The 72,089-nt window shown below is 43.1% G+C and overlaps 1 protein-coding gene across 1 annotated transcript; it reads right to left on the bottom strand.

Annotated features, from left to right (window-relative positions):
• Positions 1 to 9,841: 9,841 nt before the first annotated feature.
• Positions 9,842 to 55,174, bottom strand: LOC127919390 (cadherin-2-like; the record flags this gene model as incomplete). Its single annotated transcript, XM_052502880.1, has 14 exons — positions 9,842 to 11,423; positions 23,445 to 23,606; positions 31,663 to 31,802; positions 45,042 to 45,275; positions 45,620 to 45,853; positions 46,988 to 47,130; positions 47,372 to 47,625; positions 49,038 to 49,223; positions 49,498 to 49,635; positions 49,757 to 49,929; positions 50,010 to 50,154; positions 51,204 to 51,359; positions 51,993 to 52,166; positions 54,926 to 55,174. Coding segments are annotated over 14 exons (2,595 nt in total), but the record flags the coding sequence as incomplete, so codon positions are not given.
• Positions 55,175 to 72,089: the final 16,915 nt, after the last annotated feature.

A 72,089-nucleotide genomic window follows, 5' to 3' on the forward strand; every position in this document is an offset into this window, starting at 1 on the left:
TAAAGTGACCATGCGTTGAAACTTTGTCTTTGTTGGCTTTTTTTTAAGCCTTCTGTTTTGGGCTGGATGTGTCAATGTGTAGTTCATACGTGCATAATCTATGAGCATAATTACTGTTTTACCACAATCAGCCACAAAATCCTTAGTTTGAAAACAACTGTTATCTGGAAACTGTAGAAGTGCAATTTTCCTTACATTTTCCCCCAGCAATTTGAGTTTCAGTCGATGAGATTCAGCCCCTCGCCGTTTGAGTTTCAGTCGATGAGATTCAGCCCCTCGCCGTTTGAGTTTCAGTCGATGACAGCCCCTCGCGTTTGATGACAAATAGCATGATGCACAAATAGTAGAGCAAGAGAGAGAGCAATGATGTGTTGCACATATCTGCACATATGTGACATGGTCCCAACAAATTGCAGACTACATTTGTCTCGTGAGTGTTACTTTCAGAACTACTGGCTAAAAAGTCAACAAAAGCACAGGAGAATCCCTTTAACAAGGGCCCCAGGAGCAGTGGAAGCAAAATAGCCCTATAACATCAACGATCCACCACCATAACTTTATGCATTTTTTTTTCTACACAAAACCCAAATGTAGTGTGTGTGGCCAAAGAGCAGTATTTTCATGTCATCTGACCATACTGTAGCACTAGTTCCAATCCAAGTGCCAATGCCGTAAAAGTTGGATGACATGAAAATAGAACTCTTTGGCCATGCATGCCAGTGGTGGGTTTTGTGTTGAAAGAAAGACGTATAGACAGAAAAATTAAATATTCTGGTGGAGCTTTGATGTTATGGGGATATTTTGCTTCCACTTGTCCTGGGGCCATTGTTAAGGTCAACAGCATCATGAACTTTACCCAGTACCAGGAAATGTTTTACCAAAAACCTGGTTGCCGCTGCCAGGATGCTGAAAGTTGGCCAAAAGTACATCTTCCAGCAAGACAATAACCCTAAGCACACATCAAAATCAACAAAGAAATGGTTAATTGACCACAAAATCAACATTTTGCAATGGTCATCTCAGTCTCCAGATTCTGTATGGAGGAATGGTCTATGATCCCCCTCAATGTGTTCACCCAACTCACAAAACGTTTTTGAAAAAGGCTCAGTGCCATTATTCTCACAAATTGAGGTATTGAAAACAGGGGTGCCAATCATTTTGATCCCTATCTTTTGAAAGAAAAAAATATTACAGGTGAAACAAAATCTCTTCTCTGAGCAATTGTATTGGTATAAAATAATAAAATGTCCCAATTATTTTCGAGCATACAATAAGGCTCAGTATTTATATTATTTATTTTCTACAGTCTTTTTGACAATTTTTATCAAGCGTGCCAATAATTTTGGACCTGACTGTACATGCTTGTGTGTGTGTGTGGGAAAGGGGGATACCAGATGTACAAATCAGTTAAGAACAAATTCTTATTTACAATGATAGCCTACCAAAAATGGCCTCCTGCAGGGGCAGGGGATTCAAAATAAAAACAAATTAAATAAAAATATAGGACAAAACACACATCACGACAAGAGAGACAACACAACACTACATAAAGAGAGACCTAAGACAACACCATAGCATGGCAGCAACACATGACAACACAAGCATGGTAGCAACACAACACAACATGACAACAACATGGTAGCAACACAACATGGTAGCAGCACAAAACAGGGTACAAATATTATTGGGCACAGACAACAATACATCACGCAAAGCAACCACAACTGTCAAAGATTGAGTCTTTGAATGAAGAGATTGAGATAAAACTGTCTAGTTTGAGTGTTTGTTGCAGCTCGTTCCAGTCGCTAGCTGTAGCGAACTGAAAAGACGAGCAACCCAAGGATGTGTGTGCTTTGGGGACCTTTAACAGAATGTGACTGGCAGAACTGGTGTTGTATGTGAAAGCTGATGGCTGCAGTAGATATCTCAGATAGGGGGAGTGAGGCCTACGAGGGTTGAATCAGAGAGGTGTGGTGTGCTTAGTGGTTAGAGCGTTGGACTAGTAACCGGAAGGTTGCAAGTTCACATCCCTGAGCTGACAATGTACAATCTGTCGTTCTGCCCCTGAACAGGCAGTTAACCCACTGTTCCGAGGCTGTCATTGAAAATAAGAATTTGTTTTTAACTGACTTACCTAGTTAAATAAAGGTCAAATAAAAATCCACATCTATGTGTTCTGCGACCGGGGAACAGTGGTTTAACTGCCTTGCTCAGGGTGCAGAACGACAGATTTTTACCTTGTCAGCTCAAGGATTGGATCCAGCAACCTTTCCGTTACTCGCCCAACGCTCCTACCTAACAGCATACCTGCTGCTTGTGTTTGTGTGTGTGCCTTCCAGTAATGTACACATACGATGTGAGGGAGCAAGGGATGTGGCATGGGTCAAATATTAATCCTAGGGACATGCACGCTTACACACAAACACACTCACACATACAGTAGGCCTTCCGTCCCAGAGGGCTGCTTGAGTACACTTTATGCATATACATGTACTAAGTGTCATATTCACACCCTTTGGCTTTTTCCACATTTATTTATTTATTATTTACAGTCTGAATTTAAAATGTTTTGGTCACTGACCTACACACACTATTCCCCATAATGTAAAAGTGGAATTGTGTTTTTCAACATTTGTACAAATTGCAGTTTTTCTCAATTGTTAAAACACTAAACCCCATTGGCTGAACAAAGTTCTCAGTTGACTGGACTCATTTAGCTAATTATGCAGTCTGTTGTCAAAACACAATTTGCAGATCTCACTTAGACATTTCAGCAAAACTCTGAACACATTCTCATTCTCAAAACACATTCTGCACTCTAATGCACATGTCAAGTCTGAGAATGGATACTGTAGTACAGTGCATTGTATGCTGTATACTGTACAATGGACAAATTGTATGGCCCTGAACATTGTGCTTTCCATTTATTAACAGTACTGACTGCTCAATAGATTTTGACTGGTTACAGGTTCATATCAACAAAGAACAAGATCTACAGTATCACAGAGACAAAGGACAAGTTTGTGAGATGCAGGGTACAGTACTGTAAAAATAGGGGTACGAGGAGGAGGAAGAACAAAAAAACTAAATTGCAAAGAGCAAAGCAGAGTAGTAATTTCTGATAAATTTTGAGCTACTATGATAGAACATGTTTTCGTTCATCAAAATAAGTATGGAATATATGGATATTTTTTTAGATAAAAAAATGTACTTCTCCCTGAGAATGGTATGTTTTGAACAGTGTCTTCTATTTTTCGGTGTATTGTTTACTGACTGCTTGATAGTGTATATAATTTTGATCACTTTGTTTATGATTTGAGAGCAGTGTTCGATTTTCTACACAGGTAAAACTGTTTTGAGGCGACTGTTTCATTTTGCCAGAGGAGTCAGAGGTTATGTAAATAGTGCTTGAAGATGAGGTTTTGTGTTTAATGTTTTCAGGAAATGGAGCAAGGCTTCAGAAATTGTGTTTTAGCGATTGAGAAAAACTGTAATAAAAAATGAAAGGCTGAAAGGTCTTGAGTCAATAAGTATTCAACCCTCTGCATGGACTTACTTAGTGTGCAAAAATAGTGTTTAACACGATTTTGAATTACTACGTCATCTCTGTAGCCCGCACTTACAATTATCCTCAGTTGAACAGTGAATTTCATACACAGATTCAACCACAAAGACCAGGGAGGTTTTCCAATGCCTTCGCAAAGAAGGGCACCTGTTGGTAGATGGGTAAAAACAGAAATGCAGACAGTGGCTGTGTTTCAAACACATAAAAGACACACCCTCCTCAATTCCCTCACCTTATGCCCTTGGGGGAATCCCCGCAGCCATCTTTGTCGTCGGTCCAAACGATAAGCCAAGGGAAGTTGGCAAAGTAAGTCCCTCAGCCCTCGGTTTTGATCGTGTTTGCGAGTGTACAATTATGTTCATGACGGTGCCTGAAATGCCCCATAATTCAATTCGCGATGATTGTACACACACTAACAAAAGTCAGCCAAAACTTAAAACCAACATTAATATGGAGAAGTCAACATACAAGTGTAAGTAAAAACAAATGTAATTAAGTTCGAAATTGACTACTAATGGGCTCAAACATGTATCATCAAAGTAATTATGTTTTTGTTTGGTTAGCCTTTGAAAACGTTAGCTCTGCGAATACAACTTTCCCTGGCATCACACTTATACATTGTCATTTTTTATTTTTCCTGATATAATCGGATGGCTAACATTCGATATGTCTGCGGATGCGTTGTCTTCTAGCCAGATATGAAATGCAATCATAATTGACTGTAGCGCATATAATGCACACACAACAGCTACCATGATGAGCGGTCCATTTAAAATGAATGAATTCTTCCCTTGCCCCTTGCATTTCACGTGTCAACTCATCAGATATCATCGTACGTCATCAGAAGTGTCCATTTAATTTGAGGGCTGAGGGGAGAGGGTGTGTCTTTTAAGTGTTCCCTTCATTTGAGGGCTGAGGGGATAGGGTGTGTCTTTTAAGTGTTCCCTTCATTTGAGGGCTGAGGGGAGAGGGTGTGTCTTTTAAGTGTTCCCTTCATTTGAGGGCTGAGGGGATAGGGTGTGTCTTTTAAGTGTTCCCTTCATTTGAGGGCTGAGGGGAGAGGGTGTGTCTTTTAAGTGTTCCCTTCATTTGAGGGCTGAGGGGATAGGGTGTGTATTTTAAGTGTTCCCTTCATTTGAGGGCTGAGGGGATAGGGTGTGTCTTTTAAGTGTTCCCTTCATTTGAGGGCTGAGGGGATAGGGTGTGTCTTTTAAGTGTTCACTTCATTTGAGGGCTGAGGGGAGAGGGTGTGTCTTTTAAGTGTTTGGAATGCAGCCAGTGAATATCCCTTTGAGCATGGTGGTTATTAATTACACTTTGGATGGTGTATCAATCCACCCAGTCATAACAAAGATACAAACGTCCTTCCTAACTCAGTTGCCGGAAAGGAAGGGAATTTCACCATGAGGCCAATGGTGACAGTTACAAAGTTTAATGGCTGTGATAGGTGAAAACTGAGGATGGATCCACAATACTAACCTAATTAACAGAGGGAAAAGAAGGAAGCCTGTACATGAACATATTCCAAAACATGCATCTTGTTCGCAGCAAGGCACTAAAGAAATGCTGCAAAAAAATATGGCAAAGCAATGAACTTTTTCTTTCAAATACAAAATGTTATGTTTGGGGATGACTCGGATCCCTCCGGAACTTTCATTATGCACACCTGTTCCTTATTCCCACTGATTGGTACTAGTATAAGTCTGCCGTTTGGTTTCCATTGGGCTGTCAATTATTTTTATAATGTTCCTTGGTACGTGTGAGTACTTCTTGTCCCGTGTGTTAATCATTGTGCATGTGTGTTATTTAAACAAGGTATTCCTCGCTCTTAGTTTTGGGTTTCTACCCTGTGTTTTGTTACGTGTTTGTTTGGTCTTCGTCTCTGTGCCTTTACACGCCGTAATTTGGCTAAAATAAAAAAACATATTACGCATTCCTGCACATGTCTCCAGACTCATTCATACCAGCGTGAAAGAATAATCGACCATTAAGGGAGACAGCGGGAATTGCCTGTCCGACATCGCTGTGACTGGTCCGTCCGGTGCAGCCACAACTTCGGCAGCTGCAACTGAGTCGTCCGATGTCTCCACAACTGGTCTGTCCGACGACACATCTTCAGCAGCTACAACTGGCCCGTCCGACACCACCGCAACTTTGGCAGCGGAAACTGGCCTGCCCGATGACGACGCAACTTTGACAGCTGCATCGGGTCCTGATCAACCCGCACTGCATTCCTGTGATCGTCCTCGAGGCCGGTGTCGTTGCCCTGCTGGTGCAGCGCTTCAGGGGGGAACTGTCACAGATCCCTCCAGGAACTTTCATTACGCACACCTGTCCCCTATTCCCACTGATTAGTACTTGTATAAGTGTGCCCTTTGGTTTCCATTGGGCTGTCGATTATTGTTACAATATCCGTTGGTGCGTGTACCTGTGCTCTGTGTTTGGTCTTTCGTGTCATTGTGGATTGCGCAAATGATCACGGGTCTTGTCCCGTGTGTTAATCATTGTGTGCTTGTACCTGTGCTCTGTGTTTGGGCTTTCGTGTCATTGTGGATTGGGCAAATGATCACGGGTCTTGTCCCGTGTGTTAATCATTGTGTGCTTGTACCTGTGCTCTGTGTTTGGGCTTTCGTGTCATTGTGGATTGGGCAAATGATCACGGGTCTTGTCCCGTGTGTTAATCATTGTGTGCTTTGTACCTGTGCTCTGTGTTTGGGCTTTCGTGTCATTGTGGATTGGGCAAATGATCACGGGTCTTGTCCCGTGTGTTAATCATTGTGTGCTTGTACCTGTGCTCTGTATTTTGTTACGTGTTTGTTTGGTCTTCATCCCCATTCCTTTACACGGTACACCGTAATTTGGGCTTAATAAAAAAAAACTATGATGCATTCCTACCCCTATTTCCCGAATCATTCATACCAGCGTGACAGGGGAAAATACAACACATTACTGAGTACCCCTCTCCATATTTTCAAGCATAGTGGTGGCTGCATCATGTTATGGGTATGCTTGTAATTGTCAAGGGCATGGGGAGTTTTTCAGGATAAAAAAAAATGGAATGGTGGGTTAGGGTTAGGGTTAGTCCCTAACCCTAACCCAAAGTCAAAATCATAGAGGAAAACCTGGTTTAGTCTACTTTCCACCAGACACTGGAAGAAGAATTCACCTTTCAGCAGGACAATAACCTTAAACACAAGGCCAAATCTACACTGGAGTGGTTTATCAAGAAGACAGTGAAATATCACAGCACAGTTGAAAAATATGTGACAAATAGAAATTAATGATGTTCAGAGATAGATGGGAGGGGTTGAGTGGAGTTGAAGGATGGGAATAAAAACAAACAAAATATGGTTATTGTAAAATATACTATGTCTGTAAAATATATACAGTATAGTTTGTATAAGCTGGAGGTAAAGGCCTAAGAGTTGTTTTCCATTAGTTTACTCCAATTACGGAAGGGATGGTAGGGTTAGGGAAAACAATACATTTACAGTATATATTTGATGTATATATATTTATTAAAAAATATATGGGGATGGGAAATTATTCAGACAATTACATTGATGGAAGCCACAATATATCTGTAATATTAAAGTTGATGTACCCCTAAATAAAAATAAATGAAGAAGACAGTGAATGTTCCTGAGTGGCCGAGTTACAGTTTTGACTTAAATCTACTTGAAAATGTATGGTTGAAGAATTATAAAAAGAATAATTGGCAAATATTGCAAAATCCAGGACTGGAAAGCTCTTAGAGACTTATCCAGAAAGACTCAACACTGGAATCACTGCCAAAGGTGCTTCTACAAAGTATTGACTTGGGTTGTGAATACTTGTGTAAATTACATATTTTTGTACAATTTTTTTTTACAAATGTACAAACATATATATAAAAAAATCCACTTTGTCTTTATGGAGTATTGTGTGTAGATGTCTTTGTCTTTATGGAGTATTGTGTGTAGATGTCTTTGTCTTTATGGAGTATTGTGTGTAGATGTCTTTGTCTTTATGGAGTATTGTGTGTAGATGTCTTTGTCTTTATGGAGTATTGTGTGTAGATGTCTTTGTCTTTATGGAGTATTGTGTGTAGATGTCTTTGTCTTTATGGAGTATTGTGTGTAGATGTCTTTGTCTTTATGGAGTATTGTGTGTAGATGTCTTTGTCTTTATGGAGTATTGTGTGTAGATGTCTTTGTCTTTATGGAGTATTGTGTGTAGATGTCTTTGTCTTTATGGAGTATTGTGTGTAGATGTCTTTGTCTTTATGGAGTATTGTGTGTAGATGTCTTTGTCCTTATGGAGTATTGTGTGTAGATGTCTTTGTCTTTATGGAGTATTGTGTGTAGATGTCTTTGTCTTTATGGAGTATTGTGTGTAGATGTCTTTGTCTTTATGGAGTATTGTGTGTAGATGTCTTTGTCTTTATGGAGTATTGTGTGTAGATGTCTTTGTCTTTATGGAGTATTGTGTGTAGATGTCTTTGTCTTTATGGAGTATTGTGTGTAGATGTCTTTGTCTTTATGGAGTATTGTGTGTAGATGGGTGAGAGAAAAATATATATTTCATGTCATTTGAATTCAGGCTGTAACACAACAAACTGTGGAATAAGTCAAGGGATATGCATACTTTCCGAATGCACTGTATATGGACTTACTGTTAACAAACTGTCACCTAAGAACATACTAATGAAGGGGAAAGAAAGCAAGGTGCACCTTGTCTGTGACACTTGGACATAGTAGAACCCATTATCACATTTGAGGGACAGAGGGAGGGGTATTACTTGTCATTTCTGTTACACTTTGTAACTGCCAATAGTCTGCTACGAACCAAGGGGGAAGGATGATTAGCTCCTCCTACCAAATAAGCCATAAAACGCTCTGTCTTTGTCATTTCCTTCTGTATTCGGGTAGAGTGCATCGAGGTAATAAAGTGGTGTTGGTTGAACATATTGCCCTCCTCGTTCTTTCAGTTGGAAATAATTCTTTCAACTCTGTTTTATTCAAACAGCATCCTTTCATTTTTTTCTCTGTCTCCCCTCTTTCTTCTCCCCTCTTTCTTCTCTGTCTCCGGCAGGCTGTAGAGTAAAGATATACAGTAGCTGACATGCCCTTGAGGGAGTTAATGGATGCCACACTGGAGAGTGAAACCAGTGTGAAACCACAATGTGTTTCATGTTGGATTTAAAACAAAGGAAGAAGAGAAAGAAAGGAGAAGATTTAAACCTTCCACAGTACGCTACAGTTCAGGCATCCCCACTGGGAGAATTAGAGGACAAACACAGAATAACAAACTGGGAATTACAGTGTGTGTGTGAGAGAGAAAGAGTGTGTCTGTGTGTGTGTACAGTAGGTCAGCATGTGGTGTTTATATAAGACAATTATATACACACCCCCACCATTCAGTTAATTGGGAAATCAATGTTTAGATAATAAACTAGGTGCAATTAAAAAATAAAACATATTCCTCCCGAGTGGCGCAGCAGTCTAAGACACTGCATCGCAGTGCTAGAGGCGTCCCTTCAGACCCAGTTTTGATCCCAGGCTGTGTCACAAATGGTCGTGACCGGGAGTCCCATAGGGCGGCGCACAATTGGCCCAGCGTCATTTGGGTAGGGTTTGGCCGGTGGGGGCTTTACTTGGCTCATTGCGCTCTAGCGACTCCTTGTGGCTGGCCGGGTGCCTGCAGGCTGACCCAGCTGTCACCAGTTACTGGTGTTGATTGATTAAGGCCTTGTGTGTGTTTGTAGATAAAGGCCCTTGGAAGAGTGAAATAATGTAAAGATAGATGTCTGTGTGTGTGGTGGTGGGGGTGTTAATATTGGAATGAGAAAAGCAGAATAGGAAAAGAGAATAGGGATGGGAAAGAGGGATGAGAGAGATAGATTGTGTAGTTTAAAAATAGGACTTGCCAGTAGCTGGTTGAATATGACATTGATTGATCAACAGATACCGGACTGCAGAACTGCCCACAGAGGACTGCGTACATACACACGCACGCAGTGAGGTGGAGGAGTAGGATGGAGGTAGCGTGGTGGTTTGTATGCTGCCTAAGGCATTAGCAACCTAAACTCCAAACCACAGATACATATTAACAGCCCACACCCCTTCCACTATCCTCACCACACTAATGTCTATAATAGAGATGGAAGAACGGAGAGGAGAGAGAGAGAAAATATAGCCCTGAAAAGGAGCTGGAATCCCTGAGTTGGGAATAAAGGGAGTGTGTGTGTGTGCATAAAAATTTGGAAAATACCTTTTTGTATAATGAAAAGATAAAAACATGCAAAACATTTTTAATCTGTAATCCAAATTATACATATACAATGTTCTGGATAGTAGCATTACTTTCAGAGACCACGCTCAAAATAGAACAACAACCAAAAATAAAATACAATCTGTACATATTTGTGTTTACAGTGAGTAGCCAATCAGAGAAGAGTACCAGATGAACACTAAGGCAGATGAACATCTTCATCATCATTGTCATCTTGGTTTAGTCAGAGTTGGAGTAAATTCCTTTTGAATTTAATCAATTCAGGAAGTAAACTGAAATTACAATTACAGTTAAAAATGTGGAATTGGAATTGCAGTTTACTTCCTGAATTGACTGAATTGAAGTGGAATTGACCCCACTCTGGTTTTGGTCGTCTCCACCGACCAAACCTCAGAGTAACTAAACAATATGTCTACTACAAAATGTAGGACTGGTGACTTTACATAGCAAAAACTTACAATGTGAAAAAAGCTTAAAACAAAACAAAGAAAACCAGGGAAACTATCTAGTCTTTTAGCATCTACTGTACATGTCATCTCTCAATGCTCTCGATCCAGCAATGGGGACTGTTCATCCTGTGTGTCTCCATGGCAACGAAGATGACTTACACACTCTGGCAGTGAGGTGTAACCTGAACAACACTTTATTTCACACATCAAACACACGTGGTGAAGCATGCGTTCCTCATTTTAAACATCCGCTCTCTTACAGACGAAAATCCCTGCTAGAGTCAGGACCTTGAAAGTCATGAAGAACAAAAAACAAAAACAGAATCAAAATAATGTACAACAAGGCACGTTTTCACCCCAGTGCTTCTGTACTGTGAGATTCAAGTGTAACTAAGCGTCCTTAACATCGTTAACTGCTGAGCGACCACCCAGACTCTCTCATTCGCCGTTAACTACCCGTCAAAGTACCAACGGTCGGTTTACTTCCAATGTTCTCCACCGAGCGTGTGGCTAACACTCCGCTAGCCTCAGTTAACCTGTATGCTAACTGGCTAGGCTAGCAGTTGCCACAGAAATGTACTCGAGCTGTTAGCGACCCTTAGCATGTAGGCTAAGACTCCATTCTAACCTCAGTTAGCCTTAATGCTAGCAGGCTAGGCAAGCAGTCACCATATTCTCCTCTGAGTTTTAGCTATCCTAAGCATACGGGGAACAATCCACTAGGCTCAGTTATCCTGTATGCTAGCAGGTTACGCTAGCAGTTGCCACACCAACATACTCCACTTTGTTTCTGTCCTCTGTTCAAGTCAGCCAAAATAGTCTCTTTACAACCAGCACTCCTTCCCTGTCCCATGATAGAAAAGTGCCACTCATGTTCCCTCCCCCATCCCACCCACCCCTTGCCAATTCCCCCCAGCACGGGGCTAGTCCTAGTTGTCCCCTCCACCATAGAGGTCTGCCAGCTTGCGGAAGCGCGGGCCCCAGTCGCTGAGGTAGTCGTAGTCCTGGTCTCCGCCGGAAGAGGAGGAGTGAAGGGAGCTGAGGGAGCCAGCAGTGGAGCCACTGCCCTCATAGTCAAACACCAGAAGACTGTCGTAGGGAGGCGCTGTCGGGTCATTATCAGCTGCCTTCAGACCCTGTGGAGGGAGATAAAAAAATAATGAGAGATAAAAGGTAAAAGGAGGGAGTAAAGGAGAGAAAGAAGAGGAGATAAAAAGGGAAGAAGCGAAAGAGGTAGGGGAAAGAGAGAGAAAAAGGGGAAAAAATTGTCAGGAGAGAGAAAAAGAGGGGGAATGAGATATATAGAATGAGAGAGATAGAGGGAGCAAGAGAGTAAGGGTAGAGGAGAAAAAGGAGGGATTATGGAGGGTGGAGGAGAGAAGAGGAGGATTTAGGTCAGGCTAGACAGATGCTGGGTCTGTCTCTCTGAGGAGATTCAGCAGATTACTGAGCACAGCACTATATTTAAAACCAACCCATACTTCACACACACACGTGCACACACACACTAACACACCACAGCTGACAGACTTTGTTATAATATAATAATAACTTTGTCATTGACGGACATCTTGTCAGAGTGCTAAAATCAATCAAATAAATCTGATAAGATGAGGCTCTAGACATGTTTTTGAAACATGTCAGTCTCAGTCACAGCAAATTTGTGATCAGAATTTTAACAACCACAGTGTTAAATGTAACACTTCCTTAGAAAATATATTGGACCATCTCAAATAGTGTTAACCTTAGTTTATCAACACTTCGAAAAGTTAACACCCCAAGAGTGTTGAGTCCTTAAATACCATGGGTGTTGCAAAACCCCCCATAAATTAACACTTGCTGATGCTGTTACACTTTCTCAGTGTTAGGGAAATAACACATGTGTTGTTACAGTAACTCATTTTGGGGTGTTGTTCTAAAACTGTAAGGCAGGTATGCCCAACCTTCTTTGACTTGAGATCTACTTTTTCATTTGCCAGCCTGATGAGATCTACAGTCTCTAAATCGAAACCAACCCACAAAATGTATACAATGCAACACACCACTGAGTATGGACCTGAAGCTATGATACCTATTTGATAGCCAAATATAATGTGGACAAATAACATGTTTTCCACAAATAAGTGCAACTTACCATTGTGTGACTTTTGGCATTGGGTGGATGTCACGACCTCCGCCGAAGTCGGCTCCTTTCCTTGTTCGGCGTCACTGGCTTTCTAGCCATCGCCGCTCCATTTTTCATGTATCCATTTGTTTCGGAATTCCGGAAACCGGAATAAATTGCGCCTGTTCACTACCCTCTGCTCTCCTGCACCTGACTTCGCCTCCGATACACACTCCTAACAGAATTCTACACCAACCATTGAGTCAGCAGGAGCAGGTACACCGGTCAGAGGGGTCGAGGAACGCGTCCAGGAACACACGGCTATGCTACATCATCTCGGTGCAATGACGGATCGCGTTGTCCAGACCATGGACCGCTGGGAGAGACAGGAAGTCTCTCCAGCGCCTCGACCAGCTCAACCGGGGTTATCTCTACCCGTCCCGTCCGGATCCAGCTCCAGTGGCATACGTCTCTCCCTTCCCAGGGAGTATGATGAGACAGCCGCACAGTGCCAGGGGTGCCTTTTGCAACTGGACCTTTACCTGGCCACTATTCACCCAGCTCCCTCAGGAAGGGAGAGAGTATCCACCCTTGTCTCCTGCCTCTCAGGGAGAGGTGTGGGGTAGGAAGACGCAGTGTTGGACCACTTCGAGGAGTTTACCCTCCGTTTCCGGGCTGTCTTTGACCATCCGCCTGAAGGTAGAGCGGCGGTTGAACTACTTTTCCATTTGAGGCAGGGGATGAGGAGCGAGGAGTTCGGACCTTGGCCACCGGATCAGGATGGAACGACAGGGCCCTCAACGCCCACTATCGATTCAGCTTACGTGAGGACGTCCGACGGGAGGTTGCTTGCAGGGATGCCACCACCACCTTTGACCAACTGGTGGATATGTCCATCTGGTTGGATAACCTGCTGGTCATCTGTGGACGTCCTGAGTGGGCTCTGTCAGTTCCATCGCCCATCGCTCCCACACCCATGGAGTTGGGAGGGAAGCGCGTAGGGAGGCTGGAGGAGGAGCCTTCACGTGCACCATCTGTGGCAGCAGAGGGCACACTGCCGGTCGGTGCCGGGTTGGTCCCTCTGGGAGTCGAGGAAGCAGGCAGGGCACTCTGGCGTCACCTACATTTACATTTACATTTAAATGTAACATGTACATTTACATTTACATCACCTCAGGTGAGTATGCACCACCCTCATCCAGAGTCCTCTGCTGTTCATCTGTTTGTACCTGTTTGTTTTCCTGAGTTCTCCCCGCATTTTATTGACAGAGCTTTAGCACTTAGTTTAGGTATCCCCATTATTCCTGTGGATAGACCTTTTCCGGTTCACGCTCTGGATAGTCGACCATTGGGGTCCTGGCTAATCAGGGAGGCCACCATCTCCCTGGCCATGGAGACGCAGGGGGTTCCTGATTAGAAAATCAGTCTCTTTCTCATTGACTCTCCTGTGTTTCCCGTGGTACTAGGTCTTCTCTGGTTAGCTCTGCATAACCCCACCATTTCCTGGCAACAGAGGGCTCTCATAGGGTGGTCGCGAGAGTGCGACCACCCTATGGTCGCGAAGGTGACTCAATTACCACCCCATCGGCGGGGGGATTGTGCGATAAATCTCCTGGTAGACGCTGCACTTCCCAGGAGTCACGTGTATCCCCTGTCACAAGTGGAGACGGTGGCTATGGAGACATTTGTCTCTGAATCCCTGCGTCAGGGGTAAATTCGGCCCTCCACTTCACCCACCTCCTCGAGTTTATTTTTTGTGAAGAAGAAGGATGGAGGTCTGCGCCCGTGCATTGATTAGAGGTCTCAATCAAATCGAAAATGATCTGCCAAAATTGTTGCAACCCCTACTAGCCTGTTCAACCTCTCTTTCGTATCATCTGAGATTCCCAAAGATTGAAAGCTGCAGCGGTCATCCCCCTCTTCAAAGGGGTGACACTCTAGACCCAAACTGCTACAGACCTACATCTATTCTACCCTGTCTTTCTAATGTCTTCGAAAGCCAAGTTAACAAACAGATTACCGACCATTTCGAATCCCACCGTGCCTTCTCCGCTATGCAATCTGGTTTCAGAGCTGGTCATCGGTGCCCCTCAGCCACGCTCAAGTTCATAAACAACATCATAACCGCCATCGATAAGAGACATTACTGTGCAGCAGTATTCATCAACCTGGCCAAGGCTTTCGACTCTGTCAATCATAACATTCCTATTGGCAGACTCGACCGCCTTGGTTTCTCAAATGATTGCCTTGCCAACTACTTCTCTGAGTTCAGTGTGTCAAATCGGAGGGCCTGTTGTCCGGACCTCAGGCAGTCTCTATGGGGGTGCCACAAGGTTCAATCCTCGGGCCGACTCTCTTCTCTGTATACATCAATGATGTTGCTCTTGCTGCTGGTAACTCTCTGGTACACCTCTACACAGACGACACTATTCTGTATACTTCTGGCCCATCTTTGGACACTGTTTTAACAAACCTCCAGACGAGCTTCAATGTCCTACAACTCTCCTTCCAGAATCACATTAAGCATCTCAAGTAGAATTGGCTTCCTATATTGCACCAAAGCATCCTCCACTCATGCTGCCAGACATGCCGTCCAGAGTAGTGCTGCTGGATGGGCGAGCAGGTGCGGGCAGTGATCGGTTGAATAGCATGCATTTAGTTTTACTTGCATCTATAAAATAGCCTCCAACACTCTATTCAACAAACTGGATGCAGTCTATCACAGTGCCACCCGTTTTGTCAGCAAAGCCCCATACACTACCCACCAATGCGACCTGTACGCTCTCGTTGGTTGGCCCTCGCTTCATACTCGTCGCCAAACCCATTGGCTACAGGTTATCTACAAGTCTCTGCTAGGTAAAGACCAGCCTTATCTCAGCTCACTAGTCACCATAGCAGCACCCACTCGTAGCATGCGCTCCAGCAGGTATATCTCACTGGTCACCCCCAAAGCCAATTCCTCCTTAGCTCGTATTTCCTTCCAGTTGTCTGCTACCAATGACTGGAACGAACTGCAAAAATATCTGAAGCTGGAGACTCATATCTCCCTCACTAGCTTTAAGCACCAGTTGTCTTAGCAGCTCACAGATCACTGCACCTGTACATAGCTCATCTGTAAACAGCCCATCTATCTACCTACCTCAACCCCATACAGTATGTATTTACTTATCTTGCTCCTTGGCACCCCAATGTCTCTACTTGCACATTCATCTTCTGCACATCTACCATTCCAGTGTTTAATTGCTATATTGTAATTACTTCGCCACCATGGCCTATTTATTGCCTTAAGAGGAATACCTATGTGAGAATGCTGTTCATCGACTACAGCTCGGCATTCAACACCATAGTACCCTCCAAGCTCGTCATCAAGCTCGAGACCCTGGGTCTCGACCCCCGCCCTGTGCAACTGGGTACTGGACTTCCTGACGGGCCGCCCCCAGGTGGTGAGGGTAGGCAACAACATCTCCTCCCCGCTGATCCTCAACACGGGGGCCCCACAAGGGTGCGTTCTGAGCCCTCTCCTGTACTCCCTGTTCACCCACGACTGCGTGGCCACGCACGCCTCCAACTCAATCATCAAGTTTGCGGACGACACAAAAGTGGTAGGCTTGATTACCAACAACGACGAGACGGCCTACAGGGAGGAGGTGAGGGCCCTCGGAGAGTGGTGTCAGGAAAATAACCTCACACTCAACGTCAACAAAACTAAGGAGATGATTGTGGACTTCAGGAAACAGCAGAGGGATCACCCCCCTATCCACATCGATGGAACAGTAGTGGAGAGGGTAGCAAGTTTTAAGTTCCTCGGCATACACATCACAGACAAACTGAATTGGGAAATGATGTAAATATATCACTAGCCACTTTAAACAATGCTACCTTATATAATGTTACTTACCCTACATTATTCATCTCATATGCATACGTATATACTGTACTCTACATCATCGACTGCATCCTTATGTAATACATGTATCACTAGCCACTTTAACTATGCCACTTTGTTTACTTTGTCTACATACTCATCTCATATGTATATACTGTACTCGATACCATCCACTGTATCTTGCCTATGCTGCTCTGTACCATCACTCATTCATATATCCTTATGTACATATTCCTTATCCCCTTACACTGTGTATAAGACAGTAGTTTTGGAATTGTTAGTTAGATTACTTGTTGGTTATCACTGCATTGTCGGAACTAGAAGCACAAGCATTTCGCTACACTCGCATTAACATCTGCTAACCATGTGTATGTGACAAATAAAATTTGATTTGATTGATTTGAACTCCCTTATCTTACCTCATTTGCACTCACTGTATATAGACTTCCATTTTTTTGTTCTACTGTATTATTGACTATGTTTTGTTTATTCCATGTGTAACGCTGTGTTGTTGTATGTCTCGAAATGCTATGCTTTATCTTGGCCAGGTCGCAGTTATAATGAGAACTTGTTCTCAACTAGCCTACCTGGTTAAATAAAGGTGAAATAATATATATATATATTTTTTAAATGTAAAAAATCACAGTGAGGTACAGTTACCCGCTACCTCTTATCGCCACGGCAATGTAGGCAATGCACGGGGCGCGCTTCTTCACTAAACTGGATCTCAGGAGTGAGTACAATCTGGTGCGTATCCGAGGGGGAGACGAGTGGAAGACGGCGTTTAGTACCACCTCAGGGCATTATGAGTACCTCGTCATGCTGTACGGGTTGATGAATGCTCCCTCAGTCTTCCAATCCTTTGTAGACAAGATTTTCAGGGACCTGCACGGGCAGGGTGTAGTGGTGTATATCGATGACATTCTGATATACTCCGCTACACGCGCCGAGCATGTGTCCTTGGTGCGCAAGGTACTTGAACGACTGTTGGAGCATGATCTGTACGTCAAGGCTGAGAAATGCCTGTTCTTTCAACAGTCCGTCTCCTTCCTAGGGTATCGCATTTCCACATCAGGGGTGGAGATGGAGAGTGACCGCATAGCAGCCATGCGTAATTGGCCAACTCCCACCATGGTAAAGGAGGTGCAGTGATTTTTAGGGTTTGCCAACTACTACCGGAGATTTATCCGGGGTTTTGGCCAGGTGGCTGCTCCCATTACCTCACTGCTGAAGGGGATCCGGTACGTCTGCAGTGGTCTGTTGAGACGGACAGGGTTTTTGGGCAGTTGAGGGCTCTGTTTACCTCGGCTCACGTGCTGGCCCATCGGGATCCCTCTTTGGCATTCATAGTGGAGGTGGATGCGTCATAGGCTGGGACTTCCGCCGAAGTCGGCTCCTCTCTTTGTTCTGCGGCGTTCGGCGGTCAACGTCACCGGCTTTCTAGCCATTGACGCTCCATTTTTCATGTATCCATTTGTTTTGTCTTGTTCCCTGCACACCTGGTTTTCATTCTCCAATCAATCCATATGTATTTATTCCTCTGTTCCCATCATGTCTTTGTGTGAGATTGTTTCATGTTACGTGTATTTGGATATTGTGGATTTTGTTATATGCATTTATTTTTGTCTATGTTCTGTGTTTTAGGCACATTTGTTGTTTATTTTGTGCTGTTTTCTAAACCAGAATAAATTGCGCCTGTTCACTACCCTCTGCTCTCCTGCACCTGACTTCGCCACTGCTACACACTTATTACAATGGAGGCAAGTAGGTTTTCATATTCAGGGCTGTAGCAGCTCGTTGCAAGTCTAGTGCAGGCCAAAGACGTGCTTTTCCAGAGTGATTTACAGTCAGTGCATTCACGTAAGGTTGATAAAAAAACATCATAGTCTTAACAAGTAAGATTTCTGGAACCATTACTGGGAATGCTGTTGTAGTTAAGGATACATAGGTCTTCAAAATATCCTATATTTGTAATAAGATTTCTTTAGGATGAATCTTTGCCAGTCTCTGGCAAGTTCAGAGTAAATTGCTGTCATATTCACAGTAATTTGCCACCAGTGTCCAGTAAATTACTGCAACATACAGAGCAATGACATGGTCCAATACTGTAAGAATGTAAATGCTACTGTAATCATGTTGGTATTTTAGTATTTTACTCTAATTACTTTGGATTAGGGCAAACTGGTTGTCTGCTAGGTACTTGTATATTACAGTATATTTAAGATTATTTGGTGTTTCACGTTTATGCTAGTGATGGGTCGTTCGCAAACGAGTCGGCTCTAAGAGAGAACTTTTTAATCCGCCTCGCATATCAGAATAGCCAAATCTATTTATAAAAATAAATAAAAAATTAAGATATGAATAATCAAAAGATCTAAATAAATAGAATGAACCAATTCAAAGAACAAAAAAAATATTAAACAATATAGGCCTAAATGCTCAAGCGCGCACACATTTGTTCTGACTGTCTGCTCAGGCTAGCAGCCTCACCTGTAGATCCTGTCAATCAGACATACAGTGTCAGCCAATGAACCAAAGATCCGTGAGGGCCGAGCCAACTCACTCACAGTCACACACTTAGCAGCCGAGGAGAGAGAGGAAGGACAGCTGTGAAAACAACAGCTGGAAAATGAGTTGGAAGCACAGTAGCATTTGGATACATTTTAATAATGTAGACACTGTTAGAGCACAGTGTAGAATTTGCCAAAACAAAATCTCATATAAAGCCGGGTTCTATGCACAACCTACACCATCATATGGGGCGGCAGCGTAGCCTAGTGGTTAGAGCGTTGGACTAGTAACCGGAAGGTTGCGAGTTCAAACCCCCGAGCTGACAAGGTACAAATCTGTCGTTCTGCCCCTGAACAGGCAGTTAACCCACTGTTCCCAGGCTGTCATTGAAAATAAGAATGTGTTCTTAACTGACTTGCCTGGTTAAATAAAGGTAAAATAAAAAATAAAATATGGGAACTGTGCACCCAACTGTTAAGCTAGCTGTTGCGGAGCTTTGAGAAACTAGCGGGCCTGCTAGTGTATCCACTCAGTCAAGTAGGCTTACTCCGTGACCCACAGCAACGCAGTCTTCTAAGGACCAGTTTATGCCAAAGTCTATGTCTGTAGCAAGACAAGGCCAAATTGTTATTGCATTGGTTAAAATGATTGCCACCAATTTACAGTAATTTTAGATCGTGGAGGACTGAGGTTTTTTAGAAATTATAGCAATAGTCTAAATCCAATGTACACTATTCCAAGCAGGAAAACCCTTTCAAAATCACTTATTCCTCAACTGTACGAGAGCACACAGGCTTCAGGGCGGGAAAGAGTCCAAAAAGCTACTGTAGTTTGCCTTACCACTGACTGCTGGACATCAAGGGTAACCACTTCTTACCAGTCGGTTACATGTCACTTCATTGAAGATTTTTGATGTCTAGCTGTCTTCTGGACTGCTTTGAGTTCAGCCGCAGACACACCTCAGAGAACTTGGCAGAGGAACTGTTGAGAGTGGCCAGAGAATAGAAAGTCGATGGAAAAGTGCTATTGTGTTAGCGTCAATGCAGCTAACATAACCCATCATCCATGTCTTGCCCACACAATCAACCTGATTGTAAGAGATGCTCTGAAGGTGATGAAGCCCACTGTCGACAAAGTGAAAGCAGCTGTGGAATACTTCCACAGGAGCACAGTAGATGCTGAAAAACTAAAGTCTACACAATGTCAGATCGGGATGCCTGAGCTGAGGCCTAAACAAGACTGCACGACAAGGTGGAATTCAACGTTTTATATGTTGAAGCGGTTTCTTGAGTCAAGGATGCCATCACCTCTGCCATTGTCAATGCACCTGTTGATGCTCTGACCCAAGAGGAATGGGAGGTGGTGGAGGAGGTGTGCAGAGTCCTGGAACCCTTTGAGCAGGTCACTGTGGAGATCAGTGGAGAGAGGTACAGTAAGCACTTATTACTACATCATTATTTAATCCAATATTATATATGTATATGAGCAGTAGATGATAATGTAGTTCCAGTAGACAAAACCTGAACTAATAAACGTACTGTTCTCTCTTTTCAGCTATGTGACAGTCTCAAAAATGATACTTCTGTGTAAGGGTCTGCAGCCAATCACAGGCAGCCGCCGGAGAGAAGCAAATGTAACCACAGGACATGTGACAGAGTTGATGGACACCCTATGTTCATCAATGGACAGAAAGTTCCAAAGAGTGGAATATAATCACGTGCTATCAGAAACTGCTGCACTTGACCCCAGGTTTATGAAGTCAGACTTCAGTGAGGCCAGAGCAATTGATGATGCTCTTCAAAGAATAACCTGAGCAGCAGGGAGGGACAGCCCCAGCAGTCAGCTGGCTCATGCACCATAGCAACAGGGAGAAGAAGGATCAGATGGAGCAGAAGCACCAGCAGTAGTGCCACAAACGTCTGCTGTTTGGATGCTGTTTGAGGAGAGAGCAACTGGGGATGCAGCACGAAGGAATCCCTCAGCAGATGCCATAATGCCAAAGATCTGCAGATCCTCTGAGCTGGTGGAAGAACAAGGCCTCTGTCTACCCACGGCTTACTAAAGTCATGACAGGGAGACTCTGCATAGTGGCCACATCCTTTCCCTTTGAGAGGGTCTTCTCGAAAACAGGATAATAATTACTGAGAGAAGAAACCGCATCAGCCCCTCGAAAGTGAGGCAGCTTGCATTTCTGAATGCTCAAAGTTCAGAGGAGACTGTGTGAATCAAGCCTTCATGGTTGAATTTCTGCAAAGAAACCACTACTAAAGGACACCAATAAGAAGAAGAGACTTGCTTGGGACAAGAAACACTAGAAATGGACAATAGACCGGTGGAAATCTGTCCTTTGGTCTGATGAGTCCAAATTTGAGATTTTTGGTTCCAACCGCAGTGTCTTTGTGAGACACAGAGTAGGTGAACAGATGATCCCCACATGTGTGGTTCTCACCGTGACGCATGGAGGAGGTGTGATGGTGTGGGGTGCTTTGCTAGTGACACTGTCAGTGATATATTTAGAATTCAAGGCACACTTAACCAGCATGGCTACCACAGCATTCTGCAGCGATACGCCATCCCTGCTGGTTTCCGCTAGTGGGACTATCATTTGTTTTTCAACAGTAGAATGACCCAACACACACCTCCAGGCTGTGTAAGGGCTATTTGACCAAGAAGGAGAGTGATGGAGTGCTGCATCAGATACCTGGCCTCCACAAACACCCAACGTTAACCAAATTGAGATGGTTTGGGATGAGTTGGACCGCAGAGTGAAGGAAAAGCAGTCAACAAGTGCTCAGCATATGTGGGAACTCCTTCAAAACTGTTGGAAAAGCATTCCAGGTGAAGCTGGTTGAGAGAATACCAAGAGTGTGCAAAGACGTCATCAAGGCAAAGGGTGGCTACTTTGAAGAATCAAAAAATATATATTTTGATTTGTTTAACACTTTTTGGTTATTATATCATTCCATATGTGTTTTTTCATAGTTCTGAATGTTTTCTCTATTATTCTACCATGTAGAAAATAGTAAAAATAAAGAAAAACCCTTGAATGAGTAGGTGTGTCCAAACTTTTGACTGGTACTGTACATATAAAATTGTATGGTACTGTACTCTGTGGGGTACAGCATTCTCACTAATGGGCGCAACAAATACTGGTTATAACCTCTTTCAAGGCACACCTCAAAATATGTTAATGATCCAGAGATTATTTCACACTCCCACAACATTTTCCCACAATGCAATATAATTCACAGTATGCTGCTTTAAATATACAGTTAATACAGTACTTTACTGTAAAATTGTACTGTCAAATTATTTTAAAGCAGTGTAGCAGAACGCCGATGATCCCCGATAATGCATTGCTCTTTACAGTATTGTAATATAGAATTACAGTAACTAACTGAAAGTTTTGCAGTAAACTTTCAGCAATTTGTTACAGTGCACCTGTTGTTTATGAAGCATGGGACAAATAACATTTGATTTGATTTGACACACAAGACCTAGGAAACACAGCGAAAGGGATGGGGATACATGGTCATTTAACCCAAACCTTCTGAATCAGAGAGGTGCGGGGGGCTGCCTTACGCGACATCCACATCATCGGTGCCTGGGGAATAGTTATTGTGGGGGTTTTCTGCCTTGCTCAAGGGCAGAACAGCAGATTTTTCCACCTTGCCGGCTCAGAGATTTGAACAAGCAACCATTCGGTTACTGTCCCACTGCTCAATAGAAAAACATACTGTATTAACCCTTGGCCAAGAGTTGTCCTCATCGCCTAGATACAGTATAGACATCAACTCACTAGATTCAACACACATATTAAATCTACCTAACTGAGATTGAGCTATGACTATTCTGTTGTAGAGCCAACTGGAGCTGTCTAGAGGTGGAGCCCAAAGCCAGTCTCTTTCTGGGGATTAATGAAACTCAATGGATTTATCTTAAAATAGCCAGCCGGGCCAGCCCATGTTGTTATCACGCTAATCCTCACTGTTAGCAAAGCTAATTAAGAATTACTCATAGAGGCTCTCTCTCTGACACACACACACACACACACACACACACACACACACACACACACACACACACACACACACACACACACACACACACACACACACACACACACACACACACACACACACAGTCATACACACACAAGCTCATACGCATAGTTTCACACAATGACACACACACACACACACACACACACACACACACACACACACACACACACACACACACACACACACACACACACACACACACACACACACACACACACACACACACACACACACACACAGGCTCATACGCATAGTTTCACACAACACACACACACACACACACACACACACACACACACACACACACACACACACACACACACACACACACACACACACACACACACACACACACACACACACACACACACACAGGCTCATACGCATAGTTTCACACAATGACACACACACACACACACACACACACACACACACACACACACACACACACACACACACACACACACACACACACACACACACACACACACACACACACATACACACACAAGCTCATACGCATAGTTTCACACAATGACACACATGTAAGTGAGCATGCTCCCAATCAGACTCACACACACTCTGTAGCTACCTCGTGGATGAAGTCTCCTATATCTCCGGGGTGGGGTGCAGCAGAACGGAGGGGGTATATATGGTCCTGGTGTAGGGGCCTCTCATCCATACGTCGGATCCCCACCTTCACCATTTCCGTCTCCAAGGCGTCGGGCTGCTGCAGCTGGCTCAGGTCATAGTCCTGGAGGGGGAAGGGAAGGAGGGAGGGAGGGAATGAAGGCGGGAGGGAGGGAGGGAGAGAGAGATGAATACACTGAATCAAACAATGTAACACAGGCTGCACTACCACGTCGATCCTTACGTATTATTCCAATGTTGGTGGTGAGGTGACTGAAACGGTCATAAGCAGTTTATTCTATATAAACATAAACATGATCAGAGATCGCATAAGGTTATGAGATGAGCTTGTGACACTGGTTGGAAATGCTGTGATGTGGTGGTGAAAACAATATGTGAGTAAATGCTGATTGCCATTTGCTGTGAATAAAGTCATGCTCACTATCCTTTCAAAGCATTTTAGTTTAGTTTAGTTTAGTTTATTTTATTTTTACAGGGACAGTGCACATTAATCAACGTTTCAGTAAAAGTGCCGGTTTTAGCCAGCCGGCTAATTTTCAACCGCAGTCCCTGGGCAGGTTATTAAACACAATTACAATATAGACAATAGCACCATAGACATAGCAACATAGCAACATAGGACAAGCAAGACATAGCATACAGACAGAGCAACATAGAACAAAAAGCAGCAAGACAAAATTCATAAAAGCAACAAAGTGTTTCCATACCTCACAAGCTACAGACAACATGGAAAGCGGCAACACACAGCTAGGGACCATGTTCACAAATCTGATTGACCTTTAGCCAAGTCTTCAAGCATTTTGTGAAAGTGTGATATGTGGTGCAGTTATGTGTGTCTGATGGCAGTGTATTCCAGACATGGGAAGCTCTCACAGAGAATGCAGATTTACTAAAGGTGCTTTTCCTTAGGGGAACTATACAGTCACCTCTCATGGCAGACCTTGTGGATCTGCTGCCATATGTCTGGGTTTTCTGTTTAACAAAAATATTGAGTGGAGGGGAGCCAGGCCATTAAGGATCTTGAATACAAGACATGCGTCGGTGTATTGCACAAGATTTTCCCAACTCAAGAGCTCATGTTTTCTAAGGATGTGACAATGATGATGGCTATTGGGCTTCCTATCAAGCACTTTGAGAGCCTGTTTGTAGACAGACTGAATAGGTTTTAATGTTGTACAGCAAGCTTGGGCCCAACTAGTCAAGCAGTATGTTAAGTGGGGAGTATCATAGATTTGAAGTACAGTTTTGCTACCTCTGTAGTCAAACAATTTCGTATAAATCGGAAATTAGCTAGATTGAATTTAGTTATTTGAATTACCTTTTTCACATGCTTTTTAAAAGAGAGGTTGGAATCAAGTATGATGCCAAGGTACTTAAAATCGGATACCACCTGGAGCTTCTCCCTGACACATAGACATCTGGCTCAGTAGCATCTGTTGCCCTTTTTGAAGAACATGCAAACAGTTTTTTTCACATTGAGATGCAAACACGAGTCACAGAGCCACTTTGTAACCTGGACCATTACAGTAGTGAGTTCTTGTGCAGCTTGTTGTTTGCTCTTTGCATGCACATATATCACTGTATCATCTGCATACATTTGAACTTCAGACCCAGTACATACAGAAGGCAGATCATTAATGTACAGGCTGAACAGGAGGGGCCCCAGTATTGACCCTTGGGGCACGCCCACATCATAGCTACGAGTGGGCGACAGCTCATTGCTCACTCTGACACACTGAGTTCTGCCTTCAAGGTATGATTTCATCCATCTCAAGGCATCAGGGGAAAAGTTGAACATGGACAATTTTGTGATGAGAATCTCGTGGTTTTCTGTAAAAAACGAAAGGTGCATAAACTGCATGCGTTTGCCTTTTACTACACCACTGCACTGTACACACTATACACTGTAAAAAGCAACATGAGGCTGTTGTACACCTGAAGTGCTTTTACTGATTGGAATGATTGAACATTACACTTTGGTTTGTTCAACCTATTATTTTCAATTAGTCTGAAATCAAATAACAAATTTGACGGTTCAATGTTTTTTATGGAATGAAAGCTTCTAAATTGCTTTCAACACCTCATGCGCATTGGATAGCGGTAGTGGTGGGAAAATGACACTTCCTGAAGCATTGAGGCTCTCCAGACAATTCACATTGTTATTTTTGCTCACCCTTGAGAGGGAATGTCATTCCAGTTAATGTGGCCTATTCTATTCATTACTCAAACTTGTACACTGCCAGCATCTGTGACGATACAGTATGTAGGTGCGTGTGATTCAAAAGAAACGGATAATGTTTCTATGTTATGGTAGCCAATGCTTGGTTAGGATCTTGTGGCATGTGAAAGTCGAATATGTTTGGAAACATAATTTCAAGTTATTGACCCCCCCATTAAACATTAGTTTTGGATTTGTTATTTATTAAGTTTAATCAAAGGGGAAACTTAAGTTGAGTGTTGTATGAAATAAATTGCAACTTGAAATATAGGTTTGGTAATAATCCAATGAAACAGTTGGCAACCTCTCTCATCATCACCCAGTGCCTGGGCTTACCCCACCATACCCCTGTCTGCGCATTATTCCCTGAATATATTCTACCATGCCCAGAAATCTGCTCCTTTTATTCTCTGTCCCCAACGCTCTAGGCGACCAGTTTTGATAGCCTTTAGCCGCACCCTCATACTACTCCTCCTCTGTTCCGCGGGTGATGTGGAGGTAAACCCAGGCCCTGCATGTCCCCAGGCACCCTCATTTGTTGACTTCTGTGATCGAAAAAGCCTTGGTTTCATGCATGTCAACATCAGAAGCCTCCTCCCTAAGTTTGTTTTACTCACTGCTTTAGCACACTCTGCTAACCCTGATGTCCTTGCCGTGTCTGAATCCTGGCTCAGGAAGGCCACCAAAAATTCTGAGATTTCCATACCCAACTATAACATTTTCCGTCAAGATAGAACTGCCAAAGGGGGAGGAGTTGCAGTCTACTGCAGAGATAGCCTGCAAAGTAATGTCATACTTTCCAGGTCCATACCCAAACAGTTCGAACGACTAATTTAAAAATGACTCTCTCCAGAAATAAGTCTCTCACTGTTGCCACCTGCTACCGACCCCCCTCAGCTCCCAGTTGTGCCCTGGACACCATTTGTGAATTGATCGCCCCCCCATCTAGCTTCAGAGTTTGTTCTGTTAGGTGACCTGAACTGGGATATGCTTAACACCCCGGCAGTCCTACAATCTAAGCTAGATGCCCTCAATCTCACACAAATCATCAAGGAACCCACCAGGTACAACCCTAAATCTGTAAACAAGGGCACCCTCATAGACGTCATCCTGACCAACTGGCCCTCCAAATACACCTCCGCTGTCTTCAACCAGGATCTCAGCGATCACTGCCTCATTGCCTGTATCTGCTACGGAGCCGCAGTCAAACGACCACCCTCATCACTGTCAAACGCTCCCTAAAATACTTCTGTGAGCAGGCCTTTCTAATCGACCTGGCCCGGGTATCCTGGAAGGACATTGAGCTCATCCCTTCAGTTGAGGATGCCTGGTCATTCTTTAAAAGTAACTTCCTCACCATTTTAGATAAGCATGCTCCGTTCAAAAATGCAGAACTAAGAACAGATATAGCCCTTGGTTCACTCCAGACCTGACTGCCCTCGACCAGCACAAAAACATTCTCTGGCGGACTGCAATAGCATCGAATAGTCCCCGCGATATGCAACTGTTCAGGAAGTCAGGAACAAATACACGCAGTCAGTCAGGAAAGCTAAGGCCAGCTTCTTCAGGCAAAAATTTGCATCCTGTAGCTCCAACTCCAAAAGGTTCTGGGACACCGTGAAGTCCATGGAGAACAAGAGCACCTCCTCCCAGCTGCCCACTGCACTGAGGCTAGGTAACACGGTCACCACCGATAAATCCATGATTATCGAAAACTTCAACAAGCATTTCTCAACGGCTGGCCATACCTTCCGCCTGGCTACTCCAACCTCGGCCAACAGCTCCCCCCCGCAGCTACTCGCCCAAGCCTCCCCAGGTTCTCCTTTACCCAAATCCAGATAGCAGATGTTCTGAAAGAGCTGCAAAACCTGAACCCGTACAAATCAGCTGGGCTTGACAATCTGGACCCTCTATTTCTGAAACTATCCGCCGCCATTGTCGCAACCCCTATTACCAGCCTGTTCAACCTCTCTTTGATATTGTCTGAGATCCCCAAGGATTGGAAAGCTGCCGCAGTCATCCCCCTCTTCAAAGGGGGAGACACCCTGGACCCAAACTGTTACAGACCTATTTCCATCCGGCCCTGCCTATCTAAGGTCTTCGAAAGCCAAGTCAACAAACAGGTCACTGACCATCTCGAATCCCACCGTACCTTCTCCTCTGTGCAATATGGTTTCCGAGCCGGTCACGGGTGCACCTCATCCACGCTCAAGGTACTAAACGATATCATAACCGCCATCGATAAAAGACAGTACTGTGCAGCCCGTCTTCATCGACCTTGCCAAGGCTTTTGACTCTGTCAATCACCATATTCTTATCGGCAGACTCAGTAGCCTCGGTTTTCTGATGACTGCCTTGCCTGGTTCACCAACTACTTTGCAGACAGAGTTCAGTGTGTCAAATCGGAGGGTATGCTGTCCGGTCCTCTGGCAGTCTCTATGGGGGTGCCACAGGGTTCAATTCTCGGGCCGACTCTTTTCTCTGTATATATCAATGATGTTGCTCTTGCTGTTCCCTGATCCACCTCTACGCAGACGACACCATTCTATATACTTCCGGCCCGTCCTTGGACACTGTGCTATCTAACCTCCAAACGAGCTTCAATGCCATACAACACTCCTTCCGTGGCCTCCAACTGCTCTTAAACGCTAGTAAAACCAAATGCATGTGTTTCAACCGTTCGCTGCCTGCACGCCTGACTAGCATCACCAACCTAGATGGTTCTGACCTTGAATATGTGGACATCGATAAGCACCTAGGTGTCTGGCTAGACTGTAAACTCTCCTTCCAGACTCATATCAAACATCTCCAATTGAAAATCAAATCTAGAGTCGGCTTTCTATTCCGCAACAAAGCCTCCTTCACTCGCCAAACTTACCCTAGTAAAACTGACTATCCTACCGATCCTCGACTTCGGCGATGTCATCTACAAAATTGCTTCCAACACTCTACTCAGCAAACTGGATGCAGTTTATCATAGTACCATCCGTTTTGTCACTAAAGCACCTTATACCACCCACCACTGCGACCTGTATCCTCTAGTCGGCTGCCACTCACTACATATTCGTCGCCAGACCCACTGGCTCCAGGTCATCTACAAGTCCATGCTAGGTAAAGCTCCACCTTATCTCAGTTCACTGGTCACGATGGCAACACCCACCCGTAGCACGCGCTCCAGCAGGTGTATCTCACTGATCATCCCTAAAGCCAACACCTCATTTGGCCGCCTTTCGTTCCAGTTCTCTGCTGCCTGTGACTGGAACGAATTGCAAAATCGCTGAAGTTGGAGACTTTTGGAGTTGGAGACTTTTATCTCCCTCACCAACTTCAAACATCTGCTATCTGAGCAGCTAACCGATCGCTGCAGCTGTACATAGTCTATCGGTAAATAGCCCACCCATTTTTACCTACCTCATCCCCATACTGTTTTTATTTATTTACTTTTCTGCTCTTTTGCACACCAATATCTCTACCTGTACATGACCATCTGATCATTTATCAGTCCAGTGTTAATCTGCAGAATTGTAATTATTCGCCTACCTCCTCATGCCTTTTGCACACAATGTATATACACTCTCTTTTTTTTTCTACTGTGTTATTGACTTGTTAATTGTTTACTCCATGTGTAACTCTGTGTTGTCTGTTCACACTGCTATACTTTATCTTGGCCAGGTCGCAGTTGCAAATGAGAACTTGTTCTCAACTAGCCTACCTGGTTAAATAAAGGTGAAAAGAAAAGAAAATTGAAACATTACATTTGAATTCAACACATGCCGTATTTTTGCATTTAAAAAAACTAATTTACTTGTAAGCAGGTGAAGATTTTTTTTTAGGTTTATCCAAAGAGTAATTTTTAACAGTGTATGTAACTGCTGTCATGATCCTTCTCTCTCATTCCAACATGACCTTATTACACTCACTCAGTGAATGAGAGAGTGTTTTTTTTTATTGTTTATTTCACTTTTGTCTATCTATTTTACTTACTTCTGCAATGTAAACATGTTTCCCATGCCAATAAAGCCATTACATTGAATTGAGAGAGAGCGTGAGAGAGATAGAAGGCTAAGAGAGATAGGCTCTGATCTCCTTTTGAATTGCCAGTGTCTGATTCATTGAAAAACACGATGAAACATTCATCTCCAAGGGGATCGACTTAAAGAGCATTTTCAGAGACATTAAAGCCTGGCCAAGTAATGACCTTGGGCTTTGTTCACCGTAATAGCTAACCAATGAAACACTTTCAGGGGAGAGCTGTGAATGCCACCATAACATGATGGACAGAGTGAGAGGTCGAGGAAATGGATGGATAAATACAGATGGCTTTGTCACTATGCTAGGCTTTATTGTTATTTCTTAGACAGAGGAGAACACATATGCAGGCTTATTTCCCTTTGGCACCTTATTCTCTTTAAAGTGCACTACTTTTGACCAGGGTCCAAAGAAGTGCACTGTATACGAATAGGGTGCCATCTGGAATGCGACCACAGACATCTCTACAGACAGCCAGCTAGTCAGTCAGGTCTGAAAGGGACTCAGCCATTGTTACCGGAGGAAAATAGCTGGGTTTTATCATTGCTCACCATTCTTAGTCTTTGACACCAGGATGATAGGCAAAAAGCTGATGTATTTGTTTTATCCATTTAAAACGCTTAAAGTAACATGTGCAATGTGTGTGTGTTTGTCATTTGAGAGGCTGTATTATAACTGTATGTCTGGAAGTCTTTGCGTTTGGGTCTTCTGAAAGAGGTTTGTGGTTTTCTTAGCAGTGGCTGGTTGAAGAGGATATGGCCGTTAGTACCACAGAAGAGAGCCACAATGTGTGATTAATGTACAGAGAGACTGTACACCTTACTTTTTGGATTGTCTGGATTTGTTACAGGTCAGGCCTGTGCTGTTGTTAGCATTGGCTATATGACCATCAACACACAATGGTGTTAGCCTCAGTATAGTAACCATTTAGGACCAGAGGGCCAGACTTTGTCTACATCCCAAATGTCGCCCTATCCCCTTTATAGTGTACTTTTGACCAGGCCCTATGGGTTGCACATTCTGCGGCTCTGCCATTGGCATCAGTGTAGCATAGTATCCGTTTAGAACCAGAGAACCAGACTATGTGACTGTTCCTGTAGCTGTCCCTGGCCTGACCACTCCCCATAGCCCCTCACCACTGGGAGTCCCAGACAGACATTACTAATCCATCTCACAGCTGGGGGCTGATCAGGGGAACTAGCCGCTACGCTCACCAACAGTTAATTTTCCCGTCACTGCCGATTCCTCCACATGACAATTTCCCGAACAATGGGTGGGAAGTAGCATCCATCGCAGTGAAAGATGGTCTCTCGCCTTACCCCCGCCTCCCATGCCATTTCCATGGCAATAAATGTTTATCACCCCCTCTCAGAGTGCCATTATTAATATCCAATGATTGGTCAGCTAGGTCCTACAACCCCCATGGGCAAGTCCACTGGAACAAAATGACGCTGAGACTCATTCATTGATTGCTAATATTAACAAACCATACACCTCTATGAACAAGTACTACTTGTAAAAATTCACAAATACAATTTTACAAAAACAAGTGCAAAGTTTGTTTACAGAATGATGATTTTTGCAGTTCAATGTTTTACCAAACTTTGCATCTGCACTGTTCTTCAAGTAAATGTGTTTTTGTATATATTTTTTCTGTGTAGATTGTAAATTTGACATACATTTTAAAGTGAAAAATCTCAGAATAGTTCCGTTTTCGTGGAATTGCCCCATGTGAGAGTCCCTCAGTGTGTGTGTTTGTCTGTGTGTCAACCACTGTAATCGTCCTTGCCTCCCCCTTTACCCAAGCACTGACCTTGTGTTCCACTAGCAGTTAGCGGACTAACCCTCCATCTGATTCAACAGCTGATTGGCTATGCTATCATTATGCTAATGTTAGTGTGTGTTTCTCTACCTGGTCCTCCTCTCCTCCTCCTTCTTCGTCGTACTTCAGTATGTTGTCTCTGACATCGTCCTCTGGGTCGATGAGCAGCTGCTTGGCCTGACGTTCCTTATCCCTCCTCTTCATCCACATCACAAAGAACAACACCATCACTACGGGAGGGGGGAGAGGGGGAGGGAAAATAGGGAGGAGGAGGGGTAGGACGGAGAGAAGAGAGGAGAGGGAGAGAGGGAGGATGAGGGGGAGAGAGAATAATTAGAACTTCACAACCATTTTCATTTTGAGCAGTGCACATTGCATCCAAGAGAGAAGAGAACAGGGAGGATGAGAGGGAGAGAACTAATAAAAAGGATAGTGGTGGAGGAAGATAGAGGTAGGATGAAGGGAACAACAGAGTTTTTATTCATCCATTTTTATTTCTCTGCCATGTGAGAGGGAGGGATGAGGGGAGAGAGGAAGGAACAGAGGTAGGATGGGGAGAGAGAGAGTCAAGGGCTGAGGGGGAAATTAGAAACGGTGATGTGCTCAACCATTTCATTTGAGCAGTGCACATTGCATCCAAGGAAGCACATTTACCACATCAGTCTTCTTTAATTATCACTCAAAAACCACACAGAAGCCATGGAGATCCGCAGAGCATTCAAGGAGCAGGACAGGGGGAGAGAGCCATCAAGAGGAGCCATCAATACAGGCAAAGCGTCAATACTGAGATCAAATCCTACTACGCCGGGGGGAGGGTGTGGCAGGGCTTGCAAATTATCCAAGAGAGGGAGGGCAACACTGAACCTAGGAGCTGGAGCAGGGATTTCTCCTATAAAGCAACATTTTTATGGAATGGTCTACCTATCCATGTGAGAGAGACATAGACTTGGTCTCGAGAGATAGATATTTTGGCTGAGAACAATACAAAAGGATAGTGTAAGGGCAATGATTTACAATTTTGGAGAGAAGATAGAAAGTAGGTAAGGCATGAAGGGAACAACATGTAGCTTCAGTTTTTATTCATCCATATTTCTCTGCCATGTTAAAGAGGGGAGGTATTTAAGCTTTGAAAGGAGCTTGATCAGCAAAATTCGCTGTTTGGGTCTTTGATCCACATATTCAGTGCAGATTTCAGAACATGGCTGGGTGTGAGGCTGGGGTTGTGACAGGTGCATTAAGTATTCATTTGACTGGCAAAGGGCTATTGTGCCTAATCCTATTGTGGACTGGGGAGGTTGGGGGTAGACTGCTTATAATGTTAGCTTTGGGAGGGGGTAGAGTGGTAACCTAGGTCAAAGGGCTGTAAAGGGGAAAGGGGTTATTGGTGCTAAGTACCGTGATGTGCTCCAATACGGAAGAGGTCCATTGATAGCTTTGCGGATGCTAAGCTAAGCATTCCAGAGACTGTTTCAATTACTGTGCTATGTTCTGGCATTTATCCGATAAAGTTGAGGAGTTTATCGGACAATACCATGAACATCAGTCAATGGCTTCTTTAATAAATGCATCGACGACATGCATGTGACCATACGTACAAACCACAACCAGAAGCCATGGATTACAGGCAACATCCGCACTGAGCTAAAGGCTAGAGCTGCCCAGGGGTTCAAGGAGCAGGACAGTAATCTGGACGCTGCCTCTGACCCAAAGAAATCCCGCCACGACCTCCAACGTGAGCCATCAAACAGGCAAAGCGTCAATATAAGACTGAGATCAAATGGAGTCCGGGTCTGACTGTAAAAGCTCGATCACTCCAATGCTGCAAGATGTGCCCCTCAGGGGTCTGAATATTCTGTCTTTTCCCTCTGCAACTGAACTTCCTGCTCTCAGAGTGGACATGAGGATAGTTGAAAACACATCCACCGCTCTAACCATCAACACGCAGGGCTCCCCATGCAAGGGTGCCCGAATGCATAGTCCCTTCCTGTACTAAGTTCCTGTTCAGCTAGCACAGCTAGAACTGCAACAGTTTGGGGAAGGCCTTTTCCTGTTGAACAATGCCCCTCCAACAGGTCCATACATCATCAAGTTTGCTGACAATCCATGAGGTGTCCCGGTGGTAGGACTGATAACAGATCTCAAAAGTTATTTTGACAACTGTTTGTACGCACAGTTTTACAATATGACCCTCTGTGTAAAACATAGTCACAAACACGAGGCAGCCTACAGAGGACTGGAGGTCAGAGATCTGGCAGGCAGTGTGGTGCCAGGACAACAACCTCTCCCTCAACGTCAGCAAGACAAAGGAGCTGATAGTGGACTACAAGAAATGAAGGGTGAGCACACCCCATCTACATCGTGGGGCTGTAGAGGTGTGGGTCAAAGATTTGGCATGGGCAGAACCTCAGTTCCTCATCTGTTAAATGTGTTTGTTCTACAGCTGCACCATTGAGTCATAAAATTCACATCTTGACTGGCTGCATCATCTCCACCAGTTTAGACAGCATTACGGCAACTGCAGATGGAATACCAGGACTTGACCGTAAGATGCTACAGAGGGTGGTGAGAATGGCACAGTACATCACTTTGAAAGGGGGCTTAGGTCCTTGCCATGGGCTCAAACACCCCAAAGATAATGTGGCGCAGCTCTGGTGTTTTCAGGCACTGCTGAATATCTCAGTGCGGTGAGGGGCATCACTACAGTCCTGTCCCTTTGAACCCAGGCAGTATCACATCCAGCCGTGATTGGGAGTCACATGGCAGGGTGGCGCACAATTGGCACCATTGAGAAGACACAGGTTTGGCTGCAAGGGGGGTAGGCTGTCATTATAAATAAGAATTTGTTCTATTTAAATAAAGTTTAAATTAAAACAAATCCAGGACCTATATACCAGGTGGTGTCAAAGGGCCCCAAAATGTCAAAGACTCCAGCCACCCAAGCCATAGATTGTTCTCTCTGCCAAATGTGTATCTGTTTTTGTATGTACATTGCTTGATTTCGGTCTCAACCTTTAAGTCTTTACTGAAGACTTATCTCTTCAGTGGGTCATATGATTGAGTGTAGTCTGGCCCAGGAGTGGGAAGGTGAACGGAAAGGCTCTGGAGCAACGAACCGCCCTTGCTGTCTCTGCCTGGCCAGTTCCCCTCTTTCCACTTGGATTCTCTGCCTCTAACAGTGCTTACTGGGGCTCTCTCATGCCGTCCTGCAGGGGGTGCGTCACCTGAGTGGGTTGATTCACTGTTGTGGTCATCCTGTCTGGGTTGGCGCCCCCTTGAGTTGTGCCGTGGCGGAGATCTTTGTGGGCTATACTCAGCCTTGTCTCAGGATGGTAAGTTGGTGGTTGAAGATATCCCTCTAGTGGTGTGGGGGCTGTGCTTTGGCAAAGTGGGTGGGGTTATATCCTTCCTGTTTGGCCCTGTCCGGGGTGTCCTCGGATGGGGCCACAGTGTCTCCTGACCCCTCCTGTCTCAGCCTCCAGTATTTATGCTGCAGTAGTTTGTGTCGGGGAGCTAGGGTCAGTTTGTTATATCTGGAGTACTTCTCCTGTCCTATTCGGTGTCCTGTGTGAATCTAAGTGTGCGTTCTCTAATTCTATATTCTCTCCTTCTTTCTTTCTCTCTCTCGGAGGACCTGAGCCCTAGGACCATGCCCCAGGACTACCTGACATGATGGCTCCTCGCTGTCCCCAGTCCAACTGGCCATGCTGCTGCTCCAGTTTCAACTGACCTGAGCCCTAGGACCGTGCCCCAGGACGACCTGACATGATGACTCCTTGCTGTCCCCAGTCCACCTGACTGTGCTGCTGCTCCAGTTTCAACTGTTCTGCCTTGTTATTATTCGACCATGCTGGTCATTTATGAACATTTGAACATCTTGGCCATGTTCTGTTATAATCTCCACCCGGCACAGCCAGAAGAGGACTGGCCACCCCACATAGCCTGGTTCCTCTCTAGGTTTCTTCCTAGGTTTTGGCCTTTCTAGGAGTTTTTCCTAGCCACCGTGCTTCTACACCTGCATTGCTTGCTGTTTGGGGTTTTAGGCTGGGTTTCTGTACAGCACTTTGAGATATCAGCTGATGTACGAAGGGCTATATAAATAAAATTGGATTGATTTATTGATTTAATTTTATGCTACACAAACATTTTTCGAAACTAATCCAATCAGATTCTTTGCACCCGTTTCATAAGTGGTTGTTTCTGTTTAAATGGCTACCTTAGACTCCTCATAGTGTTCCAAACCCTGACATGAATTATGAATGCAGGTTGTGGGTGAATAACTATTCCAACTGTTCAGCTCGTGCTATATGGGGTGGGTCGAAGGCCTATATCCCCACCGCAGGGCTTCACCAAGCTCTGGCTCACCCCCTTCCCTTACAGATGCACTGTTGGTAGGAAAACAAGTAGAGACCACCCACCAGGTAATGGCTTTGTAGACACTGAAGCCTTGGGGTGGTACGAATGAAATGGGGTATAGACCCCAGAAGAAGGGTCCCCCACCACACCGTAGCTCAGTTGGTAGAGCATGGCGCTTGTAACGCCAGGGTAGTGGGTTCGATTCCCGGGACCACCCATACGTAGAATGTATGCACACATGACTGTAAGTCGCTTTGGATAAAAGCGTCAGCTAAATGGCATATATTATATTATTACACCTAAGGTCCTGGCGGTAATGGCCTGTCAGCGCTGTGGGACCTAGGGCGATGCGCCTAGGGGAGGAGTCTCCTCCGGGCCCCGGTGGATGGGTACGGAGTTGATTCGGAAGAGCAGGTGGAAGCTTTTTTGATAAGGACACCCCGTTCCGTACAAAGAACCGAAGATAGCTTTTTAACAAAGTACATTTTTAACATGTTTTCCATGTCTTAAAAATGTTTACTTTTGTTTTAAATCATGTGTGCACATTTAAAGGCTTTACAGATTGGATATTTTTTAAGCACTTTTGTTTTAGGTAGTTTTTTATTGTTTCAATCAAGAACACATTCAACTAACCAATGTAATATTCAATGCTGTTTTGAATGCATATTTATACTGCTTTAAAGTGTACATACGATGATGTAAATATATGAGCTGTGCAAGTGAAATTGTGTTAATACAATTTCACCAAAAGAGAAACAAAACCATTCCAACTGTATCCTAACTATGGCTGGATTCCAATAGGATTTACAAATCACTTTGCAAGCCAGTAGAATGTCACTTGCAGGTAGGGTTGCATAATTCCAGTTACTTTCCTGTTTAATCAGCTTCTTGTCATGCCACACCTATTTTTATTCAGGTTAGTTCATAGGAAGAGAGTGTAGATGCAGCCTTTTTTTCCCCCATTGTCGAAAGTTATGTGTAAGGTCCAATGCTAACGCAGACAAGGCCTGCAATAAAGCTGGGTATTCTATCTGGAGGAATGCTATTGATAGTACCAAATGATTTGCTAGGCACCCATCAAGCAAAGAGAATTTTAAATACACTGCACTGTGTAAAGAAAAACTAGTTTGATGTGCTATGGGAACATCGCTGTCAACACTAATTCATGATAGGTAGCTGGCAAGAAATCGCATGTATTTGACTATGATTATGGACATTATTGAGTTCCTTGTTTCAAACCAGCAACCACAGAGGGGGACATTGGATGCAATAGAGCCAAGAGGGGAGGGGGGCAGTGAATTTTTTGGAATATAGTCTCTGAAAAGACAAGGAACTTGTCAAGGTGTTTAGCACCATATCCCACAATCCCACAACACTGCAACTCTTCTGAAAAGGTAAGAAACAATTTAGCTGGTTGGTTTTTATCAAAATCTTGGTGGAATATCCAGTGGTGTCATTTCAGGAAAAACCTAGGTCATGCAATGGCAAAATGACTTCCTTAGCTAGCCTAGGTTTACAACAGCCTTGTTTAGTGTGTAGGGCACTATCCATGACACTGTTAAAGCACAGCGGAGATTTCGTTGTTCATTGTGGTATAGCGTGATATAAGCCAAATTCAACACAATTCCAATCCAAGAAACCAAAATGACACCCTGGGTATAGCTACATATCAATATGTTTCATCATAGAAATAGATACATTATATTATGGTTTCTTGCTAGCTCTTAGAATATTATTCCCCAGAGGGGTTGTTTGGCTGTCCCCATAGGATAACCTTTTTGGTTGAAGGGAAAACCCTTTTGGGTTCTATATCGGTTCTTCAAAGGGTTCTCCTATGGGGACAGCTGAAGAACTCTTTTAGGTTCCAGATAGCAAAATAAATCAGGGTGTATTGGTTTTCGTGGTTGTAAATGGAACTGTATGTATTGGAAATGTGTTTATGGTAGGCTGGCATTGTTAATTGATTGAGTGGGTTGAATTTTATCCACAGAAGCATATTGTGCCATTTCACAAGGTGTTGCTGAACTCATGAGCGGCTTGATTTTCCATGTTTGAAGACAGCTGTGTGTCCTTGTCTAAAAGACAAGGCACATTGGAAAATTATATAGGTGTTATGGCTTAGGCGGGGTGTGGCTTTCCGCTAATTATTTTTGGCCAACCGCGAGTGGAAGTGTTGTACCAGTTTAACTGTGCTATGGTAGAGGAACATTTTGAAGTCTACAAGGACCAAATGGCTTTGTAACTGTGGTGGTACTATATGTGACTTGTTTCAGGAAACTAGGCAGCTGTCGCACGTCACTACTTCAACGGAGAGCCATTTTAACGTAAACTTTTCTTTTAGCAAAATGTGTTTTTTTGGCAGAAATACCTTCTGGAACATGTGAACTTTCAAGTGCCTTAATAACAAGCTTGTACCATTTGTAAATACGAATACAATTGTTCAATTATGAGCCTAGTTGGTTTATCCACGAAAAAAGCGAGCAACCTTCCCCTAACCATGATTGGCTTCCGTCTATAATGTGAGCTGGTCAGTATGTGTAGGTAATCCTTTCTAATGCTGCTTTTAAAAAAGATATCACGTAGTAGAGCTGCATAAGTCTACCTACATGTACATATTCCCTCAATTACCTCGACTAATCTGTGCCCCCGCACATTGACTCTGTAGCGGTAGCCCTTGTATATAGCCTGGTTACTGTTATTTTATTATTGCTCTTTAATTATTATCATTATTTTTTTAACTTCCATTTATGTTAGGAAATACTTTCATGACACTTATTTTTCTTAACTGCCTTGTTGGTTAAGGGCTTGTAAGTAAGCATTTCACAGTAAGGTCTACTACACCTGTTGTATTCTGCACATTTGACAAATAAAATTAGATTTTGATTTGTTGCTCTCCACTTTCTGGAGGACCGAGTTTTTAAATAAATGGAATTAGAGTATGATAGCAAATGAAGTATGATAGCAAAGAAGATGGAGAGAATTCTGGCATTCTGGCATTTGATTACATATATGCAGACGGAGTTGAAAAGAAAACACTCAGAAGGCTGTTGAAAACACATGTCTCTGGATTACATCTTCAAACTAAGGACAACCACGGCATCCGTGACAAAGAGGGAGAAGCGTCCATCCTTGTATATGGGTAAGAGAGTCTAGCTAGCTACATTTTCAGATATTACACATTTTTAGTTTTGTCAGAAAAGTTGTTTTCATTTCAAGTTAAAGTGTACTATTAGCTAGCTAGCTAACGTTACTTGTGTGATCTGTGTAGTAATATTATTTGTATTTCAGAGCCATTGGCATTGCTAGCTAACATTAGGCTATAACTAGCAAACATTGAACCTGGTTGGTTAGCTACCTGCATATTCATCAAGTGTAGTAATGTTATGAGTTGGGATTATGGTTAATTGTTTAGCTAGCTAGCTACAGATCTAAACAAAAGACTCCGCTATGCAAGTAACTATTTCAATACCATGTTTATGATGTTACTGCACAGGCCTGCTAACCATCTGAATCACCGCATCCCAAACACTCTGAACCCATTTACTTTCTATCTCTCTTTGATTTTTATTTTGTTTATACCTTCTGGAAACCTGCCTCACCCACTGTGATACGGAATCGCTATTACTTTTCATTTTTATTTTATTTTTATGACACACTCAAGAACCTCCAGACGCTAACCAGCTAACTAGCTACAAGCTATTTAGTCATTGTTAGTTTTTTTAAAACCTGGATAACACTCGCCAGCCCAGCTTCCCTGCCCATCCACCGCTGCCCCTGGACACTGATCTCTTGGCTATATAGCTGACGACGCTGGACTGTCCATTAATCACGGTACCCCATTCTGCTTGTTTGTTTATCTGTCGGCCCAGTTGCCTAGTCAACGCCATTTTACCTGCTGTTTGTTGTGCTAGCTGATTAGCCTCACCTACTGTTTTTAGCTAGCTTTCCCAATTCAACACCTGTGATTACTGTATGCCTCGCTGTATGTCTCTCTCAAATGTCAATATGCCTTGTATACTGTTGTTCAGGTTAGTTATCATTGTTTTAGTTCACAATGGAGCCCCTAGATCCACTCTGCATACCCCTGTTACCTCCTTTGTCCCACCCCCACACATGCGGTGACCTCACCCATTACAACCAGCATGTCCAGAGATACAACCTCTCATCATCACCCAGTGCCTGGGCTTACCTCCGCTGTACCCGCACCCCACCATACCCCTGTCTGCTTATTATGCCCTGAATATATTCTACCATGCCCAGAAACCTGCTCCTCTTATTCTCTGCCCCCAACGCTCTAGGCGACCAGTTTTGATAGCCTTTAGCCGCACCCTCATACTACTCCTTCTCTGTTCCGCGGGTGATGCGGAGGTAAACCCAGGCCCTGCATGTCCCCAGGTACCCTCATTTGTTGACTTCTGTGATCGAAAAGTCTTGGTTTTATGCATGTCAACATCAGAAGCCTCCTCCCTAAGTTTGTTTTACTCACTGCTTTAGCACACTCTGCTAACCCTGATGTCCTTGCCGTGTCTGAATCCTGGCTCAGGAAGGCCACCAAAAATTCAGAGATTTCCATACCCAACTATAACATCTTCCGTCAAGATAGAACTGCCAAAGGGGCGGAGTCGCAGTCTACTGCAGAGATAGCCTGCAAAGTAATGTCATACTTTCCAGGTCCATACCCAAACAGTTTGAACTACTAATTTTGAAAATTACTCTCTCCAGAAACAAGTCTCTCACTGTTGCCGCCTGCTACCGACCCCCGTCAGCTCCCAGCTGTGCCCTGGACACCATTTGTGAATTGATCGCCCCCATCTAGCTTCAGAGTTTGTTCTGTTAGGTGACCTAAACTGGGATATGCTTAACACCCCGGCAGTCCTACAATCTAAGCTAGATGCCCTCAATCTCACTCAAATCATCAAGGAACCCACCAGGTACAACCCTAACTCTGTAAACAAGGGCACCTCATAGACGTCATCCTGACCAACTGGCCCTCCAAATATACCTCCGCTGTCTTCAACCAGGATCTCAGCGATCACTGCCTCATCGCCTGTATCCGCCACGGAGCCGCAGTCAAACGACCACCCTCATCACTGTCAAACGCTCCCTAAAACACTTCTGTGAGCAGGCCTTTCTAATCGACCTGGCCCGGGTATCCTGGAAGGACATTGACCTCATCCCGTCAGTTGAGGATGCATGGTCATTCTTTAAAGGTAACTTCCTCACCATTTTAGATAAGCATGCTCCATTCAAAAAATGCAGAACCAAGAACAGATACAGCCCTTGGTTCACTCCAGACCTGACTGCCCTCGACCAGCACAAAAACATCCTGTGGCGGACTGCAATAGCATCGAATAGCCCCCGTGATATGCAACTGTTCAGGGAAGTCAGGAACCAATACACGCAGTCAGTCAGGAAAGCTAAGGCCAGCTTCTTCAGGCAGAAGTTTGCATCCTGTAGCTCCAACTCCAAAAAGTTCTGGGACACTGTGAAGTCCATGGAGAACAAGAGCACCTCCTCCCAGCTGCCCACTGCACTGAGGCTAGGAAACACGGTCTCCACTGATAAATCCATGATTATCGAAAACTTCAATAAGCACTTCTCAACGGCTGGCAATGCCTTCCGCCTGGCTACTCCAACCTCGGCCAACAGCTCCGCCCCCCCCGTAGTTCCTCACCCAAGCCTCTCCAGGTTCTCCTTTACCCAAATCCAGATAGCAGATGTTCTGAAAGAGCTGCAAAACCTGGACCCGTACAAATCAGCTGGGCTTGACAATCTGGACCCGCTATTTCTGAAACTATCTGCCGCCATTGTCGCAACCCCTATTACCAGCCTGTTCAACCTCTCTTTCATATCGTCTGAGATCCCCAAGGATTGAAAGCTGCCGCAGTCATCCCCCTCTTCAAAGGGGGAGACACCCTGGACCCAAACTGCTATAGACCTATATCCATCCTGCCCTGCCTATCTAAGGTCTTCGAAAGCCAAGTCAACAAACAGGTCATTGACCATCTCGAATCCCACCGTACCTTCTCCGCTGTGCAATCTGGTTTCCGAGCCGGTCACGGGTGCACCTCAGCCACACTCAAGGTACTAAACGATATCATAACCGCCATCGATAAAAGACAGTACTGTGCAGCCATCTTCATCGACCTCGCCAAGGCTTTCGACTCTGTCAATCACCATATTCTTATCGGCAGACTCAACAGCCTCGGTTTTTCGGATGACTGCATTGCCTGGTTCACCAATTACTTTGCAGACAGAGTTCAGTGTGTCAAATCGGAGGGCATGCTGTCCGGTCCTCTGGCAGTCTCTATGGGGGTGCCACAGGGTTCAATTCTCGGGCCGACTCTTTTCTCTGTATATATCAATGATGTTGCTCTTGCTGCGGGCGATTCCCTGATCCACCTCTACGCAGACGACACCATTCTATATACTTTCGGCCCGTCATTGGACACTGTGCTATCAAACCTCCAAACGAGGTTCAATGCCATACAGCACTCCTTCCGTGGCCTCCAACTGCTCTTAAACGCGAGTAAAACCAAATGCATGCTTTTCAACCGATCGCTGCCTGCACCCGCATGCCCGACTAGCATCACCACCCTGGATGGTTCCGACCTTGAATATGTGGACATCTATAAGTACCTAGGTGTCTGGCTAGACTGCAAACTCTCCTTCCAGACTCACATCAAACATCTCCAATCAAAAATCAAATCAAGAGTCGGCTTTCTATTCCGCAACAAAGCCTCCTTCACTCAAGCTGCCAAGCTTACCCTAGTAAAACTGACTATCCTACCGATCCTCGACTTCGGCGATGTCATCTACAAAATGGCTTCCAACACTCTACTCAGCAAACTGGATGCAGTCTATCACAGTGCCATCCGTTTTGTCACTAAAGCACCTTATACCACCCACCACTGCGACCTGTATGCTCTAGTCGGCTGGCCCTCACTACATATCCGTCGCCAGACCCACTGGCTCCAGGTCATCTACAAGTCCATGCTAGGTATAGCTCCAACTTATCTCAGTTCACTGGTCACGATAGCAACACCCATCCGTAGCACGCGCTCCAGCAGGTGTATCTCACTGATCATCCCTAAAGCCAACACCTCATTTGGCCGCGTTTCGTTCCAGTACTCTGCTGCCTGTGACTGGAACGAATTGCAAAAATCGCTGAAGTTGGAGACTTTATCTCCCTCACCAACTTCAAACATCAGCTATCCGAGCAGCTAACCGATCGCTGCAGCTGTACATAGTCTATAGGTAAATAGCTCACCCATTTTCACCTACCTCATTCCCATACTGTTTTTATACTGTTTTTATTTATTTACTTTCCTGCTCTTTTGCACACCAATATCTCTACCTGTACATGACCATCTGATCATTTATCACTCCAGTGTTAATCTGCAAAATTGTATTATTCGCCTACCTCATGCCTTTTGCACACATTGTATATAGACTGCCCATTTTTTCTACTGTGTCATTGACTTGCTAATTGTTTACTCCATGTGTAACTCTGTGTTGTCTGTTCACACTGCTATGCTTTATCTTGGCCAGGTCGCAGTTGCAAATGAGAACTTGTTCTCAACTAGCCTACCTGGTTAAATAAAGGTGAAATAAAAAAAATAAAAAATACTGCGATAACTGTCGTTAGACGTAGCTGATAAATTCACTCTGGCTATCAACTCTGATTTCAGAGCACTCCTGTTTGAGTGTGCCAGAGCTCACTGACGAATAACTGACAAATTTACGAACGCTCAACACCCGATGAAAATGGCCGGTGTCAGTAAACGTTGCAAAAAAAACGTAATTAAATTGTTGCCAGCAGCACAGTTGCAGTCACCAACGCTCTGGATAACATAAACACAGCCTAACCAGCTCTGCTAGGGGGAGTAAAATGGTCAGAATGACCTCTTCTCTCATTTGTGTCTGGAAATAGCTAGCAAGCTAGCCAACGTTAGCTAGTTAGCTTGGGTGCTTGACTGCTGTTGTTAGGCCAGAGCGTCCAGTGTGCGCTCTGAACTCTCAGAGAGCAAAACGCTGTGAATTTACGAATGGACAATCTGACAATGCTCTGAGATAACGAACTCCCAGAGCACACTCTGGCACAAATTTAAGAACATACCCATAGTATAAGTCAGCCTTTAGTCTTGACATTTTTTGTTGTTTAGTACATAGCCTCACATGTGAATCCTTAAAGAGATAGGTGGGGCTAAAGATTAAAAGGATATGAGTGATGCTGAATGGGTGTAGATAAAGAAGAGCTCTCTAGTAGGTACCAAAACATTGAAGGGCGTTTTTCTCAAAAGTGAGGTTACACCCTTATCAACTTTCAAAGTAGAAATACTTTCCCATTGTTCCTCAACTGTAGTGCATGAAATAACATTTTCTAACTCTGAGTCTCTACTTTTATCCAATGTAAAAACACCATTGAAAATGTTGTTACATAAGTCCGAATCGAGCCAGTTGGTCACATATGAAGGCAAAAAGCATGTTTTTTTACCCGTCGAGAAAGGTAGTGATGTTACGTTTGATGCTGGAGTTCCCGGGGCATCCGTCAACATTGCTGAGCAGTGTGTCGATGCCTGTATCCTTTTATCAGAAGCACGTGATCAATGGCATCCGAAGCTTCGTTTGGTCGAACTAATTGGTTTGGTATTGGTTTGGTATTGGTTTGGTATTGGTTTGGTATTGGTTTGGTATTGGTTTGGTATTAGACAAAAAGGCCACGCTGCGCACACGCTATGGGGTATGGGATGTCAACTATAATAATTTGGCTGCTCTAAATTATTTTGATCGCGAGGTGCCGCTAGTGTACACTATGTTGATCAAAGCCTCGTAATGAACATGTTTTGACACAATTGGTTGGAAAATCTCGACGCTTCAGGAAACTTAATTTCTCCATCACTAGAGAAAGGTATTATCTGACATATGTACCTACAGTATAACTAAACGTTTCGGAACAAATCCAAACATTTATTTCTGAGATTGTACTGGAGCTATAAAAATACCCAGATAGGAGAATGTGGGAGATAAGGCAGGGGATATGGCTGTGTGTTGGTGTGTGCAAGTCTGCTTGAGTGTGTGGGTAAGCTCGTCTTAGCCTGTATAACCAGACTCACCTAGCAGTATGATGATACAGATGAGGATTGCGATGATGGCTCCAGTGCCCAGCCCTGCTGCGATGATGCGTTCCATGTCCACGCAGTCTCCATGGTGATCACACTGACACACCTTGACCTGTAGGTAGGATGTATTGGACATGGGCAGGTTGCCTGAGTCTGTGATGATGATAGGAACCTCGTAGATACCACTCTCCAGAAAACCTATCCGCAGCCTGACCTGAGCATATTCACCTGGGATAGGGACACACAGAGAGAGAGAGGGGGAGGAGAAGAGAGAAAGAGAGAGAGGGGGGAAGGAAGAGAGAGGGGGAAGAGAGAGAGAGGTGGGGAGGAAAAGAGAGTTTGTGGGGAGTTACAGATGGAGGTTGAGAGTTTTAGAGACAAAGACAGGAAATAAGAATGAGAGAGAGAGAGAGCAAGGGAGAGTAATAGAGGGAAGGATAAAGAAAGAAAGAGAGCGAGATGGGGGAGAATGTTCAACAAGTTATTTAGTCATGCCAATAAAACATTTTTGAATTAAATTCATTTGAGAAAGAGAAATGGAGCAAAAGAGGGGAAAAAGCAGACAGACTAACCATTGAGGCGTGTGAGGGTCCAGTTCCTGCGTGCATCTGCCGGCCGCTTGGCCAGTTCGAAGGCGAAGGGGCCGGCGTTAGGGGTCAGATCGGGGTCACTGGCGGTGATGTTGATGGTGTTGGGCTCAGGCTTCTCACACATCTCCACCTCCGGAGGGAAGACACGAGGAGCATTGTCATTTATGTCCAACAGGTACATCTGTAATGTACCTGTACCACTGGCTGGGGGGATGCCTGAGAGAGGGAGGATAAAGGGATGGAGGAAAGAGAGATGGAGAGACTAGTGAGATAAGTAAAGTGAAGAAAATGGCACCTTACATAGACAGGAATAATAAAACAATGTTTGGTGCAACTTAGATACTGTACTGAACTATGTGTTGAAAGGAAGACATTACAGGCACATTACAGCACTCATACCAAACAGGATTCATGCTGTCATACATAATATTATGTCACACGCCAAACCATATTGCAACACTCAAATGTCTTAAAACAACACTCTGTCAACAGCTACATATGACTTCAGTGAAACTAACCTCCTAAATAAGAGATGAGAGAAATGTATGATCAAACACACCAGGAGGGTGAGTAAAGGAATGAGGGAGAGGGAAATCAGTACGTTAGGGAGGCTGCCTGAGATACACAGCTGACCTGTGTGTGTGTGTGTGTGTGTGTGTGTGTGTGTGTGTGTGTGTGTGTGTGTGTGTGTGTGTGTGTGTGTGTGTGTGTGTGTGTGTGTGTGTGTGTGTGTGTGTGTGTGTGTGTGTGTGTGTGTGTGTGTGTGTGTGTGTGTGTGTGTGTGTGTGTGTGTGTGTGTGTGTGTGTGTGTGTGTGTGTGTGTGTGTGTGTGTGTTGCCAAAAAGCACAATGAAGAGCTCAGTCAGGATTGTGCTGAGACGCAGCAGGGGCTTTCTGTGCGTGAGTGGTGTTTTTAGAGTCTGTGAACACTAACTTGTGTGCTCATGTGTATACATATACTTTTCTGTAGTAGTACTAATATATAATATATGCCATTTAGCAGACGCTTTTATCCAAAGCAACTTACAGTCAGTCATGTGTGCATACATTCTACGTATGGGTGGTCCCGGGAATCAAACCCACTACCCTGGCGTTACAAGCGCCATGCTCTACCAACTGAGCTACAGAAGGACCACCTACCATTGTCATCTGATATTTTCCTTTTTTTTTTTGGGGGTGGGGGACAAGATATTTATCTTATCGTGCCAAGAAAGTGAGTCAAACTAAATGGATTGTAATTTAATTTAATTGATGTGAATAGTGAGATTCAGCTCTAAGTGCTTCTCTGCATGAGTACCCCCACACAGCTATACACTGTAAGTTCCAAAAACAGTACAGGTCCACTCTCACCATTGTCAGTGGCCATGAAGGTGATGTTGTATAGGTTATTCTTCACATATGGAGACTCTCTGTCCAGCACAGCGATGGTGGAGATCCGCCCGTTTACAGGGTCTATCTTCAGCCAATTAGCAGGGTCGAACACCTTGGCGTACCTTAAAATCAACCAATGAGATGACAGTACACAATTTACCCTTTGCTAAGCCCCGCCCCCCTTGGTGAGCTGACAAGGTAAAAATCTTTCGTTTTGCCCCTGAACAAGGCTGTTAATCCACTGCTCCTAGGCTGTTGTTGTAAATAACAATTTGCCTAACTGACTTGCCTAGTTAAATAAAAGTTTTAAAAATATATATATTAGCTAACATGCCAACGCTGATCCCTCTCTCATCTACTTACCGTATGTTCTGTTGCATGTATCTGTCAGGGTCCTGTGCTGTAAAGGTGGTGAGTAGCGAGCCGCCCGGTAGCCCCTCCTCTAGTTTGATGACTTTGGGGTTAGGGGAGAACTCTGGGCTCTCGTTGACGTCTGTGATGCGTACAGACACGGTGGCGGTGGACTGACGGGGCAGGTGGATACCACGAGCCAGGGAAACCTCGTTCTCAGCCAGTACCGTCAGCACGAAGGAACGACTCACCTCATAGTCTATAGGCTGGAGAGATACACACATACCAGTTAGCCACGCAGTTTACAGTTCAATTTGTTTGTAAATCTTACATACCAAAGCTCTCACTTTGAAAACAGCCGTAATGTACAGTGGCTTCAGAAAGTAATCAAACCCCTTGACTTTTTCCACATTTTGTTGTGTTATAGCCTGAATTTAAAATGTATTCAATTGAGATTTCTTGACACAATACTCCACGATGTCAAAGTGGAATTTTGTTTTTAGAAATGTTTACAAATGAATTAAAAATGAAAATCTGAAATGTCTTTAGTCAAGTATTCAACCCCTTTGTTATGGAAAGCCTAAATAAGTTCAGGAGTAAAAATGCTCTTAATAAGTCAAGTTGCATGGACTCACTTTAGCATGGTGAAGTTATTCACTACACTTTGGATGGTGTATCAATCCACCCAGTCACTACAAAGACACAGGCATCCTTCCTAACTCAGTTGCCGGAGTGGAAGGAAACCACTAAGGTATTTCACCATGAAGGAAACCACTAAGGTATTTCACCATGAAGGAAACCACTAAGGTATTTCACCATGAAGGAAACCACTAAGGTATTTCACCATGAAGGAAACCGCTAAGGTATTTCACCATGAAGGAAACCACTAATCGATTTCACCAAATCTAACGCAACACATTACTGAGTACCACTCTTCATATTTTTTAGCATGGTGGTGGCTGCATGATGTTATGGGTATGCTTGCCAAGGTCTGGGGAGTTTTTTTTATGATTAAAAAGACATGGAATAGCGCTAAGCACAGGAAAAAAACTAAAGGAAAACCTGCTTCAGTCTGCTTGCCAACAGACACTGGGAGACAAATTCAGCAGGTCAATAACCTAAAATACAAGGCAAAATATAAAGTACACTGGAGTTGCTTACCAAGATGACATTAAATGTTCTTGAGTGGCCTAGTTACAGTTTTGACTTAAATCAGCTTTAAAATCTATGGCAAGACTTGGAAATGGCTGTCTAGCAATGATCAACAACCAGCTGGAAGAATTTTTCAAATTAATGTGCAAACATTGTATAATCCAGGTTTGCAAAGCTCTTAGAGACTTACCCATAAAGACTCACAGCTGTAATCACTGCCAAATGTGATTCTAACACATATTTACTCAGGGATGTGAATACTTATGTAAATGAGATATTTCTGTATTTAATTTTCAATACATTTGCAAAAATGCCAAAAAACATGTTTTCACTTCGTGTGTAGATGGGTAAGAAACACATCTATTTAATCCATTTTGCATTCAGGCTATAACACAACAAAATGTAAAATAAGTCTGTGCTGTATCTCTGTCTCTTTGTCTGCATGTATATACAGGTATATGCTGTAAAAGTTCATTTTCCATTCATATAAAAAAATATTTCTCATCAGAGCTGTGTAAATCCATACCTTAACCACAGTGACCAGTCCCTCATTGGTGGTGAGGTCAGTGGGGATGGTGAAGCGTCCAGTGGGGTCTCCAGCTGTGATCCTGTACACAGTCCTCCAGGCTGCACTGTGGGGCTGGTCCTTATCTGTTACTGTCAGATTAGCTACGATCACATTCACACGGTTCTCCTGCACCTCTCCATAGAACTACAGAGCGAGGGGAAGTGAAAGAGAGAGGCGGGAGTGAAAGATGAAAATATTGCTCAATAATAGGAGAAAGATAGTATCTTATGATAAAACATTTGGTTTATTTGAAAAAAGATATTCTGTGTTTCCCCCCCCCCCCTGTGTTTGAGAGGGAAAGTGTGTCTGTTTGCACGTGTTGGTGTATTGTATGTCTGTATGCATCTGTGTGTGCACATTCGTGTGTGTGTATGTCTGTCTATCTGTCAGTATGTCTGTTTGTCTGTCTGTGACTTACTTTGTCAGCGGTGAACTCCGGGGGGTTATCATTGATGTCAGTGATCCTGATGATAGCCGTAGCTGTGTTAGACAGGCCATAGGTTGGGTTCCCCTCCATGTCAGTAGCCTGGATGATTAACGTGTACTGAGGAACTTTCTGGAAGAAGGAAGACAACAGGGTACAGGTCCATGTTACAGCGTATAATATAGACAGTCTATATTGTGAACACACAATCATAAAAACATTGAAACACATTGACACACACACACACACACACCTCTCTGTCTAGCCCTGCAGCCACAGTGATGATTCCTCCTGTCTTGTTGTTGATTGTGAACATGTTGGAGGAGGGGTTTTCAGGATTCTGAGATATAATCTTGTATCGGAGCATCCCATTGGCTGTTTTAGGGTCATCCTTGTCCAGTGACGTAACTGTCATCACAAAGGACCCTGGGAACGTGAACCAAACAAGTCAATTAAAACCTCTCACACAATGGAATATACGTGCATGCGTGCGTGTGCGCTGTTACCTGGTTTGGATCCCTCTGGTACTGATCCGTTGTAGATGGTGTGTGTAAACTCTGGTCTGTTGTCATTCATGTCTATGACGTTGATGACGATGTCTATGGGGTTCTCTATCTGGTTCCCATTCAGGTCCACAGCATGGGCTCGCAGCTACACAGATGCATACAGTAGTACAGGTTAAACGCATGGTAAGGACGCGGGCTGTCAACTATAGGCACACAAATACAGGTTCATGGTTAGGCACACTTATGGGAATGGTATGGGCTCGCAGTTCCAGAGACTAATACAGGGTTAGGGCATGGTTGTCTTAACCTGGTTAAACCAGACTGTTAGCATAGCGTTCAGTCTGAATTCACCAGGCCATGGCTGTTCTCTTTCTATCACATTTGTTTCCAACTCGATAACTCATGACTTTCCCTCTTCTCTTGTTTTCTCTCTCACATGGATCAGAAAGGATTCCATATGTGTAAGCAATATGGTAATAGCTCCTCGTAGACCTTGGATAGGATTGGTGTAGTTTTCAGCGTTTTGCTTACACTTCATAGGGCAATCCACCAAGGGCAGAGAGAGGGGAAGGGTGTAACTTATCGGGATTGGGAACAGGGCTATTGACTCTGAGGTTTGTATACACTTGGCCTCTCAAGGTTGGATTTAAGGATTCTTAAGTGTTTCTCTCCTAGGGCCTCTCCCCTACTGCTCTCTAACAGAGAGCACTACAGGGATGAAAGCTGAGTACGCTCCCTGTACGCTGTACCCCGTCTCCAAAACAGCCATGATAGACGCCTACCGCTAGGCGGGCCATAACATACAGCTGTTGCAGTACCTACTCCTATACCCTGTCTCATAGCTGCAATCCTGGCTGTGCAGCTCCCTATACCATGTCTCCGGTACTGCCACACCTAATTAGTATTCATGACAGAGCTTCAGTGACTCTGACAGCTACATCACTCTATGAATATTCACGAGGTGGCCCCATCCTTCATGCAAATGCTCTGCTGCAGATCATAGTTGCTTGTGTGTCTGCATTGAGTGAGTTCTCAAGATCAAAGTTTCCTGTCCAACTTACTCTGTATGGCGTTTTACTACATTTAACATAGACCGATAAAGACTGTTGGCCACCAAGCCACCCATTATGGAGTAATTGACAGGAATGTGGATGCTAAATCTACTCATTCTAATTCTATGAGCTGAACACTTACATGGAAGTTGGAGATGTGTTCCCGGTCGAGGGGTTTGGTCACAGAGAGCTGTCCAGAGATGGGGTTGATGATAAAGATCCCGGTCGGAGACTGGTCAGCACCGGGCCCAGTCACACTGTAACGCAGGAGACTGTTCTTATCACGGTCCGACCGGATCTAGCAGGAGGGAGAGAGACAGAGGGAGGTAGAGTGAGAGATATTCCCAGTTTAGATACAGTACATTTACAACCACACTTTTATTCAAAACATCTTTAGCTCCCCTCAACACCATACATGGGCTGTATAGTACAGACAGGAAACAGCAGATGCACCATAAACCTTAATAAACATGTATAAATCACCATCCCACTGCCATTAACCCCCTGACTCAGCCTTATGCCGCGGATTACAATATAAATATATCAGCAGATGGTGTTAGGAGGAAATAGTGCGCTTTTCATACACTGGAACCACACACATACAGTACATACTGTACATATACACAAAAACTGAACACACAAACACACACTATAAAATCCTATGAGCTAGTGGGGAAATGTGTAAAACGTGGCATTTGAACTGTGTGTGTTGTGTGTGTGTGTGTGTGTGTGTGTGTGTGTGTGTGTGTGTGTGTGTGTGTGTGTGTGTGTGTGTGTGTGTGTGTGTGTGTGTGTGTTGTGTGTGTGTGTCTCTGTGTTCCAAATCAAACTGTATTTGTCACATGCGCCGAATACAACATGTGTAGACTTTACCGTGAAATGCTTACTTACAACCCGTTTGTGTGTGTCTCCATGTATGTGTCTCCCCTACCCTGACTAGCTCCTCGGGGAACTGTCCTCGTGAGTTCTCAGGGACGTTGATGGGGGGAATGACCCAGTCCCTCTTCACCCGCCTCAGAGATCCATCGTCCCCAACGACCAAGCTGTGCCATGGAAACACGATCTCTCGCACCTGCTGAGTCACAGCTGCAGAGCTGGAGTTCACCTGCAGAGATGAGACAACAACAAAGGTTACACACACACACACACACACACACACACACACACACACACACACACACACACACACACACACACACACACACACACACACACACACACACACACACACACACACACACACACAGAGACAGAGACACAGAGACAGATTACTCAGACCCACACACCAACACACACAAAAACACTATGACAAATACTATGATTTAGTGTATTCATGGCCTCGTTCCACAGAGCTGGATTACTGACATCATTTCTGAGGACCTGACCAATGATCAGACTGGCTGGCTGTGTATGTAACCTGTGTGTGTGTCCTCATAAATATTTGCAGCCTAGGAATGCAGTTTTGTTTCCTCCATACTCTAATCTGAATCTGAATACAACCCTTCAGCCATCTCATCCTCTCGCTGCATCCCTCCACCTAATCTCTATCCCTATATTTTCCTCCTTTCTCTCTTTCACTTCATTCTCTCCATCTTTCCCCTATATACCCAACAGCCTTCTTCTACGTCATAACTCTCCCACTTGCCTCTCCAAACCCTCCCTCTCCTTCCTTCCTCCCTTTTCTCAGAGTATTCTGATCCATCCGTCTGTTGAGCGAGCTAGCTGACTAATAGCTGCCTAACACTCCACTTGTTCAATTTCACAGCTTTTATTCACAAGTTTGGTATCGGTGGTATTTTAACAGCTTTTTCTTTCCTCACACTGTTTTCCCACAGAATGCCGAGAGACATTAATGGACCCACTAAGCATATGGCAATGCACTATTTCACTATCTCCTCTGGACCTCCTTATTGCTCTAATTAAAATGTTTACTGGGGAATGTCTCCTCATATATAGAGGACCTCCTTATTGCTCTAATTAACAATGTTTTGGGGAATGTCTCCTCATATATAGAGGACCTCTTTATTGCTCTAATTAACAATGTTTACTGGGGAATGTCTCCTCATATATAGAGGACCTCCTTATTGCTCTAATTAACAATGTTTACTGGGGAATGTATCCTCATATATAGAGGACCTCCTTATTGCTCTAATTAACAATGTTTACTGGGGAATGTCTCCTCATATATAGAGGACCTCTAATTAACTTATTGCTCTAATTAACAATGTTTACTGGGGAATGTCTCCTCATATATAGAGGACCTCCTTATTGCTCTAATTAACAATGTTTACTGGGGAATGTCTCCTCATATATAGAGGACCTCCTTATTGCTCTAATTAACAATGTTTACTGGGGAATGTCAATGTTTACTGGGGAATGTCATATATCCTCATATATAGAGGACCTCCTTATTGCTCTAATTAACAATGTTTACTGGGGAATGTCTCCTCATATATAGAGGACCTCCTTATTGCTCTAATTAACAATGTTTACTGGGGAATGTCTCCTCATATATAGAGGACCTCCTTATTGCTCTAATTAACAATGTTTACTGGGGAATGTCTCCTCATATATAGAGGACCTCCTTATTGGTTTACCTCCTTATTGCTCTAATTAACAATGTTTACTGGGAATGTCTCCTCATATATAGAGGACCTCCTTATTGCTCTAATTAACAATGTTTACTGGGGAATGTCTCCTCATATATAGAGGACCTCCTTATTGCTCTAATTAACAATGTTTACTGGGGAATGTCTCCTCATATATAGAGGACCTCCTTATTGCTCTAATTAACAATGTTTACTGGAGAATGTCTCCTCATATATAGAGGACCTCCTTATTGCTCTAATTAACAATGTTTACTGGGAATGTATCCTCATATATAGAGGACCTCCGTCTGCTAAATGACTTAAATGTAATGTAAATGTAATTAACACACAGCAGGCAGTAGCACCACAAAGCAAATTGTCGAGGTTTAAAGAACAAAAAAGTTTTAAATCATTACTGAAAGTGTTGAATCCCATATAGATGCCAAAACAGTGTTAAACACTGCTTAGTGTAAAACCTTATTCAAATATTTCCCAGAGTGCCTTGGCTTTCAAGTAAATTGTAGAATTACCACCTATGACTCTATTTGTTAGTGACAGAGACATGGTAGCTGCATTCATCCATTTTCAGTCCTGTGGCCTTCACCAAGTGAAAATGTTACCATTAAAAATAATACATATTTAACACAATATGTATTTCATAAGGCCTTATTTTGAGGGCTTAGTTTTACACTAACATGGGGTCCTGAAACGTGAATTATTGTACCCATTACTGAAACGTTTGATCCAGTTTAGATGCTTTAGGTAGTCTTATAGCTTAGTCTTTCCAACCCTGGCAAATTGTCTGAATACAGGTTGTGGGTGATAAAAAGGTGGACATCCCAACACTGTCTGGTTTCCAATAAGAATTACAAATCACCTTGAAAGCAGAAAATGGAACATTTCTGTGCAGATGCTGTCTGCATTCCAAATGCTACCCTGTTCCCTACATAGTGCACTACTATTGACCAGGGACCTGGTGAAAAATAGCACACTATAAAGGAAATAGGGTGACATCTGGGATGCACACTGTACTGTAGTGAGCCTTGTCTTCTTTCTGTGGTTATCAGCACTTTACTGGCCATCAACGACTAACAGAGTAGGTATATACCCCGATAACATTATACTTCATCATCATGTTTAGGGCCAGGAGTTTTTACAGAATGCGTGGGTTGTGTTTTCATTTCCCGCATGGGCCACATATGCGTAGGGTAAAAGTGTATTGCTTTGGATAAGTCGTCTGTTAAATGAAAAAGAAAATCGGTATTATATCCCAGACCTGTTTGATGAGTTTGTGTTCTGTCGTCTCTCGCTTTCCTTCCTTCCGGAGGAGGAGGTAAACATGCGTCTTCCAATCCTCCTTGGTCTCCAGATCCCTCGCTCGCACCACCAAGGCGCTCTTCCTGTCGGCAAGACGGAAGGCATGCCGGGCATACACCGTGCCATCCTCATCCAGCCTGAAGTCTTCCACGTCAACCACCTCCAACAGCACCCTGTCGCCCAGGCCACAGTCTGCGAACCTCACTGCAGGGAGAGAGAGCGAGAGAGATGTCAGCAAGATTTGAAAACAGAGGAAGACAACATACAGTACCAGTCAAAAGTTTGGACACACCTACTTATTCAAGGGTTTTTGTTCATTTTTACTATTTTCTACAGTGTAAAATAATAGTGGAGTCATCAAAACCATGAAATAACACATATGGAATCATGTAGTAAGCAAAAAAACAAATATAATATATTTGCTATTTGAGATTCTTCAAAGTAGCCACTCTATGCCTTAATGACAGCTTTGCACACTCTTGGCCTTCTCTCAACCAGCTTCACCTGGAATGCTTTTCTAACAGTTCCCACATATGCTGAGCACTTGTTGGCTGCTTTTCCTTCATTCTACAGTCCAACACATCCCAAACCATCTCAATTGGGTTGAGGTCAGGTGATTGTGGAGGCCAGGTCATCTGAAGCAGCACTCAATCGCTCTCCTTCTTGGTCAAATTGCCCTTACACAGCCTGGAGGTGTGTTTTGGATCATTGTCCTGTTGAAAAACAAATGATAGTCCCAATAAGCGCAAACCAGGTGGCATGGCGTATTGTTGCATAATGCTGTGGTAGCCATGCTGGTTAAGTGTGCCTTGAATTCTAAATAAATCACAGACAGTGTCACCAGCAAAGCACCCCCACACCATCACACCTCCTCCTCTATGCTTCACGGTGGGAACCACTTATGCGGAGGTCATCCATTCACCTAGTCTGCGTCTCACAACGACATGATGGATGGAGTCAAAAATCACAAATTTGGACCAATTTGACCAAAGGACAGATTTCTACCGGTCTAAGCAAGTCTCTTCTTATTATTGGTGTCCTTTAGTAGTGGTTTCTTTGCAGCAATTCAACCATGAAGGCCTGATTCACACAATATCCTCTGAAAAGTTGATGTTGAGATGTGACTGTTGAACTCTGTAAAGCATTTATTTGGGCTGCAATCTGAGGTGCAGTTAAATCTAATGAACTTATCCTCTGCAGTAGAAGTATCTCTGGATCTTCTTTTCCTGTGCTGGTCCTCGTGAGAGACAGCTTCATTATAAAGTTTGAAGGTTTTTGCGACTGCATTTGTATAAACTTTAAAAAGTTCTTGAAATTTCCCGGATTTGACTAACCTTCCTGTCTTAAATTAATGATGGACTGTAATTTCTCTTAGCTTATTTGAGCTGTTCTTGCCATAATATGGACTTTTTACCAAATAGGGCTATCTTCTGCCTACCTTGTAACAACATAACTGATTGGCTCAAATTGACTTTTAACAAGGCACACATGTTATTTGAAATGCATTCCAGGTGACTACCTCATGAAGCTGGTTGAGAAAATGCCAAGCGTGTGCAAAACTGTCATCAAGGCAAAGGGTGACTACTTTGAAAAATCTCAAATCTCAAATATATTTTTAAATATATAACACTTTTTGGTTACTACATGATTCCATGTTTGTTATTTCATAGTTTTGATGCCCTCACTATTATTTTACAATGTAGAAAATAGTAACAATAAAGAAAAACCCTTGAATGAGTAGGTGTATCCAAACCTTTGACTTGTACTGTATATACATATACAGTGGGGCAAAAAAGTATTTAGTCAGCCACCAATTGTACAAGTTCTCCCACTTAAAAAGATGAGTGAGGCCTGTAATTTTCATCATTGGTACACTTCAACAATGACAGACAAAATGAGAAAAAAACAGAAAATCACATTGTAGGATTTTTATGAATTTATTCCTACAAACAAGCAATATTTCTGGCTCTCACAGACCTGTAACTTCTTCTTTAAGAGGCTCCTCTGTCCTCCACTCGTTACCTGTATTAATGGCACCTGTTTGAACTTGTTATCAGTATAAAATACACCTGTCCACAACCTCAAACAGTCACACTCCAAACTCCACTATGGCCAAGACCAAAGAGCTGTAAAGGAGACATCAGAAACAAAATTGTAGACCTGCACCAGGCTGGGAAGACTGAATCTGCAATAGGTAAGCAGCTTGGTTTGAAGAAATCAACTGTGTGAGCAATTATTAGGAAATGGAAGACATACAAGACCACTGATAATCTCCCTCGATCTGGGGCTCCACGCAAGATCTCACCCAGTGGGGTCAAAATGATCACAAGAACGGTGAGCAAAATCCCAGAACCACACGGGGGGGACCTAGTGAATGACCTGCAGAGAGCTGGGACCAAAGTAACAAAGCCTACCATCAGTAACACACTACGCCGCCAGGGACTCAAATCCTGCAGTGCCAGACGTGTCCCCCTGCTTAAGCCAGTACATGTCCAGGCCCGTCTGAAGTTTGCTAGAGAGCATTTGGATGATCCAGAAGAAGATTGGGAGAATGTCATATGCTCAGATGAAACCAAAATATAACTTTTGGTAAAAACTCAACTCGTCGTGTTTGGAGGACAAAGAATACCATACCTACTGTGAGGCATGGGGGTGGAAACATCATGCTTTGGGGCTGTTTTTCTGCAGAGGGACCAGGACGACTGATCCGTGTAAAGGAAAGAATGAATGGGGCCATGTATCGTGAGATTTTGAGTAAAAACCTCCTTCCATCAGCAAGGGCATTGAAGATGAAACGTGGCTGGGTCTTTCAGCATGACAATGATCCCAAACACACCGCCCGGGCAACGAAGGAGTAGCTTCGTAAGAAGCATTTCAAGGTCCTGGAGTGGTCTAGCCAGTCTCCAGATCTCAACCCCATAGAAAATCTTTGGAGGGAGCAAAGCAACAGCCCCAAAACATCACTGCTCTAGAGGAGATATGCATGGAGGAATGGGCCAAAATACCAGCAACAGTGTGTGAAAACCTTGTGAATACTTACAGAAAACGTTTGACCTCTGTCATTGCCAACAAAGGGTATATAACAAAGTATTGAGATACACTTTTGTTATTGACCAAATACTTATTTTCCACCATCATTTGCAAATAAATTCATTAAAAATCCTACAATGTGATTTTCTGGATTTTTATTTCTCATTTTGTCTGTCATAGTTGAAGTGTACCTATGATGAAAATTACAGGCCTCTCTCATCTTTTAAGTGGGAGAACTTGCACAATTTGTGGTTGACTAAATACTTTTTGCCCCACTGTACATATATTACTGTGCGACTAAAATAATCTTGGCGACCAACAACCTAAAGTCCAAACAATCGACCTGTCAACTAATTGGGGTCAGCCCTAAAATGTAGTAATGACCAATTTGGCTACATTTCATTAAATGGACAAATCTGTGAACTGTCTTGCAAGTTTTCAATTGACACAATACCTGTTAGCCAAGGTGTCAGCTAGAGATTACGTGCAGGAGCTTGCAGGGAGTTGTAGTTTTATATGATATCTACTAGAGACTAATATATTGATAAAAGTCACCTTGTCCGAGAGAGATTTTACATGGTTATCAAAACATCAAGCCAGGGTAAGCCTACACGAAACACAGCCTCTATTTGAAGTGTTTCTAAGTGTCCCCTATTGGAAAAATGAATGGTGGAAATACGATTGGAACCATTTGCCTGTTTGACCACTAGGCTTTATGGGTATTTTGACACCTCGACTGTGGGGCTCTATTGATAACTAAAATAGCAGTGCAGATGGAACTCTTTTGCTAAGTACAGAGATGTATTCTAGGCGTGTTTATGGAACTGTTATAGACTTTGTGGTGCAGCAGAACGATTCGTGTACTTCAACACCCAGGTAGGGTAATACTTTAGCTGCACAACGTACCACTATCTTTCAAACCTCCATACCATTTCATGACTTTATTTATAATTGTTTGGGATGGTTTGAGACCATCTGGGACCATCACGTGAAATCCTGATGACTGGAAACTCTTACAAACATCCTAACATGGGGAAAAAAACAAATGTCTTGAGAAACTCTTACAAACATCCTAACATGGGGAAGAAAAAAAAACATGAATTTCACGTGATCACGTGAAGTTTCACATATGAAATGTCACAAGTGAAGTGTTCCAACAACACATTTTAACATGTGAAATGTCACATATGAAATGTCACAAGTGAAGTGTTCCAACAACACATTTTAACATGTGGAATGTTTAATGTGTTGTTCCATATGAAATGTCACAAGTGATTTTTCCACATCAAATCGACGATAGATTTATTGGCATTTTAAAGAATACGATTTTTTGCATGGCTTATTTGTTACCATAATTATACAGTACATCCGCACACTTTAAAAAAATAATAGAATGGTCACGGTACAATGTTTTTCTTTGGTTCACAAAAGAAACAGTACTTTTAGGGTACATGTCCGGATAATCTAAGTATAATGGTACGTTGTTTCTACACAATATATTCAATACAAGGTACAATCATTACTGCACTTTGAAATGTAGGCGGTGGCAATGTGCTCGTTCGGGCTCATTAGCATATTTGGGGGCATAGTTTAAAATATGTTGTATTTGTGCCAACCGTCTGAAAATGTTGTATGAGTTTAAGTGGTTTATCGTTATGTTGTTGACAGAACATATATTTTGACACTGTCAATTCTGCAAAGGTTGTGTGATCTTGTGACAATCAAGCGATGCATTGTTAAGAGCTTGCTAGGCATTTTACAGTAGCTTGATGGAAGCTGGTTCACAGGAAGATAATGTCACATTTTCCACAACTTATTGTCAACTAGCTACAAGTTATCGTATGTGTCACAGTAAATTACTTTTGCTCATGTCACACTCACTGAACTGATGGTGTGGCAGTGAAGTGAGTACTACATTATCATGACAAGCTATATATTAAATATTCTATGGCTCTTTGGTATGCCATGCAATTATGCCAGCCTTTAACAGGGTTGGAGAACTGACAATCTTAATAAATAGAATACAACAGAGCACATTAACTGGGATGACAGAGCTAGCTGAAAGCCACACCTCCAATATTCAGTTAGACTGTAACTGCTAGCTTATAATTAAAAGTGATGTCAGCCAGCAACTTACTGAATAATGTTTCCAGTTCAGAAAATACAAATTGCAGTTAACTTACTGGAAAATACACAATTACATTTTTACAGTGGAGCTCATTAGTGACGCATATGCTTACAAAGTTTGCAGAACAGACCGTGTCAAAGGAAGTGCTCAACTTGCATCAGAACAACCATCAAACACGTAAACCCTTAACTGCTACAACACTTTGACTGACGGTTGGTGCAAATACACATTTGGCCATGTCCCCAAATATGCTAATGAGCCCCACCAGTACATTACCCCCACCTATCAATGATGACCGTGCCTTTTACCTACAAGGTACCGAACTGTACCATGTGAGTACCCCAGGGAACAACGCTGTACCCTAACCATACCCTTGTTTATTTTGGGGGTATTTTAATACATGTTCCAAGCAAAAGAATGAACCTAATGGCACTGCAGTAACACTGATGCACTCAACCAAGCAGTTGCAAGTTCAAATCCCTGAAGCGTTCATATATACTCTGTCAAAGTGTCCTTGGGAACTGGTAGATTCAAATTAATGTAAAGTTGGTGGTGATTTTACATCATTCTGGGCAGCATTTAGCGAAGTGCAGGAAGGTCATTTTGCCAATATGTCTGTGGCCTTATCTCCTTTATGCTCACAGAACTTGTGGTGTTGCAGAACATGTCACAGGACATTTCAGGTTGGTAGTGACCAAAAGGTTTCATGTTCAAATCCCAGTTAAGGCTGTGGTCATGGTACTAGATAATAGTAAAACAAATGTTTTACACTAAATGAAAGCAGCATACTGTCTTTTTACAGAAATGACACCTTGTTGTGTATATTTTAGGCAAAGTGCAAAAATATATTCTTGGCAATATACAGACAAGTATGTATAGCCAATCTCCATTATGTCCACAGTCCTGGTGGTGCAGCAACCGAAAGGTTGTGAGTTTGAGTCCCAAATAATCCAGAGGACCATGACAAAATGTTCTAAAGACATTATCATCCCTGAAACAATCAGACAAAACCTGCAAAGGGACAATGAATTTATACATCAATAATGTGCCACAAAGTAAAATATTCTCAATGACAACTGGGTTTTGAAATGTTTTCACAAATATAGTTTCATGGTATCACATTTTGAATTTCTGCAACCCATGTTGTCACATTTACTTCAAACCAGCAGTATACTCTAACACCATGTATCCCACTGCTGTTTTGCTGCTAAAGCTAAGCATGGTTGGTCCTGGTCAGTCCCTGGATGGGAGACCAGATGGTGTTGGAGGGCCAGTAGGAGGCACTCTTTCCTTTGGTTTAAAAAAATACCCCAGGGGTAGTGACTGGGGACATTGCCCTGTGTAGGGTGCTGTTTTTCGGATGGGATGTTAAACGGGTGTCCTGGCTCTCTGTGGTCACCAAAAGATGGCACTTATCATAAGAGTAGCTGTGTCGTCCCGGTGTCCTGGCTAAATTCCCGATCTGGCCCTCATACAATCTTGGCCAACTAATCATCACCAGCTTCCAATTGACTCATTCCTCACCTCTGTAACTATTGCCCAGGTCATTGCTGTAAAATGACAATGTCTTCTCAGTCAATTTAACTGGTCAAATAAAAAAGATTACATAAAATAATATGGTTTTTCCATAAGCTGTGCCAGGCTTGACCAGACAAAAATAATTAAATTTCAAATACAAGCACGCACGCGCACACACGCACACACGCGCACACACGCACACACGCACACACGCGTACCAGATCCCTGCTATGGGGGAAGCAGAAGGTGGGGTCTTAGGATTAAACTGAAGCTCAGGACTGATTGTTTTTCTTTGTTTCATCCAGTCAACAGACAGAGAAGTCAGGGCTGTGGAGCTGCACATCTTCTCTGTTCGTTCTGCAGCAACTGACTCACCATTATGGATCACCTCCTATGTTCTTGCCTGATCTCTGGCTTCACCAATGAGCCACAGCAGAGCCCGTCTGACAGATTCAGAATGTGTGAATGTGAGTGAATATCTGCATAGAGATGGAAACGCTGTAACTGCCATTCCACATGGTTCTCCATAGATCTGTTATGGTACAATGGTTACGTACAATATGGCTGGCTGGACCACAGTCAATGAGCTGCATTAATTCTACCCAGTAAGTTTCTGCAGGGAGTTGTTATGTTGGTGCATGAGTCCATGTGTGTTTGTGAGAGTGTATGTGTGCACTTATTTTCCTACATTAGTAGGACCCCGATATCCTAATATTTCACCCTAATTCATGTCCTGGAAAGGTTGGAGAACAATAACTTGTTTGAAAAGTCAGGAAGATTTTCAGGTCCTGAATTTGTTCAAATGCTATTATAAGCTTAAGGCTTAGGTTTAGGTTTAGGTTTAGGTTTAGGTTTAGTGTGTGTGTGTGCGTGTGTGTGTGTGTGTGTGTGTGTGTGTGTGTAGGTTTAGGCTTAGTGTGTAGGTGTTGTGTGTGTGTGTTGTGTGTGTGTTGTGTGTGTGTGTGTGTGTTTAGTGTTTGTGTGTGTGTGTGTGTGTGTGTGTGTGTGTCTGTGCATGCATCAGAAACCAGATTCCAATTCCACATTTTGCTATTTGAAAAGCATTGAAGATGTCATGACTCTCCTGTGAAGATTTGAAGGATCAGGTTACAGTGGGTCCGCTCTATAGCGCACTCTCTCTATCGCAAAAGCATTGAAGGTGATGCTCTATGACTCTCTATCGCAGAAGAGGAGAGGTGCAGTAGGCCGCTCTAAGCCCACTCTCTCTATTTGAAGGCACTCTCTCTATCAGGTTAGGCCGCTCAGCACTCTCTATCGCAGAAGGAGAGGTGGTAGGCCGCTCGCACTCTCTCTATCGCAGAAGGGGAGAGGTGCAGTAGGCCTCTATAGCCCCTCTCTCTATCGCAGAAGGGGAGAGGTGCAGTAGGCCGCTTTATGGCGGTCGTAAAATACTCTGCTTCTGGTAGTATTGACTTCTGGGCTCTGTAGTATTGAGATTGGAATGTGACTGTGTAACACAGAGAGACACTTGGCCAAACTTTGACATCAAAATGTTGAAAAATGGAACATTATTTCTGTATTCCAAACAAATGGACTGGTCCGTGGACACTTAAGGAACTGTCATGTTTCATTTGTTTCATTTGGTGACCTCATGAATGTAACGGCGTTCTTCGTTTGTCGAAAGAGAGTCGGACCGAAATGCAGCGTGGTGGTTACTCATGTCTTTAATGAAGAAAATGACGATACATGAAATAACTAAATAAATACAAAAACAACAAACGTAACGTGAATCCTAATTACAGCCTATCTGGTGAAACTACACAGAGACAGGAACAATCACCCACGAAATAACAGTGAAACCCCGGCTGTTTAAATACGGTTCCCAATCAGAGACAATGAGAATCACCTGACTCTGATTGAGAACCGCCTCAGGCAGCCAAGCCTATGCAACTCAGCCGCAATCCCAATAACTACAAAACCCCAATACGAAATACAACAAAATAAACCCATGTCACACCCTGGCCTGACCAAATAAATAACAAAAACACAAAAATACTAAGACCAAGGCGTGACAATGAAGAACATGAGACACACATTGCTGTGTATTTGTTTGTATACACTTCTCAATTATGGGGTTTGCATCTGAATGATGTATAAAATAAATGATTAAGTGTAAGAATACTTTTGGAAAGATAACATTGTGATGTTAGCCTTCTAAATGAGAGAATGAGTTTTTATATAAAGTAAGAACAATGGTACTCTGAAAGATCCATTCTCAAGAACATGTCCCTATGCAACAACCATTAGTTTGCCTGATCTATCCATCATAACAGAGCTACAAAGGACACGGCGACCAGAGACTCTTTGATGAACTATTCTCCAAAGACTGATCCAGTGTTTTCAACGGAGAGACAGCCACGACATACAAACGGAAATATGTACATCGCATTTCTAAAATCCAAATGAGCGGTTGTTAGGGTGCTAAATATCCATATTCACGATAAACGTATTCAACCCTATGTATGTAGTGGGTCCATTCTGTTCTCCCTCTGTTTCTTATCTGTCCCCGCCCCCTTTCCTTTGTCTACCAAGCCGTCATATCGGTTGCGTCCACAAGGGACTTTTTCTTTGTGTCATGTTAGTAACCAATGTTATTGTGTATGTGTTTATGCAATTCTGTGATTATTTAGTTAGTTGGTTAATAAATAATTAAGCCAATTTGTATATCACTGATTCATGATTTATGCTAGGGTTCGTGCAGATATACAAATGTTTGCAACATTCAGAATATGACTCTTGAGGTAATAATACATGAATAAGTGACTGTAATCAATAAGATATGAACATTTCTGAAGAGTTAAATTTGGGAAATAGAGACTCTTTAAAACCTCTAGTGACTCCCCATCCCACACGGGGCGTAATCATCGACTGACACTAATTATCACAAAGCAACGGACATAAATATTCCTAGAAAATATTCCTATTCATGAAAATCACAAGTGAAATATATTGAGACACAGCTTAGCCTTTTGTTAGTCACCCTGTCATCTCAGATTTTCAAAATATGCTTTACAGCCAACGCTAGACAAGCATTTGTGTAAGTTTATCGATAGCCTAGCATAGCATTTTGTCCAGCTAGCAGCAGGTAACTTGGTCACGGAAATCAGAAAAGCAATCTAATTAAATCGTTTACCTTTGATGAGCTTCGGATGTTTTCACTCAAGAGACTCCCAGGTAGATAGCCAATGTTCCTTTTTCTCAAAATAGCTCCGTTTGTTCTTCACGTTTGGCTGAGAAATCGCCAGGAAATTGCAGTCACGAAAACGCCGAAAAATATTCCAAATTGCTCCATAATATCGACGGAAACATGGCAAACGTTGTTTATAATCAATCCTCAAGGTGTTTTTCAAATATCTATTTGATAATATATCCACCGGGACAATTGGTTTTTCAGTAGGACCGATTGGAATAATGGCTACCTCTGTATTTTACGCGAGAATCACTCTGGGAGCCATCAGGTGACCAGTTGCGCAATGTAGCCGCTTACGGGTATTCTTCAACATAAATGCGTGAAACTACGTCACAATGCTGTAGACACCTTGGGGAATACGGAGAATACGGAGAAAAAGTAATCTGGTTGATAGCCCATTCACTGATCAATAGGGACACATTGGAACGCAGCGCTTTCAAAACATGAGGCACTTCCGGATTAGATTTTTCTCAGGCTTTCGCCTGCAATATCAGTTCTGTTATACTCACAGACAATATTTTTACAGTTTTGGAAACATTAGAGTGTTTTCTATCCTAAACTGTCAATTATATGCACATTCTAGCATCTTATAAACTGTCAATTATATGCATATTCTAGCATCTTGTCCTGACAAAATATCCCGTTTATTACGGGAACGTTATTTTTCCAAAAATGAAAATACTGCCCCCTAGTCACAAAAGGTTAAACATTCCCCAACTTCCTAGTTTATTAATATTTATATGATTAGTTCTATGGCACGTTATTTAATTGTCAACCATTTTTTACATTAATGCAAGTTAGTGCGAGTTTGACCATCAGAGGGCATCTTTGAGAAGCATTTGATAGTCTCCCATATTGGCATTACTATAGAATTTAAAACCATTTTTGTAATAACACAGTACATGGGATAGATTTGAATAAATTTAGCTTAATACATTTGATTGATATTATGATGTTTTTATTCTGAGAAAAACTAAAATCGAAGCCCTCAGGGTTTCCGTTAGGATGGAACAATGTGATGGTCAGGAGTAGGCTACAGCATAAGAGGATTGGAGGATTCCTTCATTGGACAATATTTCTGTAAATCAGTTATATTTATTCCCATAGTAATTTGTTATGGATCAGAACTAAATCAACATCTGCATTTTGAAAGAGTATTTTTTGATCAATATTTTATTAACGAAAGCATAAAGATACTGATGAAGAAATACAGTACTGTACAGTATATGCTTTACAATTGGATAATAAAGCATTTTGAAGATATAAGCTAATTGCATTTGTTTATTAGGCTACTGTACAGTCTGACAAGCAAACATAGCCTATAATACATACTGTAGTAAACATGAGAAAGTGCCTGACGGAGAGCAGGCCATGTATGTACTAGAGAATGTGGGCTTGCGGAAGATCGGGGTTCAATTTCCTGGTGGGGAGGAAGGAGTAGGCTGTCCTTGTAAATAAGAATTTGTTCTTAACTGATTCCATGTGTGTTATTGCATAGCTGTGATGTCTTCACAAATATTCTGTAAAAATAAAGAAAAATCCTGGAATGAGTTAGTGTGTCCAAACCTTTGACTGGGACTTGCTTAATTCATTTGATTAATATTATGGTGTTTCTATTCCAAGAAAAACTAAAAACTCTCTGGGTTTCCATTAGGATGGAACAGAAAGTATGGCACTGTACAAGGTGAAGGTGGGCAGTACAGTACTGGGCTATATAGCTAAAGAATCCCTGTGTCATGAGGGCAGGACATGCGGGAGACCGGGGTTCAATTCCCTGATGGAGAGAAAGGAGTAGGCTGTCCATGTAAATAAGAATTTGTTCTTAACTGACTTGCCTGTTTAAATAAAGGTTACAGTAAGAGCATAGCATTTGAAATTTAGGGTGCGCAAATGTTATCTAACCAATACCCAAACTGAGATTCAGTGAAAATAAAAACCTCATTGGTTTATCAAGACCAGTCCCCATGCTTGTCTCAGAGCAGTGCGAAACGATGCTGAAATCGCATTGCTTCAAAAAATCTTATTGCTTCTAACTTCAATAAGCTTTTGAATAAATAAGACCTGCACCACTTTTAACAGCACATTACTCAACACACTTGTGAGATTAATTTATCCTATGGTTTGCCTACAGTATATCTACAAATATTTTTTCAATGACGTGACTCTCCGCCAATAATTACATTTAGAGGATTAGAGGATTCTAAATGAATATCTAAGGGGCATTTTCCGTTAGGATTTTATAGAATTCTAAATGAATTAATAATAATAATAATCAATTTAATATATAATAATATATGCCATTTAGCAGACGCTTTTATCTTACAGTCAGTCATGTGTGCATACATTCTACGTATGGGTGGTCCTGGAATTTGTTTAAAAAGTAATGATATTTAGGACATTTCATTTTCATTTGACCTAGAGTGAGCAAGAAATATGCAATTCTTGAACATGGGGTGAGACATTCTCACAAATTTGTTAAAAAAGCAGCCAATAATTACATTTAGAGGATTGGAGGATTCTAAATTAATATCTAAGGGGTATTTTCCGTTAGGATCTGTGAGAATATCTGAGAATATCTAAGGGGCTTTTATATCATTCTAAATGAATTAATAATAATAATAATCACTTTGTTTTAAAAGTAAACATATATAGCAGATTTTGTTTTCATTTATCCTAGAGTGAGAACAAGGCAATTCTTGAACATGGGGTGAGACATTCTCACTAATTTGTAAATAAAGCCAGTTTGCTATTTAGAATGATTTATTTCTGAAGAAACCTAACTTTATTATTTAGCAGAAATCACTTAATTTAACATTTTGGTTTCTCCATGTTTGTCTCAGAGCAGTGCGAAACGGTGCTGAAAATAGAGGTCCTCAGCGGGAAGACTATATATAATGACAGTGAGCGTTTGTAATCTGAATAAAGGTTAAAATAATATTTATAAAAGGCCGAACTATAGCCCTGCTAATAGCCATAGTGTTCTGTAGTTTTGACCCGATGATTAATCTGACAAACATAGAACTTTGCGTCCTGCAGGCCCAGGCACGAATCAAAGCTGGCGAGACATTCAATGATGTCATCTTCACAGACCAATCAACCGTGGCCCTTGAGAAATTTACTCAAAAAACAGGAAGAAGACCAAGCAAGCTGAGTTCCAAGCATCCACTCAAACTCAATATTTGATTTTTAATGGTAAGTTTGGCTATTTACAAAGCAAAAGGTACATCAAATATTGTAGCCGACACCTCATGGACTGTTATGTGTTCCACAATAATTCAATCTCGCCTCCTTTTCAGGTTTCATGGCTCGAGATTTCTTTGAGGAAGAAATCATCAAAGGATATGCTGGAACCTATGTCAGAGAGGTGTTTCTGGGACCACATTGTTTCTTTCAAGGTAGGATTATAGCAACATTTTGTTGCGTTTAGGCCTAGTTACATGTATATTTCTATTATTGTACCTCATTTTGGCTGTCAGGCTAAATGTATTTTTTTTCTTATCCAAATGCAGACAATGACCCAAAACACACTGCCGCCAGATTTGCATTACAAATTGGGGCATAAACTGGGTCAAGACACCAGCAGAGTAAGTAGACCTTCATGTAGTAAAATAAAGATTAAAAAAAACAAAAAAAACAAACCTTCAACACCTACGGTAAGTGTAGGTCTCCTGATTTAAACCCGATCAAAATTGTTTGGCATCAACTGAAAACATTAATCCACAACTCTGCCAAGCCGACAAGCAAAGATGAACTGGTCAAGGCCATCAAGATGTTTTGGCTAGATAAATTGACCATTCAACAACGCAACAAATACATTGATCATCTCAGCAAGGTTTTAACTGTAGTCGTGGAGCTGGGTGGAAGTGCGAATAAAATGTAGTTTAAAGAAACATCCCCATTTGAATGTCTTTTTCCCGTTATTTTATTAATGAACACATAAAGATGTTGATGAAGAAATACTGCTGTACTGCTGTTTTGAGTTAGAAATGTAACACTTTAGAGTACTTAAGCATAGAAGACATTGCAAGTTGTGGGATTTTCACAGAACGAGCAGTGTGGCTGGTGGCATTGTCATGCTGGAGGGTCATGTCAGGATGAGCCTGCAGTAAGGGTACCACATAAGGAGGGGGATGTCTTCCTGTAACGCACAGCATTGAGATTGCCTGAAATGACAACAAGGTCAGTCCGATGATGCTGTGACACACCGTCCCAGACCATGATGGACCCTCCACCTCCAAATCGATCCCACTCCAGAGTACAGGCCTCGGTGTAACACTAATTTCTTTGAAGATAAACGTGAATCCGACCATCACCCCTGGTGGGACAAAACCGCGACTCGTCAGTGAAGAGCACTTTTGCCAGTCCTGTCTGGTCCAGCGACGGGTTTGTGCTCATAGGTTTGTGCCCATAGGTTTGTGCCATAGGCAACATTGTTGCCGGTGATGTCTGGTGAGGACCTGCCTTACAACAAGCCTACAAGCCCTCAGTCCAACCTCTCAGCCTATTGCGGACAGTCTGAGCACTGATGGAGGGATTGTGCGTTCCTGGTGTAACTTGGGCAGTTGTTGTTGCCATCCAGTACCTGTCCCGCAGGTGTCATGTTGGGATATACCGATCCTGTGCAGGTGTTGTTACACGTGGTCTGCCACTGTGAGGACGATCAGCTGTCCATCCTGACTCCCTGTAGCGATGTCTTAGGCGTCTCACAGTACAGACATTGCAATTCATTGCCCTGGCCACATCTGCAGTCCTCATGCCTCCTTGCAGCATGCCTAAGGCACATTCACACAGATGAGCAGGGACCCTGAGCATCTTTCTTTAGTGTTTTTCAGAGTCAGTAGAAAGTACTCTTTAGTGTCCTAAGTTTTCAGAACTGTGACTTACAGACCTACCGTCTGTAAGCTGTTAGTGTCTTAACGACCGTTCCACAATTGCATGTTCATTAATAATAATTAATAATAATACTTTTCCCTCTTCCCACTTGTTAAAGATTCCAATTGATAAAGTGTTTTTAGCCACAATCAGCCCCAACCCCAATTAATGCATTTGGGAACAATCGATAGCGTGCTGGACTTCAGGCTAGAATGTTGAGGGTTTGAAACCTTCTCCCTGCTTGTTTCATTACATTATTATGCCGGTCCACCAGAGTGGCTCGCTTGTGGGCATGCTGGCAGGATATTGCAGCACCATTGGCTGTGCGTCAAGAATTCAGCATAGCAAGAAGGTCTGGTTATTCACAGGCAAATAGTACTATGCTCTAAACCGCTCTGGTGACAAACAAACATTGCTGCCCTGTTTCCAATCGTCACGTCTGGGAGAACCTCCTCAGATTAATGCAGATGAAGGGAGTTAGATTTGCATAGGAGGTGTAGTGTTGGAGCGAGCGGTCGCATTCGCACTTCGCTCTGCAGGTTGTATAACTTTTTCATTACATTTCATTATAGTACAACGGTTGATTTGTCTAATCTTAGCAATTCTTCTTAGCTAGCTACATAGCCGTCCTTGTATCAGAGATAATTGCATAATTATCGTATTTCGTCGCCCTAACGTAGCCTTCACTGCTATTCGCCCAGGAGCTAGCTAACGCACACAGATTAGCATCACTGTAGTGCTATTCACTCAACTGTACGACTTGATTAGTTTACTGTTAGCTAGCTACATAATCTTAGCCATTCTTCTTAGCTAGCTACATAGCCGTCCTTGTATCAGAGATAATTGCATAATTATCGTATTTCGTATTTCGTCGCCTAACGTAGCCTTCACTGCTATTCGCCCAGGAGCTAGCAACGCTAGCTAACGCACACAGATTAGCATCACTGTAGTGCTATTCACTCAACTGTACGACTTGGATTAGTTCAGTGTTAGCTAGCTACATAGCTGTCTTTGTTTCCAAGATAATTGTGTAGTTTAGTGTGTGTAGCCTTGGAGTGATTATCTTAATTCACTGAGGTTCGCTAGCCAGCTATTTGTCGTCCTTAACGTAGGAGACTCTGCTAGCTAGCCAACAGCCAACAGCCAGCCAACAACAACCCGGTCGCATTCACAGGTAGTATCACATTTTGTTTCGAATTCAATCACCGGTCAGGAGTATCACATTTTCATTTCATTACAGTACAACGGTTTGATTTGTTTGATCGTAGCTAGCTACATAGCCGTCTTTGTTTCAAAGATAATTGTGTAGTCTAGACCGATTTCCTAGGTTAGCTAGCCAGCTATTGTCGTTCTTTTAACTCAACGTAACGTAAACAACACTGCTAGCTAGCCAGCTAGCCCCCCGAATAGCAGCACTGTAGAATTATTACACTCAACGGAACGACTTGATTAGTGTAGTGTCAACAACGCAGCTACTGCCAGCTAGCCTACTTTAGCAGTACTGTATCATTTTAATCATTTTAGTCAATAAGATTCTTGCTATGTAGCTTAACTTTCTGAACATTCGAGACGTGTAGTCCGCTTGTCATTCCAATTTCCTTGCATTAGCGTAGCCTTTTCTGTAGCCTGTCAACTATGTGTCTGTCTATCCCTGTTCTCTCCTCTCTGCACAGACCATACAAACGCTCCACACCGCGTGGCCGCGACCACCCTATCCTGGTGGTCCCAGCGCGTACGACCCACGTGGAGTTCCAGGTCTCTGGTAGCCTCTGGAACTGCCAATCTGCGGCCAACAAGGCAGAGTTCATCTCAGCCTATGCCTCCTCCAGTCCCTTGACTTCTTGGCACTGACGGAAACATGGATCACCACAGATAACACTGCTACTCCTACTGCTCTCTCCTCGTCCGCCCACGTGTTCCCGCACACCCGAGCTTCTGGTCAGCGGGGTGGTGGCACCGGGATCCTCATCTCTCCCAAGTGGTCTTTTCTCTTTCTCCCCTTACCCATCTGTCTATTGCCTCCTTTGAATTCCATGCTGTCACAGTTACCAGCCCTTTCAAGCTTAACATCCTTATCATTTATCGCCCTCCAGGTTCCTCGGAGAGTTCATCAATGAGCTTGATGCCTTGATAAGCTCCTTTCCTGAGGACGGCTCACCTCTCACAGTTCTGGGCGACTTTAACCTCCCCACGTCTACCTTTGACTCATTCCTCTCTGCCTCCTTCTTTCCACTCCTCTCCTCTTTTGACCTCACCCTTCACCTTCCCCCTACTCACAAGGCAGGCAATACGCTTGACCTCATCTTTACTAGATGCTGTTCTTCCACTAACCTCATTGCAACTCCCCTCCAAGTCTCCGACCAC

The sequence above is a fragment of the Oncorhynchus keta genome, unplaced genomic scaffold (genome assembly GCF_023373465.1).
Source record: "Oncorhynchus keta strain PuntledgeMale-10-30-2019 unplaced genomic scaffold, Oket_V2 Un_contig_1649_pilon_pilon, whole genome shotgun sequence".
In the NCBI taxonomy this organism is placed as follows: domain Eukaryota; kingdom Metazoa; phylum Chordata; class Actinopteri; order Salmoniformes; family Salmonidae; genus Oncorhynchus; species Oncorhynchus keta.